The following is a 72,089-nucleotide window of genomic DNA, read 5'->3' on the forward strand; positions in this document are numbered from 1 at the left end:
AGCACGTTCGCCTCACACCTCCAGGTTTGGGGGTCCCCTCCGGGAACTCCGGTTTCCTCCCCCAGTCCAAAGACATGCATGGTAGGCGGATTGGCTTTCCAAAAGTGTCCGTAGTGTATGAATGGGTGTATGAGTGGGTGTATGAATGGTGCATGAGTTACTGCGTCCCTGGAAACTTCAGTCTTTGTCGAAATTGACGGACAAACTGCACTACAACGCTGTGATTGGTCAGAAGGTTTTCTATAACAGCTTATATGTGTTCTATAAGCTCTGACAGTAGTTCAAATCACAGGTGTATATTAATGTGTTTGTTGTGATATGTTATACCAACTTATGTAAGGGCTTGTATGGTGGAAAAACGTGTAATCGCCAGTATGGTGAGGTTTACTGTAAGCAGAAATTGATGGAATTGCAATCACACAAAACTGTTCTGCAGTAATGTTTGTTGGTAAATAAGACCTTTTAGTTGTACTCATGTTCAGGTGTAGCTGAACGCGTGCTGTGATGACGTCACGTGACGTGTCTCGACCCAAATCTGCAGGAAACCTGCGGTCATTTTGAAAAATTGGGAGCGCCTCGGAATATTGGGGTTGGGGTACTCTGAATATTCGCTTGAGTTTGTGTTCATTTCTGCGGTCGCAAATCTTGGAGGGACTGTGTAAGAACATGTTTACTGAATATTTATGGAAGGAGTCTCCAGTGTCAGCGCTTTGTAACAGTTTTAGTTTTCCAACAGCTTCATCAACGTTTATTGACTAACACTTTTCAGCGATCTACACAACCTGCATATACACAGAGCTAAAAGAAATGTGCAAGCAAGTAGCTTCTGTTTACCATCCCTCCCTCACTTCCCAGTGTGTGTGTGTGTGTGTGTGTGTGTGTGTGTGTGTGTGTGTGTTATGCCGATGAGTTAATTTTAGTACTAGTTGTCTACACATATCCCAGGTGTTGAGAGGAGGACTGTAATTCACAGCCAGCTCTGAGCAGGAGACGCTATATAAAAGCGTGTGTGTTTTTCCCCCTTGACCCATTTCCTGATCACATGATGCTTTGTGTTGTGTTTTTTTAAATCCCATTCAGACCTGATTTTCTTTCTAACTATTACAAAAAAAAAAAAAAAAAATCCTCTGACAAAGAAGTCTGGAAAGGCAATTTGTTTCATGTGGGTTTTGGGTTTCAGTGGTTGCAGCATGAATGTTTTCAATTTAATTCATACATTTTTAGTGTCCTTTTGTTTTGTTCTCATATCGTTTAGTATGCATTCCACAAAAAGCAATTAAAAACAAACAGAACAGTAAACAAAAGCTTTTTCATGGAACTTTTACAATATATTCACCTCATGCTCTATGATACAGAGCTCTTGTTATTATTACAGTCAATGCAAATTTGTTTTTTTTTTTTGCAGAGCTTGTTTTGATGAATAACGGATCTTCACCAGGTGTACTAGGGTTGCTTTGCATTTTTATTTTTATTATCTATTATCTAAGTGCTTTTTAAAAAAACATTTTATTTTCAGTTATTTTAAAATAGAGGTACATTTCCCTTTTTTTACACCAGAAAAAAAAAACATGGGGGGATGAAAACTTTTGCAAAACAGTATGAATAATAATAATAATAATAATAATAATAATAATAAGAAGAAGAAGAAGAAGAAGAAGAAGAAGAATAACAACAGCAGCAACAACAACAACAACAATAATAATAATAATAATAATAATAATAATAATAATGAAACTAATAATAATAATGCATTCAAAGTGAGAACATGAAAGGTACAGAGTGCAAAATAAGTGATGTGGATTTGGTGTGAATTTCTTGCACAGGCAATCGAGGTAATTACAAATCTTAACCTTATCACAATTTAACAGTTTTGGAAGGAGTCTCCAGTGTCAGCGACAGTTTTATGACACAGGAAATTCTTCAGGATGGAAGACATCAAGAGAAAGTGAAAGACATAACAGGAATTTATTTCACGGATGTTCTGTGACATTAAACGTAACTATAAATGGATAAAAAATAGGCTATGACATGTTGTACTAAATATAAACTGAAATCCTTAGGAGAATCGATTTGTTCTGGCGCGTATTATGCCCACAGCCTCAAACCTCTCTACGGCTTGCAGATTTCTTATTCCAGATTTATCATTTACGACTTGAAAATAAATCCAAATTCAATACATTTCCATGTTCGTTTTCTTGACCTCTCCTGTTCCGCTGAGTCTGAGTCATTTCATGAAATTGCGGAACTAGCAGAGGTAATATGCACGGAGAAATTTACCCATTTTTATTGCTGAACTCCTACGCTAGTGAGGGTACGGTCTTAAGTGACATCTTTCCTAGTAACGTTTCAAAATAATAGCATACACTGTCCGTCATTAGCATACGGTAGGTAGCACAATATTCCTAATATTCATTCTTGATCACGTTAACATGTTATAACGTGAATAAAACAAAACAAGAGGAGATTGTACGTTTCTATCACGATCCCATTTGTAAGTCAACTGATCCCCCTGTGGGGTCACGACCCCTATTTTCGGAATCTCTGTATCATCCCTTACACACGGTACAGATTTATTAGGCTCTGAATGTGTGAGGTTCTCCATTTTGACTCTCAAGAATCAACGATGGTACGGTTTCACACACACACCTGTGATTGAGACACATGTCATGTCAGATAGCGCCACACATGTGCTCGAGTGTTCTTTATCTCTACGCTTATCTGTGGTAATTACAGCCTACAGTAAGTATATGCTGTGCCACATTCGGGCTCGAAAAAAGGCCGTAGTTTTGGTTTTTGTCAAACACGTAAATCAAAGAGGAAGGATCAACACAGAAACGGAGCCTGATTACAGAGCGCTACAATTGGCTTCTTTTGTTTACGGCTCTGTGAGATTCGCACACACATCTGGGATACGCTTACGTATCCGTGTTACGACTTTGATCTGGCCTGCAGCTGGTAGATATGAAGCGCGGACGGAAAACTGTCCACTGATCTGACATTCGTCTCAGAGAAAATTGTGCATCTGGAGTTTTCGCAAAAGCACTTACGCTGCCCTGGCGTTCAAGAAACCATTTCTATTGTTTCGTGGACGTATCACAACATTACACGTAACTATAAATGATTAAAAAGTACATGTTATACAAAATTCTTAAAGTGATTTAAGAAAATTCTTAAAACACACCACCCCATCTTTGATAATTTTCCCATAACAACACTCCTCCAATGGTTTTATTCCTTACATAACAATAAACATTGTGTAAAGCAACAGCCTTTAGATACATCGTTTACATTTATCGTTTATGAGTTTATTCAAATAATTGACTTATAGTTGAATTTTTACGGATACGGACGTTACGATGCCTATAGACAGACCGAGAGATAAATCCAGACCTCGGAGACCTCGGAGCAGGTTTATTGCAAATCGTTACTTATCCACTGGATCCAGTGAGTCTTAGATAACGTGAACATGTGTAACTGTATAACAACAAACATTCATCAGGCTCCATGTGACACACATTACCAATTATTTAAAAAAAAAACTATTATTTGCTATTATTATTTGCTAAAAAAACTATTATTTGCACTGCTTTACTGGCACTTTACTTTTATGTTATGTTTATATTATTTTAATTATTGCATTAAGTATTATGTGTTTATGTGTGTGGGGGGGGGGCAGGTATGGTGGCTAGTGGTTAGCACGTTTGCCTTGCACTTCAGAGGTAGGGGTTTGAATCCTGTGTGTGCGGAGCTTGAATGTTCTCCCTGTGTCTTGGGGGTTTCCTCTGGGTACTCCGGTTTCCTCCTTCAGTCCAAAGACATGAATTGTAGGCCGATTGGAATCTCTAAATTGTCCAGAGTGTGTGAATGTGTGTGTGTATGTGTGAGATTGTGTCCTGCCATGGATTGGCATCCCGTCCAGTGTGTCCCCCACCTGGTGCCCCGAGCCCCCTGGGATAGACTCCAGGCTCCGCACAACCCTGTGTAGGATAAGTGTTATGGAAAATGGATGGATAGGTGTAATATGTATTATTTTTGCATTTTTTTGTATAGTGTATATATTTGTATATTTTATAATGGTATAATTTTTATTTTTTCTGCCTGCTACTATTCGATGCATTTTCATGACTTGCCTATTTTACTATAAAACTTTTTTCCCCTTCTCTGCTTTTCACATCACACTGTAAAGCACTTTGGGCTGCATTTTAAATGTATAAAATGTGATGTTATTTTATTATTATGATGATGTTTTTATGCGAATATTACCAACACATTTCATGTAAACTCTGTACCATTTGGTATTTTACAAATGTTGCTCAGGCTAACATGTTAGGTATGTACATACCGCCATCTGGTGGCAAAATGATGCACACACACACATATTCCACCTCCTGTTTTAAAAATAAAAACACAGAGCATGCTCAAGAACCATTGTAAATCGTGCCACGATGATCCAGCAGGCTGTTAAAATTTAAAGAATAAACACATTAGAATTTAATGTCTATAACCTTGCTCGGAGGTTTGCGTGTCTGGATTCTGAGACCCAAATGGAAAAAAGTGCTGATAAAGGCCAAATAAGCAACAGAGCTCCTCTGAGCCATAATGAAGCCTCTTCTGACCCCCTATGTTCATGCATGATTATGATTCCTCATCACATACCTGGCTAAGATGGTTCATCAGGTAAGTATCAGATGCCCTGACTGCAAGATTGTGAGTTCAAATCCACTAAACCGCACACTTATTATTCAGCTGCTCCAATAATAACAACATTATGATATTTTTCATGTCTTATATTAAATTACAGCACAGCTCTGTACGTTTTTCTATAACAGCGGCTCTGTCAGTAGTTCCAGTTGTAATTGAAATCTCATGTTTATGCTAATGTGCTTGTTCGAATACTTTATCGTTGCTATAGTAACAACTATAGCACATGGACTTGTATGGCAGATGCTTCTAGCATTTTTGGAAGGTGCCTCTAGTGTCAGTGCTGTAACTTTCTTGGTAACATGACAAGCTTTGGGCTTCTCAGCTTTAAAGTGCACCTATCATGGTTTTTCAAATATTACCTTTCATGTAGTGTGTTATAGAACTGTTTGTGAATGTAAAAACGTCTGCAAAGTTTCAAAAATCAAAGCGCACGTCAAACGGACTCCCTAAATAAGAAGGAATCGATTCTGAACAGCTGAAACGAGTCGTTAGTGATTCCAGACTTACTTCCTGTACTAACCTATGTAGGTTTGTAACAAAAAGCCCCGCCTCTGGTCTTCATCGGCCGCTGGCTGACAGCGCTATACCGATCACAACAGACTGGGACATCTGACCAATCAGAGCAGAGTATGCTGTCTGAAAGGAAGAGTTTAGAAGAAATCCTTTAGAATGGATCATTTAACGAGTCATTTTGTGACACCGGGGGGAAAAAGGTAACGCTGCAGTTTAAATTATGAGCACGCTAAAGTGTTTTTTGACCTTGGATGCATGTAAATCTATCGTATGAGAGCTTTAAAACAAAATTAGGCACCTTTCAAAACCATAACAGGTGCGTTTGTTATAAAAGAGAAGAAAGAAAGACAGGCTGGTGAGGGAACGAATCTTTATAGCTGCTATAACGTAAGTGATAACAGGACCGTTTCAAGGACGTTCCACAACATCGAATGCAACTCAAACAGAATAAAACGAACGACGTGTTGCTCTTTAACGAATAAAAAATGTTGCCATTGGCAAATTGCTGTGGTGTAAGAGGAATAAAACACTTCGAGTTGTGCCATTATGGGAAAACTATCAACATTTCAGACCGGTAACTGTAACTGCTTCATCACACCATTCTCTTGTGGATTATTTTCCTATGAATTCCTTACGCATTCAGCATTTATTTCTCCTCTAATATGTAAAACGACTAAACTAAACAAACAAAAGTACATTTCAGCATCCAGTTCATTGCTACAAATAATATAATAATATAAATAAAGCACCAGAAACATGCTTGTTCTTATAGACATTTTTAATTTCAGTACAGCCGGATCCGAACCTGAATCCGCTTCGAAACCGCTCTACAATTTACACGACTCTTCTCTCTTCAAAATAAATCGTATCGAGAGGAAATATTTGGCCGAAGACTTTACAGACATTGAATAAACTCTATAGAAGCTGAGCCACAACGACCCAAGAGACTCAGTCACATCATACATCTTACACAACAAATCACCGAAATCATACACTCACATTTTTTTTCTTTTTCTTTTTTAACACTCATTTTCTGCTCCATATCTGGAGAACACGACACACATCAAGCTGAAACACAAAGAGAAATCTCCGTAACACGCATGCAATATCCGGTTTAAAGACAACGTCATGATAATAATTATTATTAATATTATTATTATTATTATTTGTTTGAGTTCCATGTCGGTTTATTTTGCGTTTGTTCAGCGCTGGAGAGAAAGGAGGCAGGTGGATGGATTGTGTTGAGCTGCCACATGAATGGGTTTCAGGTTCCCCTTCTGCGGTGACCTACAGTTAAGACCCCGGAAGCAGAGAGTCATTTTAATACAGGTGAGTCGAACCAGGTGAGTCAGTAAGTAGCTGGGGGAAGAAAAAAAAACCCAAACAACACAAAAATGCGCAGAGATACTGAGCACTGGTATGAGTGTGCATTTCATTTTGGCCAAAATGTTAATCGAACAACTGTGTAGGATGTCAAGGTCATTCATTTTGCTTGGCAAAGGAATGGGAAGAATGGGAAATATGTTTTAAAAAAAACACGTTTACAGGAAGTTTCTTTTATCAATACACAAAACTAATGGAGCGAATAAAAGCAAACAATAAAGCCACTAAAAACAATATATTTATATCTAACATTCACTCATTATAATAATTAATAAATAAATAAATGAATAAATAAAACGACCTTGTTGCTCCCTGGGATAGGCTCCAGGTTTCCACGTGACCCTGAAGGAAGGATAAGCGGTATAAAAGATGGATGGATGGATGGATCGACCTTGTTCAACCCATGTATCGTATTGCAAATGTTGTATGGCACATGGATTCATAAAAAAAAAAAATAAAAAAAGTTCCCATGAAACATTATCGTCTGTTCCAAACACAAAAGCAGCCGGCGTAGAAGTGAAGAACCAGGTCAGGTGTGCGCAGGTTAATGTTTGTTTAACCCTCTGTTCCTATACAAGATGGCGCAAAGTGTGACGTTCAGACCTGCAGGTCGATTTACAAATATCGCGTACACAATCCAGTGCAGTAAAAAAAACAAAAAACAACAACGCATTGTCTAGGTACACCTAAAATTTTCCTGGACCTTTTTAGGAACCACATAACCAAGAATGTTTCTCTGAAACACAGAACTGCATCATCATCACGTCCTCATTAAAACTGCACTTCGTTTAGCACTTTGCTAAACTTAAAAACTATTAACTGGGACACGCTACACTGACGCTATCTTCCTGATCAGGTGACCTGTCACTTGCTTTAGAGCGTGCGTCTGTTACGTCTAGTCCGATTGCAGCCGAGTTCCTTCCAGATGGAAGAGCAGGTAGGAGATTTGCACACAGAGCCGGATGATACGTTGACATGCGGCAGGCATACAGAAGAGCACAGATGTTAGGGAAAGTTAGGGGAAAGAGGCACGGTATCGAGAAAAAAGGCCATTCCGTGATTAGAGGAGACTGAACGCACAGCAGCATGACCGAGAAACACTACAGAGTAGCAGCGTAGCGAGGGCCGTCACACATACACACGCTTGGACGTACAGTACATGCAGATTCGGATTAGAGGAGAAAACAAACAGAGCGACAGAAAGACAGACACACCACAAAATAAATAAAGTACAAGTACTACAAAGCAAAGCCCTTGCGAATAAGCCTAGATTAACGACACGGTTCACAAAGACAAAGAACAAAGACTAAAGCCTTATCGCTGCTTTAAAATGTCTTCTGCTTTAAAATAGAAAACAGGGAATTTCTTTTCTTTTCTGCTTTTTTTCCTAGCAGAGGTCAGCCTACGCTAATATGAGAAGCTGCTGTTATTTTCTATGGCCTCGGATCCACTCGGTGTAAAGGTTTTAACATCGTCCATCATAAAATAACAATAAAAAAAACAAGAAGATTTCAGCACGGTTAAACGACAAAAGCCCAGGCAAGATCACACGTCTCCGTTATAAAAATGCACGGACTAATATTTTCATCTTTTGACTTAGCTTCTGCTTTTGGCACTGTATGATTTATGATAGTTCAGCTAAGGCATTTGTTTTGCAGTCACTGCTCAAGATTGGGCTTTTAATCTTTTAAACAGGATTTTAACTTCAATAAATATCAATAAATATGACTTCAGATTAAAGCTGCAGTAAGTAACTTTTTGCTCAAAATGAAAGGTTCGGTTGAAGGTTATTGAGACAGAAGAGAACAAGAAACTCTAAAACTGTGCAATTTTGGGAGGTCCGAGCTGTTGTTTGTTTTTTTTGTTGGGTTTTTTTTAGATTTATACATCATCGCAGATAGACGCCAATATATTAGGCACGAAAGAAGGTTCAGCTGCTATCAGTGGCATTGTTGTGAAGCCAGAATTACAGTAGGCATCGTAACAGTGTTATCATCAAATGTTTTTCTCCGACATACCTGCAGTAAAATGTTTCCAGCAGAGGGGTCTCCAAATCCCCAAAATCTGCAAATGTTACATACTGCAGCTTTAAATAAATAAATATATTAACAATCTAACACTGAGCATACAACTCATTAAACAATCAGACGATGTTGTAGCCTGTTGCAGCTGCCCCAACCCGGAGTGTCCTTCTTGTTTCTGTGGCAACTCTCTGGTTGGAGGGGAGGGGTCAGAGGTCGGGGGTCACATGAGGACGTTGGAACGCGTGTCTGGGAGTCGTAGTCCCACGAGACCGCCGGCCACCAGCACGCCCGATGCCAGGAGGATGGGAATGACTTTAGTGATGCCCACCAACGAGCCGAAGATTAGGTTCCCCAACACGGCCGCTAGCTTACACATGGCATTACAGAACCCGAATCCTGTACCCCTGCAACACACAAACAAACACACAAACACACACAAACACACATACACAAATTATTACCTGTTGTTTGCATTTTACATTCTAAATATAAGGGTCTATTTATTAAACTTTATTTATAATACAATACATAGTTTCATTAGTGACATGCAGAAAAAACACTTCATACTGAAAAGCAAAATCTTCACTGCAATTGTCTTGCACTGTTTTATCTCTTTATTGAAAAAAAAAATAGCAGGGGATTGGTTTTCTAAGAATTAAGCACTAAGTGCTTGTCAGAAGTGGATGTTATTTCTATCGTACTGCCTTCTCATTCATCAGTATGTTGCAGCCGTGCCATACTGAAATGCATTCACTGTACAATCACACTCATAGTGTGTGTGCTTATGTGTGTGTGTGTGTACCTCCTGTCGGTGGGATACAGCTCGGCTGTGACTACATCCAGAGAGTTCCAGGCGGATATGCTGAGCCCGTTATAGAGGCAGAGCATGGCAATCATCATCGACTCGCTGGTGCCAAACCACAGGAAGAAACAACTAATACCAGACAGAACCATCGAGCCGCCTAGACAACAACAGACAACAAACGACAAGCTTAAAACCAAGGAAATCAATCGTCTCACTCCTTAAATGACCCAAAATACAGCCCTGAACATGTTTCAGTATGCATGCATGATCGATAGGATCAAACGGCTTACCCAGCATGCTCAACCGCCCGACTTTGTCCATCAGAAGGGCGGAGACTATGTTGCCCGGCAACACAGCCAGAGTCCCTAAGAAGTTGATAAAGTACACCCAGTACGCGCTGTAGTCATCATCGAATGTGACCTGGCAGCCTGTCTTATTGTGCGCAAACGTGCTGTTGATCACTGACGAGCCGATAAGTTTCGAGTCGTCGATATCTGTGTGCGAGAACTGGGGATTAGTCGTGCTGCGTCACATTTTATTTACAGCGTCAACGTTCTTGCTGTAGCGGACTCCCCACATCTCTATTCCTCATGTCCTCTCAGGGAGTTTTTCCTTGCTACTCTCGTCTCAATCTAAATAGAAACCTACATCTGGATTCATGTATATCTGCATTGTGACGATTTCTACTGTAAAAATCACTCTACAAATCAAACCGAATTGAATTCAACGGTCAATGTGCTAGTTATCAAACAATGAGACAAACTTGTACTTGTACTTGTTACGTGTTAATTGACATATCCTTTAGCTGAGAAATCCGCCCCCAGTATTTATTCAAACAATGTAGCCTAACACGGCTAAATGGCTATGTATCAAATCACATGCTATACGCTATATTCTCAGACAAGACACTATGTTCTTTTGTACATCTAATATCAAAGACTAACATTTTGCATCACATCATTGAGCCATGTCAAAACAGCCTCCATTGGACCAATGTGCAATTGTAAAATAAGAAATGTTCACCATTTACATTTCACTGGGTGGGTCTCAATCAGCTCCCACGCTCCCTAGGCAGTGAATTAGTATATAGTGTACACGAGTTGCTAAGGACCCTGGCTCACTACACGTTGGGACACTGATGACTCAAATTTCCGCCGACATGACCATGTACCCACGTTGCCTTTCCTCCTCTGAGAGATTTTTATTGATGATATTCTTTACTACTTACTATACACAACATCCGGAACTGTTGCTTTGTTTTGTTTCCATTGGCAGCAAATCCATCAAACTGACAATCTCTATTATTTCAGGAAATACACTGTTGAAGATATATTCCCAATGTTTCCCATGAGGCAATATACGAGGCGTGCCGTTTCAGGCGGGGGACAGCGTTCATTCTGCTGAATACTGTTTGTCCGGGACTTAGTTTTACACTTAAAAATCTTAGTCAGATTAACTCTATGATGGGTTTGTCTTACATCACACTCTTCCTGCATCACTGCTTTTCTCAGAACCCAACACACTTAGTGACCCTGATTAACAAATGACACGGACACTAACACACCTAGTTTTATATCTTGTAGCCTTTAATTACAGTAACTTTGCAACACACACACACACACACACACACACACACACACACACACACACACATACCTGTATTGTAGAAGAACGTGTCCAGGATGGTGCAATTTTTGAAGAATGTCCCGATTGAAGTGACGTCCTCGAAGAAGCAGTTCTGGAAGATGGAATCTTTAAAGGTGACCGATTTAAATTTCATACTGATGAACCTGAGGACAAATCGGTTTACTTTATTTATTTATTTATTTATTTTAAAAATAAAACTTACATTCTGCAGAATTAGACACTGAATATTGAACGTGATATCCAAAAGATCTCAAACACATGACGGTAAAATGGTAAACTTTTTTTGGATGGTTGATTTTATATAGAATGGTATTCTATGTAAATTCCTCAAACGTTGGCGTTTGACGTTGGTTTTTGACGTTGACGTTCGGATGCAAGTGCAAGCTAGTTTATGAGCAGGTAGCCATCCAGTTTGATATTAAAACTCCCCTCCAAAACTAGTGGAACAGCAAGACCAATTCATTTCTTTGTGCTATATGACAAAGACATCTGGGTTTGAGAGCAAAAGATGGCTATGAGACGAGAGTTTAGGATTTCAGCTTTTATTTCCTGGTATTTATATCATGAACCATGGTGTTATGGTGTTAAACAAGATAAAACATAGAACCAGATAAAATGTTCCTGAAGACTTCTGAATTCATTCTGCTGCTACCATCATGACTTACATCATCAATAAAGATTAGTGAGCCTGTTCCAGAAGCAGCCATGCAAGCCCAAGCCATGACACTACCTCCACCATGTTTCACAGATGAGCCCATATGTTTTGGATCATGAGCAGATCCTTTCTTTCTCCACACTTTGGTAGAGGTTAATCTTTGTTCCAGAATGTTTGTGGCTCATCTCTGTATTTCTTTGCGAATTCCAATCTGGCTTTCCGATTCTTACTGCTGATGAGTGGCTTTCATCCTGTGGTATGGCCTCTCGAAGTCTTCTTCGAACTGTGGATTATGATACCTTCACCCCTGCCCTGTGGAGGTTGTCGGTGATGTCACTGTCACTATCGGTGATGTCAACATTGTGACCTCACAATGTTCCTGTCACCAGATGTTGTTGTTTTCCTTGGCCGACCCATTCGGACACCAGTGGTTTCTTTCTTTTCTTTTTTTTTTAGGACATTCCATATGCCTTTATGTGTACTTTATAGTGAAACACCACCTACTAATCAGAATCGAGCATTCAACAGCTTCCCACCTCACTAGCCCCCCCACCCACCCACCCACCCACCCACCCCTTATATTATTTTTCCTTTCTGTATCTGATGTCTTTCCTCGGCTATATGATGCGATGTTGTGTTACTCTGTTTGATATCATTTCAAAATGAATGCACCAGTCTCATTGTACACATTACCACCAGGACTGAATAGGTAAAAAGAGGGATACAGGATGAATTATCAGATGAATTATCAAACATTTTGGAAAAGATGCAGAAAAAGAGAGCGTCAGAAGGTCTTGTTGAGGGAGAACGTGAAAAACAGATAAAGGCTTTTTAATTTCCTGTTGTTGTGGCGTAATGTGATGTTATCCCGCCACTGTGTGTGTGTGTGTGTGTATGTGTTTTTTTTAGTGATAGGGATGAGATTCATAGATTCTTAAAACAATAATACAGCCCATACAGACACACACAGACACACAAAACCCCTAACCTTGTTCCAAAATTATGTGTAAGGGTGCCAATAATTTTGAAAATGTTTTGCTAAACAAACAAACAAATAAACAAATACATGAACTTTAAAGTAAAGAAAATTATACCATGTCCCCATATGTTTAGGTTCAAAATATTTCATACTGGTTCCATGTGTGATACATGTATATATATATATATATATATATATATATATATATATATATATATATATATATATATATACACACACATACTGCATTTTGTTTATTTCCACGAAAGGTGCTGGAAGGTACTGTAACATCCCTGACTTTTTCCTTCTCTGGCTCAATGTAGTGCTTAATATACATAAAATACCATGTTTACTACTACAGTATGGAACAGTTAGCCAAATGTTAGCTGGCTTGGAAAGCAAACGTGGAAAGCTACAGTATGTAACATCAATACCATTAATACCATTAACTGGTTAGCTGTTTAACATTTGTTAATATTTTTACATTTTATGCTAAGCAGTTCATAAAGTGAGAGTAGGAAGTAAAAAAAAAAAAATTATTGGTCACATGAGCAAGTTTGTGATTGTCTCCGCCCACATTAACACGTTAATACTTTTATTTGGATTTCGCTCACTTTTTTTTAATGGCAAAATTGTTGCGATTGTTGTAATTATCACCTTCCGGTTAGACAAGAATCGTTCCCGTCAACCTCCGAGTGGAAATTCCAAAGTTGGAATTACCACAAAAATCAGCATGCTATTTAAATAATTTTGAACACATCAAATACTAGCTATTTTAAATGAAAAGCAACGACGTCAAAAACTTTTACATATAACGTAATAACGGGACGTTTTTCATGCCCTCCCAAATTCTTGGGGTTGAGTGAAAGGTGTCTGGACGAGTCGTTCTCACCTGTCGTTGATGAAGGACCCGTTGGAGTGCACCTGGTTCTCCAGCGTAAAGTTGAAGGTGAAGTCTTCGATGCGCTCGTTGTTGTGGAGCTTCACCCTCGCCGCATACTCGTCCGCTTGAAGATGCTTTATGACGTCAGGAAACCACACCGAAAGACCGTAGTACCTACACACAGGATGTTACATCACAGGAAACTGCATCATGTTAAGAGAAGACGAGTGGACAGAGCATTTGTATTGTGTGTGTTTGTTCCTTAAAGGCTCTTAACGATTCTCAAACGTTTTTTGAAAGGGGAGCTAGCTACGTAGTTAGCGGTTTGAGTAGTTGGAGTAACATCGTTAAACATTTCAAAAAATGAAGAAAAAAAATCCCCACATTATTTTATGCTTAGCAGTGCATACAGCAAGCCTAGAAAGGAAAAGGAAAGTATAGCTGTGATGTCATATAGTCAAATTTGTGTCTGACTCCGCCTATTTTAACCCAGAGATGCAACGCAACCTATAAAATTATAGTGAATGTGGAAATAATTATTATTGTACACAATTACTGCACATCAATTTTTTATTCAGATGTGGAAAGATTTAATTATCACCTTCCAACTGGGAATAAAACAATCACGTCCGCCTCGGAGTGGGAATTCTGAGTCAGATTTCCCATTTCAAGTATTTTAATAGATATTCATAGAATTTGCGGATGTTCGTGACCGCCATTTTGGGTTTAATTTAAAAAGCTACAAAACACAGAACCCTTAGAAGGAATAGAAAGAGGAGAACTGAATGAGCAGCAATGATGGAGCGAGAAAAAAGAGAAAGGGAGTGATTTGTGGGGAGAAGAGAAAAGAAAAAGAGTGATGATGCCCCTCTACAGTCCACCTACTCGAGCTCTCCCTGACAGGTTTAGTGCATGTTTTACATGTTGAGAGAGATGCGTTGGTCTCTCCCTGTTTCACACACACACACACACACACACACACACACACACACACACACAAGGGAAGATTAAGGATAACAAAACAACAGGATTACAGCCCTTGTAGATCAAAAACCTGTAAAACAACAGAACAAACTCATGCACGTCTATCATAACTATAATATTTCAGCAAACAGAAGATATGCTAATGCTTTGATGACAATGTTACTATTAGCATTCATATTTTATGTGATAAAATACATATAAAAATACTGTTATTACTTAGTTATTAAATTATATACAGTTGGTGAACTGTTAACTACAAGTTTCGTAACATTTTGGTTAAGCTAGTTCAGCTAGCTAACAAACAGTAACTGAAAAACAAACGTGTCGTTAGCTAAAGTTAGTTAAATTAGCTAGCTTAAAGTTTCGATGAAGTAGCTAACATTGTTAAAGTTTGCTAGTTAGTGGCTGCTGTTACATAATTATATTTCAAATCACATAAAGTTGGCTCATTTAAAATCAGTCCTTTTGTTAGCTAGCTAGCATTACGAACTATGGTAATTACAGATGGATCTGTCCCCCTGGTGCAGCTCCGCCTCTGGGCCCATCCACACAATGACTATGATGACAACAGTAATTACACCAACATTGGGCCGTCTTGCGCAGCTCCGCCTCTGGGCCCGTCCACATTAACGACAGCTACTGTTAGCGCAGCAATTATGAAAGGACAGCACCTCATTACACTGCCAAAGACACACCATCACTGTGTGTGTTTGGGAGAAAAAGTGTGAGTGTGTCTGAGAAAGTGAGAGAGGTCATGTCTAAGCAGTGCTCTCATTTTCTGTTTGGTCAGAGATCACTGATAAAAAAAAAAAAAAAAGGAAAGAATAGAACATAATATGATATGAGCTTTAAAAAGGATCAAGGTTACATGGATGGAAATGTCTAATCTGAGAAAGGAGAGATGTGTTTAAGTCCCAAAAAAGTTTTATTACTACAGTCAAAAAGTAAAGGTTTTCTCAAATTTCCTGTCAGATTAGTTAATTTTTGTTAGCTAGTGTTAGAACTGAAGATATGGCCACCTGTTATGCTGGCTAGTTAGATAGTACTAGCAGTGAACTTTTATGACATAAAATCTTCCCAGAAATCCTGTCAGGTTAGCTCACACTAGCTAGCATTACCAGTAGAAAAGACTGTATGTACATTTATGACTTAAAGTCCTTTCAGAAATCTTGATGAACATGTATAACTTGAAATTCTCCCATAAATCCTGTCAGGTTACCTCATGTTAGCTACGACAAAAAAAATTATGACAAAAAACCTTCCCAGAACCCCTTTCAGTTTAGCTCATGGTAGCTACCTGACGACGAATTTATCACCATACAAGAATATGACTCAGAAATCCTGTCAGGTTAGCTTATGTTAGCTAGCTGGTTAGGGCTAGCAATGAGGATTATGAACATTAATCTGATTTAAAATCTTCTCAGATTACCTCATGGTATCTAGCAAGACAGCACTGGCTGTGAAAATTACAAATGTTTATAAATATGAGGTAAAAATCCCAGTTAATTTTAGATAGCTAGATAACAAAAAATGTCAAAAGCATATTTCATGCTGGTCATGCGTGTATACAGTCTGAACAGCGATTACTTTCTTCCTACTTCCTACTTGAAGATGTTCAAAAGCCAAAGATGTGAGTGTGTGAAGGTGTGTGTGAGAGCAGGAAGAGGCGGAAGTGTTTCTTACCCGAAAGACAGAGAGAACCACACTATAGCCAGCTTCACCGTGTTGTCTTTCACAGGGTAATCCCAGCACCTTAGGAACGTTAGCCAAATCTATGAAACGCACACACAGACACATACACACACAAATACATGAATTACATATGTACTAAAGCTACATTATTTCATAGCACATAAAAATGGCACACAACAGTACTGGAACTTGATATTCCGGCACTAAAGTTGCCCTGTGGTGGACCAGTGTCCCGTCCAGGGTGTATTCCCACCGTCACCCTTCCAGCGTTCCCAAGATAGGCTCCGGATCTACTGCAACCCTGACCAGGATAAACTGCTTAATAAAGATGAATGAATGAATGGAGATAAAACTGACAGCTGAACTGGTGTAAATGCAGATGTGGAAGGTATGTGTGTGTGTGTTTGTGTGTGTGTATGAGCAGATGCGGACTCACTCCACGGAGTTCACTCCGGATTCGGAAGAGGACTTTAGCGGCAGGGTTCGCCGACTCTGACTGCATCTCAACGAACTCGTCCAACTGCTTAGGGATCTTTATACGGTTAACCTGCAGGGGGAGACATAGAGTTATACACTCACACCCACACCACAGTGCTGTGATAAAAGTGAGGGAGTCGGAATCCGCGAAAACTTTCACACTATCACGCTGTGTTGCTTTGTACTACAAAACTTTACAAACATGCATCTAGATGCACATCGTGTCATCTTGGAATTTTATCATTCGAGCAGCAGCAGAAGCGGGAACAGGTAATAACAAGGCATAATTACTACCATAATTTCTGGACTATAAGCCGCTACTTTTTTCACACGCCTTGAACACTGCGGCTTAAACAATGATGTGGCTAATTTATGGATTTTTACGGGCTAACGAGCTTCATGCCGCCAAAACATTTAGCCTCGTCACATCAGACCAATGAAATTACCGAACAGGTCACAGTAGACCAATGAAACTGTTCGAATTAAATCAAACGCACTCACACTAAATTCTTCAGATCAGTCATTTTGCGCTTCATGCACACACCCTCATCATGGAAAACACACAAAGAAATGCATATGATGCAGCTTTCAAGTTAAAGGCGATCGATCTGGCTGTGGAAGAAGGAAATAGAGCTGCTGCACGTAAGCTTGGCATCAGTGAATCGATGGTGAGACGTTGGAGACGGCAGCGTGAAGAACTGACTCAATGCAAAAAGACGAAAGAAGCTTTCAGAGGTAAGAAAAGCATATGGCCCGAACTTGAAAACGTTCTTGAAGACTGTCTGAACACACAGAGAGCAGACGGCCGAGGTGTTTCCACTGTGCAGATCCGACTGAAAGCCAAAACAATCGCCAATGAAAAGAAGATTGAAGATTTTAGAGGTGGACCATCGTGGTGTCTCAGATTTATGAGACGAAAAAGGCCTGTCCATCAGGTCACGGACGACTCTGTGTCAGCAACTCCCTCCCGACTACGAGGGAAAAGGTACAAACTTACGCAAATTCACTCAAACAAGGATAGCCGAGAATTCCATCGGACCAGACGACATCATAAATATGGATGAAATAGCTTTGACGTTTGACCTGCCTCTTACTAGGGCTGTTAACAAAAAAGGTGTACCGGTACCGACAAAGTACCGGTAATTCTGAGGCTGTTCAATTCCGACACTGAAGAAGATGACTTTAGTGGTTTTAGTGTGCAGGGGGAAGATGAAGATAGCGATCAATGACTTTTCCTGGTAGGCAACTGTATTGTTTATTTTTTTTATTTGTTACAGGCACTGTTCGGAAAAAAGCATTTATGGTACGTATTTAATAAAAAGTTAAAAAAATCTTTCTGTGCAACATTTTCTGTGTAAATATCTCATGTTACAACTTAGACACCTGGGGCTTATAGACAAGTGCGGCCTATATTTTCTATATTTTTCAATTTTTTTTTTTTTTTAAAGTTAGTGGGTGCGGCTTATATTCAGTTGCGCTCAATAGTCCGAAAATTACGGTATATATATCTTTCATTTATTTGACTTTTTATTGCGACCAACACTTTGTTCAAAAGAAAAACCTCTACTTTCTCCTCACTACATTTTCAAACATTATTCTATAATCATATATTTGTAAATTCATAATCAGTCCCGGCCGGATTTCGATATTTTTCGATCGCAGGAATGAATATAAAATCAAGCAAATGTTCGGAGGAGCTTGCGATTTTTCAAAATTACTGCAGATTTTCTGCAGGTTTGGGATGAGACGTGTCACTTGTCGTCACGACGCACGTTCAGTCAAAGCCCTCTTCAATTCACGTGCGTCGAACATGAGTACAGCAAAAAGGTCTCATTTACCAACAAACAACCCTGTGAAAGACCGTGCGAAACAATTTCGTGCGAATGCGATTTCGCCGATTCGAGTAGGTTTCCACAAAAAAAAACCAAGGACACCAAACTCTGCAAATTGTTTTCCTATTGGGAGAGCTATCTATTATAATTCAGCTAGTTTCTGTGGTCAGAGTTATTATCATGCTCGATTAGGAATAAATCTTAAAGATTAGGAATGATGCTGTTGTTAGTAAGTCTCATCTAAAGTTTTCCCATACTCCTTGATTCCTTGGTGATGGCAGCCCTAATTTATAATCAGGATGGGAAATCTTCTTTCTTATACTTTAATTTCATACTTTAAGTAAATGTAAAAGTCCATATTTTTCTACTTTAACTTGAGTGAAGAATTTGATGCTGGACTTCAACTCTTAACCGAGAATAAATTTATTTACATGAGTCATTGTGCTCTTACTTGAATAAGTAATTTGGGTACACATCTGTGATCAAAGAGAACAAAGTTTAAGGAGATATTTTGAGAAGGGTAGAGGGTAAAGAATAAACCAAAATAAGAAAAAAGGTGTGTAACCATATGTGTTTGTGTGTACATGTATTCTTCAACCCTTTGTGAGGACCAAAAAGTCCTCACAATTATAAGAAAGCGTCAAACGTCCGCTTGGTTATCTGGTCCTCCCAAAAAATATAGTTTCATTGGATAATATTTTCCTTTAAATAAAAGTATGTTTTAAAAAGCCAAAATATCTTCATTTGGTTACTGAGTTTAAGGTTAGGGTTGTAACGGTAACGGCGCAGAATTAATTTGCTACAGTAATTATATATAGTAATGGAAGGTCCTCATAAAGATAAAAAAACTGTGTGTGTGTGTGTGTGTATATATATATATATATATATATATATATATATATATATATATATATATATATATATATATATGTATATACTACTACATATTATACTATTATACCATATATACTATATACTACTATATAATACTCACAGTAAAAACTTTCTCTGGCTCTCCTCGAGCACGCATGTTGGTGTCATGGATCTGTTTCAGCACCATCCACGCCTCATCGTGTTTCCCCGTCTACAAATATGGAAAACATTAAGACACAGTCAGATACACTTACAATATCAATAAAACACACACATACTGCTGTGTTATAAAAGGAATGAAACACTTCAAGGATGCACTGTTATACGAAAATAATCAAACCATCGTGGATTATTTTCCTATACCGGTAAGCCTGAGTGTTTTAAGTGTACTTTATGCTCACACGCTCACATTCACAGCTTACCTCTAGGAAGTAGCGTGGGCTTTCTGGCATGAAGGTAAGAGAGACGACTGCGCAGACACATGGTAGTGCGCAGACGACCACGAACACTCTCCAACTGTGGAACTGATACGCGGAACCCATGCTGAAACTCCAGCCTGCAAAATTATAAGCAAGGATGCTAGTATGCAAGTACGCTAGTGTACAGTTAGAAAAGTATGAAAATGTACAAGTAAGTTAGTATGACGTATGCTAGTATTCAAGTGTGCAACTAGGAGCGATATCATGTCAGTATTCTAGTATGCAGGAGGGCTCGTATGTACACATGGACACATGAAAGTATGCTAGTTTGCAAATATGCTAGTGTTATATGTATACCTGGATACACATAGATAAACAGAATGAGAATACACACACACACACACACACACACACACACACACACACACACACACACAAACAGTACTCTTTGGGGTCTGAGTGGCAGAACAATGTGTAATGCAATTATACTTAATTCCCGAGTCTAGAGGTGCTGTGAGAGGCACTCGGAGAGCGTTCCATATTTTCTCTGCCTGTCTCTCTCCGTCTCTCTTCGTCAGACTAAAATAAAAATGTGTGACTGTGTTGATCCTGAGATAATGCTCTTAAAGAATAATGCAACCCCTGCTGAAAAATACAACAGAAACCATCACAGTAATTCTAATGGTTTCCACTACAAATACCATTACAAGCCATCAGCTGTTAACCATTAAAACCATTACCAAATGGTTTCCATTATGTAGTAGGACGTAGGTCTTTAATGGTATCCACTAGACATAACATGCCACCAAGGAATTAGCAGTAGACCGTTACAGTTCCCATTAAAACCAATACAATTCCCATTATAATATATGCTATATAATGCTAGTTTAGTGCATTATGTGCTAGTCTGTTTACTATAACACTAATTTGTGGGCTAGTTTGTTTACTATAATGCTAGTCCATAAATTACTCTATTTACTATAATGTCAGTTTGCATGCTAGCAAAACCATTGCAACCAGTGCATTAAAACCATTAGCTTACAAATTCTATGATTGTTTCTATTGCTCTTTTCAACAGGGACTCCAGTGAGTAAACTAGCATTATAGAGTTAGCCAATGACATAACATTATACCAAATAAACTAACCCACGAGCTAGCATTATATTATACAGAGTTAGCCAATGAAATAACATTATAGTGCACAATACTGTAAATGTAAATGTGAATAAACTAGCATGCAAACTAACATTATAGTAAGCAGAGTAACATATGGACTAGCATTATAGTAAACAAACTAACCCACTGACTAACGTTATATTATATAGAGTAGTCTATGAAATGACATTATAGTAAATAACCTAACCTACCAAATAGTATTATATCAAACAGATTAGCACATAGAATCATAGTAAACAAACTAGCATTATAGTAAAAGGAGACGCATATAAACTAGCATTATAGTAAAGATGCTAACCCACAAAACTAGCATTATAGCAAACACACTAGCAAAGGAACTAACGCTGTAGCAATCAAACCTACCCCACAAACTAGCATTATAATAACACACAACTCATTAAAACTGTAATACCCATTTAAAGTAAACTTACTTACCTAACTTTAAAGGGTAATGTGATTGATGTAATATGAAATCACTTTATTAATAATCCTTGATATATGGAGTGAATATAGCGAATGTGATGATATTAAGTTGGCATAAAAATTGGTGCTTAAACCATTAAGCTGCTGCTGGGAGAAGATTAAATATTGCTACGTTGACTGATATTTTAAAAATGATGACAAACTTGTGTCCTGTTGATCATAATGGCAGCTGACTGGTGCAGCAAAGATCTTTTTCCACATCACTGTGAGACACACCTGTCTTTTAAAGTCTACACAAGATAAGAAGTGACAAACTCTAGTACACACACACACACACACACACACACACACACACACACACACACACACACACACACACTAACAGATCTAGGAACACTATCTAGCAGCCCTGCCTTCTTACTTCCCACTGAACCTGAAAGTCTGGATCGTTATCTGGCAGCTCAGCCTCTCTACACGTACACAGACTGAAGAGATGGATACTTGTGCTGCAATGATAATGTCTCCATCCTCCAGGCTGGATCATTATCTGGCAAAGCACTGTAACAGTAATGAAAATCCTTACAGAGTGCTTAGATCACTATCTGCCAGCACTGCTCTCTCTGAGGGTCAGCTTAAATAAGACAGGGGCATTATGGTGAGTAGTGATGTGTTCATTGCACCCTGAAGACTGGGTCATTTTTTGGCAAGCATTTTTTTGTAAGTGCTCAGGAGAGATATAACAAAACGTTGTGCATGTCTGAGCCATAGAAACTATAACTATTATACAAATTATTGGCAAAGAAAAACCTAAATAAAAATAAAACACAGACAGTGAAACAATTACATTAACATGACCGGAAACTAATTTTATAGCGGAAAATGGAAGACAGTGTAATGCTGGGACTCTTTTCCACATTATGTATTGCCTTGTATGTAAGTTTTACTTCTTATTTTTGTTTTATCTTATTCTCAGCCACAAAAAAATATTTTGTGTATCCATCACTGTTGTTGTAGTTTTATAGTTAAAAAAAATATTATCAGCTTTCATTTGAAATTCAGTTGAGTCTTAGGACTGGTTAAAAGAATTATTTATTTACATATTTATATATATACGTCAAACCACTAAAATTCTCTGTATACATGAGTTTTTAAAAAATATGTTTGTTTATTATTTGCTGTTTTCAATATAAATTCTTGTTTTTGTTTTGCCCTAGTTTTAAAGCGGTTTTGTTCACTTCTCTCTCTCTATTATATATATATACACAGTATCTCACAAAAGTGAGTACACCCCTCACATTTTTGTAAATATTTGATTTTTTCATGTGACAACACTGAAGAAATGACACTTTGCTACAATGTAAAGTAGTGAGTGTACAGCTTGTGTAACAGTGTAAATTTGCTGTCCCCTCAAAATAACTCAACACACAGCCATTAATGTCTAAACCGCTGGCAACAAAAGTGAGTACACCCCTAAGTGAAAATGTCCAAATTGGGCCCAATTAGCCATTTTCCCTCCCCGGTGTCATGTGACTAGTGTTACAAGGTCTCAGGTGTGAATGGGGAGCAGGTGTGTTAAATTTGGTGTCATCGCTCTCACACTCCCTCATACTGGTCACTGGAAGTTCAACATGGCACTTCATGGCAAAGAACTCTCTGAGGATCTGAAAAAAGAATTGTTGCTCTACATAAAGATGGCCTAGGCTATAAGAAGATTGTCAAGACCCTGACACTGAGCTGCAGCACGGTGGCCAAGACCATACAGCGGTTTAACAGGACAGGTTCCACTCAGTACAGGCCTCGCCATGGTCGACCAAAGATGTTGAGTGCACATGCTCAGCGTCATATCCAGAGGCTGTGTTTGGGAAATAGACGTATGAGTGCTGCCAGCATTGCTGCAGAGGTTGAAGGGGTGGGGGGTCAGCCTGTCAGTGCTCAGACCATACGCCACACACTGCATCAAATTAGTCTGCATGGTTGTCGTCCCAGAAGGAAGCCTCTTCTAAAGATGATGCGCAAGAAAGCCCGCAAATAATTTGCTGAAGACAAGCAGACTAAGGACATGGATTACTGGAACCATGTCCTGTGGTCTGATGAGACCAAGATAAACTTATTTGGTTCAGATGGTGTCAAGCGTGTGTGGTGGCAACCAGGTGAGGAGTACAAAGACAAGTGTGTCTTTCCTACAATCAAGCATGGTGGTGGGAGTGTCATGCTCTGGGGCTGCATGAGTGCTGCCGGCACTGGGGAGCTACAGTTCATTGAGGGAACCATGAATGCCTACATGTACTTCGGAATACCTTTGGAGACTGGGCTGCAGGGCAGTATTCCAGCATGATAACGACCCCAAACACACCTCCAAGACAAACACTGCCTTGCTAAAGAAGCTTAGGGTGAAGGTGATGGACTGGCCAAGCATGTCTCCAGATCTAAACCCTATTGAGCATCTGTGGGGCATCCTCAAACGGAAGGTGGAGGAGCACAAGGTCTCTAACATCCACCAGCTCCGTGATGTCGTCATGGAGGAGTGGAAGAGGACTCCAGTGGCAACCTGTGAAGCTCTGGTGAACTCCATGCCCAAGAGGGTTAAGGCAGTGCTGGAAAATAATGGTGGCCACACAAAATATTGACACTTTGGGCCCAATTTGGACATTTTCACTTAGGGGTGTACTCACTTTTGTTTTATTCAAATAAAAATGAAAATAATTCAATTTATTGATTATAGTAGTCAACTTATTGGTGTGTGTGTGTGTGTGTGTGTGTTAGGAGCTGCAGCTGTAGAGAATCTCATTGTATGGATTAGGCGTATAATAGACTGGAGTGTAGGGCTCGCTGCCTCGGCTGCTGCTCATATTGATGTCGTGTCCACGACACACACACACACACACACACATTAATCCACATACACATTTACAGTACAATATATTACACATCACTGAAGCAGCAGAGGCTTATAAACTGAAAACAATGCAGCGTAGCACAATGCAATATAACGGAGAAGCTGAGACGTGAGTCCACTCCAAAATGCACTAATATATCTGCATTACAATCAAAACAGTAAGTAAAAAGCACACACACAAACATACGCGCACACACACACACACGCACCAGCACTCCTCCCTCCCCAACCCCACAGATGTGGAAGCATTGCGGCAGAACCACATTTACACACTCACACACACGAGACAGGCCAATCAATTGACCTCAATTACGAGTATAGTTGTTTGCCAGACTCAACGAAAGGGGAAGGGAGGAGAGAGGGATGAGAGAATAATCAGGGAGGGTTTTGTCAAGATATCTGTTATGAAATGCGGTCAGGGTAAAATGTAGGCACTGAGAGAAGACAAACAGCATATGAACTGTTGTAAAGCTAAATCTAGCTGAAATGACTTAACTCTTTTTGACGAAAGATTTAAACACAATGCAGTGGGGTTTTTTTATCAAGTCTGGTTCAACGGACTTGAATCAAGGTTCGATTTAAAGGTTAAATCTGCACAATGATGGCTAAAATGATCATCACCAATATTTCCATGTGCTTATCATTACTCAGTGTGTCCTATTACGTTCTTAAGGATGGATTATGCTTGCTATGAATTGTGCGTCCTCCTACACAGGATGGCTGGCTGTGCATATCTCGCGGTCATCTGGACCGTCGCTTGGGCACATCCTCAGAAATTAACGCTACACGTCCGCAAGGTACAACACCATCATAAACAGCGGAGGCGGTATAGCACCATGTGACAGTGAGTCCACTACAGACTAAACAAACTAGCGTTGAATTTTAAACCTCATCGAGTTTACTGTAGGCTAACGGAAACCTACCTAAAGTTCTTTTGTGTGTACCAATGTTGGATTTTCTAGATTAGTAAATACTTTTGGATGTAAGGTCAGATATGAGACGCAGCTCATGACAACGATCACGACGGTGGTGGAAATTTTAACAGCTTGTTAGTCTGTTTAACGTCACTGTGTTCCCAAGGAAATCCCCAATTTTACAATTCAGCTTGGAAACCTGACGGACGGGGATGTTTTGGCTCTGATTTACCATCTACTGGACATCGCTTTTAACCCCCCAGATGTACATAAACTACGCAGGCAAGTGTGTGAACAATGCCGTTTGTATTGCTGCTGCTTCTGTTTATGCAAGAATAAACCAGAATAAATTTGGACTTCTGGTATTTCCTTTTCTAGTTGTATTTGCCTTAATGTTATTACATCAGCTCGGACGTTCATAGCAAGCACTTTATGCTGGTCAGGGTGGTGGAGAACCCAGAGCCTCTCCCGGGAATACTCTGTGTGAGGTGGGAATACATCCTTAATGGGTTTGCACCACTCTCACACTCATTCACACCTCCTACATTGTTTTCGGGAGGTGTGAGGAAGCCAGAGAACCGGTAAAAACCCCATGTGGACATGGGAAGAACATGCGACGCGTTGCAAAGACGGTAACCCTTTGCATCAGTGCTCTTTATCTTCTGCTCCGTTCCTTTCTCCTTCTCCTCCTCTATCCCCGCATTGTATTTGCTTTCTTGTTTCCCTGCTATCTCCCTCTTTTTTATTTTTATCCACTTCTAATGTTCCTCTCACTTTCTCGCTCACTCGCTCCCCCTCTCCTCCCCCCCGCACACCTCTCTGCATTCCCTTTCATTCGCTACTGTGTGCCTTCATCCTTTAAATATCCTTAACGCAGCCCACATTAATCATTTTCACCCACCCTCTCCCTCCAGTTCTTCTCTCCGCACTCCCTCGCTTCCATTCCTACCCTCAAACGACCTCCTCTCCTCTCCTCTCCTCTCCTCTGTTCCAGATATCACCCTAATATATCCGCTATATCCCTCGTTCTTTACCCGTCTCTTGGCTTCTACGGCCCATAATCCTCCATTTTACACGCATTAAGGAGTAAGAGTACATGGACCTCATTAACATTCATACATTATAAGGGGCAATTACATTTTCTGGTGAAGTACACTTTTAATTATGCCATGGTGTAATTATGTAATGTAATAGCATGCATGTCTCCACTCCAGGAATAATGATTTTCGTGAGTAAAAGATGCCACGCCCCGTGAATGCTTTCTGTTCAGCAAGAAACATCAACATCTACATTATTACTTCTCTGCATGTCACATTAACGTACCAACGATTTTTACATGTTTAAACAACTTCAGAGTCCCATATTGTTCAAATTCAAGGTTAGTTTTTGTCCTGTTAGTGTTGTCATACTGTAATTTGCCACTGACTTAAAGTTATCTTTATCTTAGTCCTTGTGCCAGGAAGTTACTAGGAAGTCACTACTGTATAAAGCAATGGTTAAAATGAAAAACTTATAATTTACCTTATACATAAGGAACGGTTGTTTAAACAATTACTGTCTACTATAATGCTAACTGATATAGTATAGCTACACAAAGTGTAGTGTTTTACTGTAACTGCTGAAGTAGTACAATTTATACAATATATGTTTCATCAAGTCCATTTTAGACCATTTTAGATTTGTATCATATTACTCAAATAAAGTTTTTCACTTCATTATTACACTCGGCTGCACCATTTCACCATTTCACCATTTCACAATTTCTGCAAGTCTTTCATAATAAAGTGTCAACAAACACCAAGATTGTGTTTAATAACAACACTGCTCCCTGATTGGCTGTAGTTGCTCACCGTAGTGTGGGATGATGGCCCAGGCCATGGCTGAAGCGTAGATGCCGCCTATCATCCAGAACATGCAGAGCCAGCTCAGGTGCTCACCGCGCTTCTCCCTCGCCAGGAACTCGGCGAAGTACGAGAACACGATGGGCACGGCACCGCCGATCCTGTAGAGGAGCATGGGCAAGCAAGAAATAGTACATCCAAAGTGGACCATGAAATGCTGCACCAGTTAATGATGTTAAAAACTGTATAATAATCAGAATTAATTTAATAATGAGAAGTGAACAAAAACACATTTTTGGTATTTGACAATAAAAAAAAAATCTAATTCCTCAAAATCCTCATAATTTCCATACAACAAGATATTCTTGCATCTTCTCTCTCTTGTTTATTAAAATGAAAAAAGTTTTTGCTCCTATTTTGTGAGTTCCAGTAATGTTTCTTTCTTTCTCAGACCATTAAACCAGACCATTGCACTATTCATTTTGATATTTTTCCACAATCATTTGCACCCTGTTTATTAATGATGATTCTAAAAATAACTTCTTGTATTCGTTGTCCAATAAATGGACATTGTTCCAACACCGGTTCTTGGTTCCTGACATTCTAGCATGATTTTGGGGCTGGAAAGGAACATTTCAAAGGAACAATTACTCTCCAAAGCTGGATGGTTCTGTAAAAGTCTCTGTAGATATGTAGATCGACAATTTATTCAGAACAGGCTTTGGTTTTGCATTATGTGGTCCACGGCAAAAACGAAACGATCTTCATCCCAAGAAAAAGAATGCAAGCTTTCACTTATTACTCCATGCTTCCTAGTCCCCCACAAGTATTTCCCACTTGTTTGATGAATAGCTCAGACTGTTATACAGTACCAGTTCTGATGTTTTGAAATATCAACATTTCAGGCTTTACGAGAAGCACTTCTCATGAAGCGTAAATCAAGGATTCTGCAATTGTCGGTGGAAAAGGGTCGAGAGGCAGGTCTTGTGTGTTGCCAATGCCAAAATCTTGAGTTTATGAGAGCTAAAGCCTTTCTGTCATCATTTAAAATATAATACAGCACCTCGATTCGATCAGCGTTCGGCAAAATGTATCTTGGGACGACCTCTGACCTGCCCAGTGTGTTTATGACCTCGTAGACACTAAGGAATAGTGAAGATGGAGGATGGAGAATGGAGAGTGATGGTGGGGGAAGGAGCACTGCTGAGAATCAGCACACCACAAGGACAAAGCACGGGCTGTTCATTCAATTAGCAATAAAACACATGCTGTACTTATCCTACTGCAATCCCCCCATCTCTCTCTCTCTCTCAGTCTCTCTCTCTCTGTCTCTGCTGCAAAGTCAGAGCTGAACACTGCTCACCGGGCTGGCTGAACCTCCTGGCACTGACCCATAACTTAAATGAGGAGTGATGTTAAAGAAAAGAGAAAGAGGAGGGGAAAGAAGGAAAAGGAACTGAAAAAAAAAACCCCCAGAGAGGGCTGAAGTGTGTGGTCTAGGGAAAAGTCTGTGTCACTCACAGAGGAGTCATTATCTCAGTATGGAGCCAGACCGAATGTTCTAAAAAGACCTGGCAAGTCTCTGAGTGCATGTGTGTGTGTGTGTGTGTGTGTGTGTGTGTATGTACTCCAAAGTACACAGACCCCATAGGGAGACAAAAGAAACTCACTACCAGCCGAGGTCAAATCGAGGTCAGACCCCCACCGAAGCCCAATCAAACAAAAACTGCTCCATGGGCCGCTGTAAAGAGCACTCCAGAAATAAAAACAGCTCGGGATGAAAACAATTAAAGAGCACTCGACCCAGCAGAAATCATCGACTGATTTCATCCTGCTGCCAAAACAAACCTTAGATATAGAAAAGCAAGACGTTTATGAATGCATTCTTGCATCCAAAGATGGGAGTAAACATTCTCATCAGCAGCCTTTTAGAATAACTCTCCGAATGAAATTACACTGTAGCTCCTATAATGAATGATTTTTTTTTTACTAAAATATTCTTTAGTGCTTTCCACAACATTAAACTGTAACTGTAAGCAGATAAAAAAAAAGTATGACGTGTTGTTCTATAATGAACGAATTGTATAACTGTCACTTCCATGTTCTCACCAGTAACGAACTGAACTGGGGGTCTCTCAGATGAGGACCGAGACCCCTGTTTATTTTTTTTTAGATCAAGGTTCCAAGTATAGGTGGAGGGTTCTCGAATGCCAAAATGGACCAAAGTAAAGACCACCTATAATTGCCTAATTTGTGCAATAGCTAGTTTTCGCTAAAAGCTGAACCGAGAAACACTCACCCAAATCCCGAGAGCATCCTGCAGAAGAGGAACGTGCTGTAGCCCTGCACGAACGAGGACAGGAAGGCGAAGAAGCCGTTCACGGACATGCACACCAGCAAACACTGCCTCCGGCCCACTTTATCTGACAAACCGCCCCAGAAAAATGCTCCCACCATCATCCCCAGGTACACAATACTACCTGTGGAGCACAGAGAGAAGGAGAGAGAGAGAGTGAGTGAGAGAGAGAGAGAGAGAGAGAGAGAGAGAGAACAGAAAGACAAAAATTGTTCAGCAACTGAAAAGAAATCAATTATAAGATGATATATAATATAAGATAATATAATTATAATATATAATATAAGATAATATAATTATAAGATAATTATTATATATCTCTTCTGTGGTTCTTTAATTACATTCAAATACATGACACAGAGGCCACACCTCCTTCATTAGGACTAACACAAAGACCAAGCCTCCTTCCATAGGAGTCGCAGACACAGACCACACCCCCTTCATTACGGAAGACAGACAATGTGGCCATGCTTCCTGTAGTCGGAGTGGCAGACACTGTGGCCATACCTCCATCGTTAAGACTGACAGACAAACCACTCCTCCTTCGTTACAACAGATGAGAGTCAGACCACGCCTCCTTCACTGGGGCTGACAAACAGTATGGTCACGCCTCCTGTAGTTGGACTGACAAGCATGTTGGCCACACCTCCTGCAGTTGGACTGAAAGACATGTTGGCCACGCCTCCTTCACTGAGGCTGCCAGACACTGTGGCCACACCTCCTTCATTAGAGCTGACAGACAGCGTAGCCATGCTTCTATAACTGAGACTGATGCACACTGTGGCCACGCCTCCTGCACTGGGGCTGACTGAGATGCTCAGATGAGCTCCAGATGTACAACAAGACTCGTCGTTTATTAATTTTGCTACATACTCTACCCGCTGATACTGCCAAAAGTCCCATCTGGAACAGAACACACACAGACACACACACACACACACACTCCAGAGTGCAAAATGCTGACTGTAAAGACTAATATTTGTTAAAACAGCATACAGAGCAAAGTGTGTGTTTCTTCCTCGATGTTAGATTCACGTGTCAGCATGTAGTCATCTACACCATCCTGCTTTACTGGTGTTTAATTTACTATAAACTCGCCTTTAATTTACTCGGGACCCATGTGTTTTTCTTCTCAGCACAAAATTGTGTGCATTCCTTTCCCCAAGTCATACAGTCCATTGGTAAAATATTAAATCTGATTCATAACATAATTTGCTCAAAAACCTGAAAAAAATTAGTGTTTGAATTTAAACGTTTTTTATACAAACACTTAAACGTGCAATGTAGTAATCTTCCAGATCTTCTAGATTAGTATGCGATTTGAGACATTCAGTGCTAAGACTTCTTTGCAATAACCACTGACAGGGTGGAGATTATTTACCTGGTTGAGCAACCGTTTACCAAGTGAGCAACAGGTAAAAACATTAGTAAGGAACCATAGCAACACACCATAGCAATAAAGTGGATATGTATATCTTTGGTTGGTGGAATCTAGTGGTGTAATGTCATGACATTATCTGTATTTGTTGAGCGCGTCAAATATTTGGATCGATATAATTGTATAGATCATATGTATAAAATTAAATATGTAAATGAAAAACACTGGGAAAAAACCCAGAGGTAGAAATGCGAGCGCTGTCATTATGGTTCATAATTAGCCTCAACTTTTTTTTTTGTACCTGCCCACAATATTTACTAAAAAAATATTTCCTACAATATAAACAAAATAGTAGTGTCATTTAAATCACTTCGAATGAATAAATGGACCTTGAACATGAGAATTCCATGAGCTTCATATCTGACCGCTCGCCCGCATAAAAGTAAAAATGTCCTGCTCAAGCAACGTGTTCTTGAATCCTCTAAGATAGTTCTGCCAAGCTCTAAAAAAATATTATTAAATAGTGCTCCTGTTCATTCTGGATAATGTATTCGTATTTGGTTACATCCTTAGCGGAATCACGATGCACGGATGAACCAGATGTCGTTTTTCACGCCTTTTAATTGTCTTAGTGCTCAGTGGGAATACACGAACTGACACAGCATCTCATCCAGTCCAGCAGATACATTACAAAGATCTGACACGGGCTCATGGTGAACCCGCCTCCAATACGACCTCTTCATCATATTTGTTCTGACTGTGACTCATATGATGTATAACGTCCACGCTTCGATATTGGGTCTCACTGAAGCAGATCTTCTGGATGATGCTGTGAGTGCCAGTTTTCAGAAAGGATACCTTATAGTCGAGTGGAAGACAGGGTCTTTGAGAGATTTTTGGAGTCTCGTGGGGCTAAAGATGCCCTTGTATGAGATGATCACCTCATTCACACGGATTCCATGCATCCAAAAAGCGTTCTTCATAACATAAAAAGTATTCATTTATTAATATTATGAGCCCCGCCCCCAAACTAGCCGAGGATCGTTTCTGAGTGCGGACTTCTATCGGCTGATATCAGCATTAACCTTATATTTTCACCGAATACCATTCAAACCCCAAACACACCTTGTATTATTGCCTAAATGTGAGGAAAGTACCAGTTTTAGTTTCGGCCTAACAGTGGACGTGTCATGGACGTCTCTGGTCAGGGTCAGTTGATGCTCACTGTGTTGTGTTTATTCTTCACCTGCTTTTCTCTCATCCACTTGAGTTAGTAATAAGGGACAGGGATGATCAGTTATTCAGTATACACACACACACACACACACACACACACGATAAACCCACTGAACGCTCCCCAGCCAAGACGCTAATAAAAATGCTAATTTGTGCTAAGAAAAGGAGGACCGATCGTTTGTCGTCCATTTCCTCCACCGCAAAGAAACGCACACTCAGATCTCTCTCGCTCTCATTGTGCTCCCGTAATGTTCTGATGCTTTCCGAAGCCTCTCTGATGGAAGCTGATATGCAGAAAGCAGTCCGTGTTATCTTCTCTTGCAGGCATGATGGGGAAAGGCAGGTGATTCATTACAGGCCGACAAAGAGAGAGTGCGGTGCTACTACACACACACACACACACACACGCGCGCGCATGCACACTCCAACACCACTGCTAGAGCTAAACGATCCATCAGAGAGATATGCTCCAACCCTCTAATGCCCGAAATAATCTACTGTAACCGAGAAACCACATACTCGTCGTATTAATTCAGTGAAGTTAGCTAGAGGCTAACACACTTAAAGGGACGAGTGCATTTCTCTTCCTCTGGATGGAAACTCAATAGCGCTTGTCGCTAGCAGACCCATGTCCCCTGCATGATTTCAAACATATATGCTTCAGCATTTTCCATCTCGATTCAATCAACCATGTATGCATTTTATCATAACGTAAATGATAAAAAGTGCGTTATTATGAACAACATCAAGGTTTATTAAATGCTAAATGCTAAAAGTGTGTATAAAAGTGTAAAAGTGTAGCATATATTATGCTACGGAACGGACAAAATGCATAATTCGGCTTCTGCTTTATTTATTTTTAAATTTAAAGTGACTTCTTTCTCACTCGGTCAACCTTTCTGCATCTAGCTAGCATTATTAGCGTTTTTGTCAATGCGGTGTTTAGCACAGCAATTTATTTGCATGCGGTCATGGTGAGTAGTTCAACCGCGCATTCTTACTCAAAAGCTGCAAATTAGCAGAGCGGCTAGGGAAGTAAAAGGAATTCACAAAGCTCTTCGACAGTCATTATAGACATTTATGCGCAGCGCTATAAAAGCTAGGCTCCTGTTTTTCACCTGTAGCAGAGCTAGCTGTAGTTAGCGTAAACATGTGGACATTATAGTTCATTTTCAACTCAAAACATAAAACATAAAAACATAAATCTAGCACACCGGAACAGCAACTGTGGCTTCCTGTGAGAGCTGTGGTCCTGGAAATATCTACGAAATACACCACTGCAAAGGTTTGGACCCATTCGCGTTTTTCTGCAGCTAGATATAAAGCGTAGTGAAGAATATACAGTAGTTCTTGAGTCTACCCTAATTACCTGACATATCATTAGTGTCTCCTGTATAACAAAAAGTACGATCATGCTAACAGATAGCAAGCGTAATTGCGTTCCAGGCTAATGTTAGCATCCTAGCACGATCCAAAGACTGTAGAAAGGAGTTTCAGTTCAGATCCAGGCCAGAAGCTGAGAGTTCTGCCGACTGCCGTCGCTATTAGCGTCCTGCTGATGTGTATGGGATGTAGTTATACTGAGTCAATGAAGTGTACAAAGAGTAATGCATAAAAGAGAGAGGAGAGCTATCAGTGAGCACAGTCTCATCGAGATGATCACTCCTCAGAAGGTCATGCTCAGGTTAATGCTCTTGTTTGCAGACTTTCTGCATTTGGAGACTCAACAAGGACAGGTCCTGTTCTGGATCTTTAATACACACTGGATGAGTTTCAGAACTTGTCTTGTTTAAAATATTAGAAGAAATCAGTCAGTCAGGGCATATACAGTATGGTGTTTACTATCTGTATCTTTACACTGGCAATACGAGTAGCTAACATAGCTTAGCTACATGCAAACTCCATGTCTAAATCGTCACACAGTCACCTCACACCTTATGGCGTGAAGCTTTCCGTTATCAATAAAATGGACGATTGAAAACGGAAACGTCAATGATAAATGGAAAATGGAATTAAAACTGGTGCTGTGTCTCAATTCGCCCACTTATTCTATGCACTTAAAGTGTGCACTCTTTTTGTGAAGAAAAAGTGCATACTTTTCAGTGTGTAGCAAAAGAGTATGCAAGTACTGGGACGTACTAACAAACACGTCACGTAACAGAAGAGAACGTTGTTGCCTAGTCACCGTAAACAAACACCTCGTTGCATTTCAGCTGTTCTTTATTCATTATTCCTTACGTAATAATTTATACTATATCGTTTAGTTTATCATTCTCTTGATGTATTTTTTTCCACATTTCATTTACACCTCCCTAAAATGCATCCTTGAATTTGGCGAAGCAAACGGTCACAAAACTCCTCCAAGGAGTTGTGGGCAAATATTACCTGGAAAAGTGTCCACGGATCCTCACTTAGAAAATCTACCTGAAACATTAGATCATCCGGGTACCACTGGGACACTCGTTTCAACACACTACGATTTGGGACGCGCTCGTTCTAATCTCGGATTCTATTTAGGACGGATAGAAGATGAATTGAGATGCTGCACGAATCTTTTTTTTTTTTAACGGTAATTTTAACGTAAACTTTGTGAGAGGCATGGCCTGAAGTTTTAAAGCCAGATGTACTGTATGTTCGAAGTGATTCGTGTTTTCTATACCAGTAGCTCTGACACTAGTTCAGGCTACAATTCAAATCACAGGTTTACGTTAATGCGCTCGTTCTAATTCAATCTAATTCAATTCAGTTTGATTTGTATAGGGCTTTTAACAATGGACATTGTCTCAAAGCAGCTTTACAGAAACATGTAAACACAGGATACAGATTTTAAGTGTGTGAATTTATCCCTATTGAGTAAGCAGGTGGTTACGGTGGCGAGGAAAATCTCCCTAAGATGATGAGGAAGAAACCTTGAGAGGAACCAGACTCAGAAGGGAACTCATCCTCATCTAGGTAACAACGGATAGTGTGAAAGTAAAAGAAAGTTCATTATGGTGTTTATATGAAGTCTTTGTTGAACTAGTCCACTGTTCACTAAAGGAGACCTGATTTCAAAACTGTATGTGGTAATTGAAGTCCTACATCCATAGCAGCAACCATAGTCCCAGCAATCTCAGCGAGAAGGTCTAAAACCATTTCCATGGTACTTCAAGTGGTACCATCCTCAGCGATCTCCAGGCTGTATATATATATATATATATATATATATATATATATATATATATATATATATATATATATATATATATATATATAGTTTCCTAATTATAAACAGATCAAATAAACAAACGTCTGTGACGAGATGTATATTTAACATTTTTTGGAAGGAGTCTCCAGCGTCAGCGCTTTGTAACATTGTAACAGCAAGAGATAAAGTTCTTTCTTGAACTTTCCAGACATGGGAAAGTCTTTACAACAGAGGTGTTTAGTGATAACGAGGAATAACTTGTGTCATGGACGATCCAGAAGAACAAAATGTAACTAAAAATGGATATTAAAAAAAAAGTACGAAATATATGCTCTGATATAAGAATAAATAAAACATTTCATGTGTGCTGATTATTGGAAAATAATCTCCGCTTCATTCATTTTCCTAAAACAGCATGACCCCAAGTGTTTCATTTCATTCCTCCATTATTCAGCTGTTTTATGAAACGCTTGAAGTATGAATGATATTGCTGAGCCAAACACTGCTGTGTCACTCTCTTTCTGCCCCTTTTTATTGCAACAATAAAGAGAAACTGTTGTTTTTTTTTCCCTCGTTACAGCTCACTGGGTCTATGAGAGGCTCTATTTATTAATTAAACTCGGCTCAGCACGCATAATTAGTTCCTGCTGCAATAACATATTCCCCGACATCTATACAGTCTCCTCGGAATATGACTTGATGGCAGACGGAAACATTTCACCGACTCTTTGCGAATCCCTCGGATCATGCCGGTCCCACTAGAGTCTAAAGAGAGAGCGAGTACCATGTACCAGTCATTAAAAAGGTACATTTTGTTCCCTAATTTACAACCAATGTCAGAGTACTCCCAAAGTGCCTTACAATACAATTTTGTAGCTTAAATGAGCTTTAGAGGTACACTACATCCACTTTTTTTCCCCTAGAAAGAAATAGACTAAAGGTACAAAATCTACCCTCGAGGGGAACACTACGGTGACAAGAGTTTGTACCTGGTACTCATTTTCCGAGACTGTAGCTGCTGCAAGGTCGCCTGATCCGAGTCTGTCTTTCTTGAAAATTTTTAGGCAGTAGAAACAAAATGACAGCATCGTTATTATAACGTGAGCAAATGTGACTGCGTTTCTTTTATCATTTGCGACGCGGAAACAATCCGAGAACGATTTTGATCGGAAATAAAACTTTGCTATAAAACATCTTTAGCTCAGTCGGATATCCGTTAGCGCATGCACTGCATTATGAACCTGATCTAATCTAAGAAATTGGATTTGGATAGGGGATCGATAAATGTACTGAATAAACAACATACTGAGAAGTTGATTATTTTCCTATAACAACGTGTCCCAAAACGCTTCACACCACAGCAATATGACAATGAGTTTTATATTTGAAGAACAGCACGTCATACTTTTTATCCGTTTATAATTACGCCGTGGAACGAGTCAGTTTCTGTTCTCGCGGATGTAACAGATTTGGAAGCAGGAAACTGGTGGAAAAATCTGTCTGTTATTAAGTGTGACACTGGAGACTCCTTCCATAAATGTCAAATAAACTCTTCACTCTTCACCATATAGGAACGATTATACATTTTTCTAAGTTAAACAAACAGCGTGCTTTTAACTTGTTTATACCGCCCACTTTATTAGGAACACCTGTACCCCTGCATGTTCATGCAGTTACCTAATCAGCCAATCATGTGACAGCAGCACAATGTAATTAATAAATAAATAAAATCATGCAGGAACAGGTTAAGGTTAAGGTAATGTTGACATCAAACATCAGAATGAAGAAAAGTCCGATCTCTGTGACTTTAGCCGCGGCACGGATGTTGGTGCCGTACAGTATGGGCTGGTTTGAGTATTTCAGAAAGCGCTGCTCTCCTGGTATTTTCACACACGACAGTCTCTAGAGTTTACACAGACTGGTGTGAAAAACCAAAAAAAAAACATTGATACTCTGAAACACTGATGAAAAACAACAAGAAAAAGGTTTGATTGATGAGAGAGGGTCAGAGGAAATTGCCAGATTCGTTCGAGCTGCCAGGAAGGATAGAGTAACTTACTGTATATAATCACTCTTTACAACCGTGGTGAGCTGAAAAGCATCTCGTAATGCACAACAAGTCGAACCTTAAGGGGAAAGGGCTACAATGGCACGTTAGGTTCCACTCCTATCATCCGAGAACAAGAATCTGAGGCTCATCAAAACTGGACAGTGATTCACAGCTCGAACTGCTATAGAAAATGAATCAACCCATTCTGACCAATCAGATTTGAGAATTCAGCAGCGCTGTGGATAGAAAGAGTAAAAAGTGCTGGTTTTTGCTGTAAGTCAGCGTTGACGAAACGTCTTCGCAAAGCGAGCCAGCTGTTCTCCTCAGAGGAGCCCTAGAGCTCAGTTTTCTGATTTCATGCCCTGATGCTTTCTGCCGCTTTCCTCTCTCTCTCTCTCTCTCTCTCTCTTTCTCTCTCTCTCTCTAAAAGCACAGAATGCATACACAGTTACTCAGCAGCTTCAGCAAATCAGACGCTGACACGTGGAGTGTGAGTGCGTACTCCGTGTGTGTCCACGTGTCTTCCTGCAGTGAACACCAGAGACGAAAAGAAAAGTGCACGGATGAGTCAGGTTTAGACGGAACGAGTCCGTTTGTCTTCTTCTCTGATGGAGAGGGAGAGAAAATTCACAACACTGATGGTTTTTGCTGCAGAGACACAAATCGTCTGGTTTCTCTCAGACTGTACACAGTATATCTCCACCTGTCCCTCTAATATGTGTTGGAATACTGTGTGTTTGAGTTTGTGTGCATGTGTGTATGTGTGTGTGTTGAGGTTTTGTGGCTGCTTAGCTGCAGGCGTAGATTTTATGTTAAAAAAACATTGAATGAATTGATTTTCAATTCCCACACAATTCAGTTTATTAGGGAATAAAATAATGACCTACAGGTCTCCATTTGAGAAAAGCATGCAACAGAATGCTGTACCCAGGTGCACGGGTGTGAAAATAAGGATATTCATGTACACTTACACGCACACACACACACACACACACACACACAGACACACAATCACAAACAAACCCAATATAACACTACCCACTCATGTACTCATACTGTACCTGGTGCCATGACAACACACTTTCTAATCTATCCCAATGAGATTTCTGAGTGCACAGACACACACACACACACACACACACACACACACACACACACAGAGCTATGTCTCTTCTGTTATTGTATATATTAATCATATTAGAATCCAAAACAGGAACTTATTCAGGAACTCTGTAGTCTGTACTCTGTTACATGATTAAAAACATTTGTCTGCTGGTTTAACCTGCAAATTCTTCTAAATATGTTGGACTCTGTGTCTAAAACCGATTACTTTTCATCTTTATTGGAATGGGGAATTGAATTAAGTGAGAAGCAAAACACAAAAAACACTGACAATACACCTGTAACATGCAGATTTTCTGTGCTTTGAATGCATGCAGGTTTGCACAAGACTTAATGTGTGTGTGTGTGTGTGTTGTCGGGTGTTCATGACCTCACACTCACCCAGCCACCCTGCTCCTGAGTTGGGCACACACATGTCCGTCTCGGCGCTGGGCAACACGAACCCGACAACGAAAACCTCCACACCGTCAGACATGAGCGCCAACCCCAGCACGAAGAAGAGCTGCCACTGGAAGCGCCCGTGTCCGCACTCCTGGATGATAAGCTCATACTGCTGCGCTAGCTCCTCCTCCTCCGCCTCTCGCTCTTTCTCCAGCTCTTTCCTGTCCTTCGCCCCATCTGATACCGGCCGGCCCAGTGCCACCTGTCCGTCCCCGGCGCCAGGCACACCCTGGTACTCTCCCTCGTAGATCTCATCTTCGTCGTCATGGCCTTCGGTGGCGTCGCTGGATCCTTCGTCGTCGTCGTGTTGCTTCGCCTGTCCATCCTGGTAGCAGTAGAGGTCGTTGTCTCCGCCGTCGTCTTCGTCGTCGTTTTCAAAACGGTGATACGTGCGGCCCGAGTACTCATCCGTCGCACGGTCTATGGCTTTATTGACTTTCTTGACCGCATGCCGTTTGGCTTCTTTGGCGATATCACGAGCGCCACGGGTGAGAGAAGGTCTCTCTCTGTATGTGTTCTCCATTTTTACTGCGGTTTAAACGACTCAAATTTGAAGCAAAAGACAGTGCTACGTCAGTTTAGAACGTAAAGTTCGACGTCCTCTTTACTTGAACCCGAGGTGAGGGTCGGATCCATCCAAAAGAGCCAGAGATGCACGCTGGGAAGGAGACAAAAAGGAAAAGGGGTTATATTTACAGTACTGACCAGAACACTAATAAAATGCAAAAAACCCAAACGAGTTTGGATGAAACTGTCTTCATAGTCGTGATATAGCACAAAATGTGGAGCCAACCAGTATTTCACAGGACCAAACCAAATACTGATAAACATATGGGGGGTGGGGTAGCAGATTCTCTATCGTAGCCAATCAGAAGCATTTATATAACTTATTTAGCTCATCAAACCCGAGACTAGCTACAGGGCTACAGACATTACCTCAGAAAGGTCACAGATTTTCATTGACGGAATAATTAAAGACAAACGGACGGAGAAGTATGTGCTTATTCTCCACGTCAGATTCAAAGCGGTCGCATCTCATCTGTTCAGTACAGTACGGAAGCCCTAAGAATCCATACATTATTATTTTTCTCTCTTTCTTGTTTTCTGGGGATCGTGACTTCACGCAATCCCGCAGCATCATGGATGAACGGATTTGTTTTTACTTCGATCAGGGACTCGCTCGAGCCGAAATAGCTCTGTGTCCGTCGGTGATCGAACTTCCAGACCCGTTCATAAGGCGCGAGATTTTCGTTTGATAAAATCACGTCATGAGAAAACAACTTTTTGTTACGTCGAGATGACGAGAAAACGACTTTTGTTATGTGGCGATCACGAGAAAAAAAAGAAAGAAAACAAATAAATGACAAGGCCTCTTAAGGCTTCTGTAGTTCAGAGTACATGACACTAGACCAAAGTAATGACGTAAAAATGCACCAGTGCGAAACAAAAAATTGTTGTTTAAGTTATATTAAGGATTACGCTTTAAAAGGTAACTGCTGTCACCATTCAGTTATCTTAGATGATTATGCAACTCGACCTTTACAAATTTTGTTTGAATATCCCTGATCTAGAAAGTGGCCTGGGGTGATGTCCTGCCAGCCCAATCGCCACTCCACGTCCACAGCCCGTAAAATCACACAAATGTTATTAAGCACTAGCCAACAATGGCAAAATAATCCCGACGGTGTCAAATCTGATCAACGTTTCATTCTGGTATATCGATATTCAGTATCAGAACGCTACATTCCTGTTAGTTAAGTGCTTAAGATGGTGTCACTCGGCTAGTTGATGAGCTTACTCAGTTTCCGAGCTGAACAAATCATAACGGCGTAGCAGCAGATTTATACGATACGACGGACATTTTTTAAAAACTCCACCCCCTTTTTTCAGCCCGTGTAAACTCTACATCATTGTAACTCTACAGCAGTTTCTGTACAGTGAGAGCATGAGCGTGAGTCACACCCTGAGTCCGATGTGTGAGCTTTGACGCAGTAATCACACCTTTAGCGCCTCTAAGCCTCGCCAATCGACAGCTACTCATTAAAGCCTCCCCTGCCGTGTTTGATGAATAATTAATGATTTATTAAATTAGCTTCAGTTAAGTGTTATTTAATGAAGATTGAAAGGCTGTAATGTAAAATTAAATCAGGTTCACTGCTGCATTATTTAAAAAAAAAAATTTGAACGTGGGGGATTCCACATTTCAGCAGTTGCGGTGACATTTGTGTCTTGCAAAGATTTTTTTTGTTGTTGTTAAAAAGGCCCAATATTTTCATCACTCAGATGCACCAGACCACCCCGTTACCATGACAACCACCCGGCATGAATGAGGGGCAACTCCTGTTTCTAACATTGTCAACCAAGATAAAAGAGAGACAGAGCAGAAGCCAGAAGATGAAAAGAACGTCAGATGGAGATGCGGAGATGTACGAGGCGTTAAAACGAGCAGAAAATCACGCTGAAAAGATCCAGATTTAAAGCTCCAGCGTCACACAGAGGCCACAACAGGTGACACTAGCGGTACTCTTTAGCATCTTCTCATCACTGATGTTGTGTTTATTGGTTGAAAGTTTCTTCTTTGGCAGTAGTGGCAGCTGAGTTGTAGACAGTTTCTGATTTGGGATTTATTTTTTTGCATAAAGTCTAATTTACAGTTTTCCACTTGCCATAACATGCCATGACATCTTTAGCTTTTGCTCTTTTTGCTAACAAATAATAGAATTCCATCTCCATTGTTCTCTATTGTTATTCTGTCCTACTTTTAAATAAACCATTATGTTCAAAACGGTGCTATTGCTGAGGTATATGAGGAATAACACACTTATGGCATGATGTTTTAGGAACATTATGTTATAGGTGGTGTGATGAAGTACCATTGTCAATGTTACCATGCGAAAGTTGATTATTTTCCTTTAACAGCACGTTCTGAAGTGTTTGATTCTTCTTAAACCGTAGCAATTTGCCAACTTTTACAATTGTTTTTTATTCTCCCATGTACGTTCCATTCCGCCGGAGGAATTTAAATCGACTTATCGGACATTTTCAATCAGTATACACAGACGAGTTAAGTCTGATAATAGATGAATCAGCACACTGTTGGGTTTCTGTGTGTAGAGTATCGTGACTCTGTGTTTAGCTGCTGGTGAGCAGGGAGATGGGAAAGGGGAGGGGTGTGAGCCCCCTGCTGGGAAAACAATTCACACCTCTCCACAATAACCTTGGTAACCTTTTTTGAGAGTAAACCACTGCCACAATAAAATGATAACATTTCACACACCTAGTAAGCTAGGTCAAAATGATGAAACAATGCAAATTCTTAAAGCCCTGAGTGTCTACTTTCATATGAGCCTTTAACGATGTGTAAACTCCTCGGTCCTGAAGACTTTCCCGTGGAAAACTACAAAGTGTTTAGTTTCAAGAAGAAGAAGAAGAAGAAAAAGAAGACGAAGAAAAGACAAGACTATATCACTTTGAGTTTTTCAGTAAAATTCTGCCTTCCTGTTTCCTTTCAGTTTTCCAGTTTTCCTAAAATTCTGCCTTCCAGTTTCGGGAGGAATGGAATGATACGCTATTGCTCTGAGGAAAAAAGTGATTCCGCTTGATCTGTCTGCTTGCTGTCAGAATATCACCACAGCCACTTTTGACAGTCCCCATGACCCTAAAGTCACGTAAAATAAGACATTCAGCAGACAGTGTGTATGCTTTGTCTCTTATTTTATACACAGTCACTGTGTGTGTGTGTGTATGTGTGTGCACTACTGCGTATGATCCCAAATAATGCTCTAAATAAAGTTAGGCTGAAAGAGTAATGTGACATAACCCCGCTTGCTCACTCGCTCACTCGGAGGATGACGTCTGAACCGCCGGGGAACACAAACGTGTTTTCAAAGACGACAGCTCCAGTGAAGCTGCGCTGGTGCAATGCAGCACACATTTACACACAGCTACACACAGACACAACTATACACACACACAACAGAATATACAGACACAACTATACACACAAACACACAACAGAATATACAGACACAACAATATACTCAAACACAACAATGTACACAAACACAACAATACACACAAACAACAATATACACCAACACAACAATATACTCAAACACAACAATGTACACAAACACAACACACACAAACACAACAATATACTCAAACACAACAATGTACACACAAACAACAATATACAGACACAACAATATACACAAACACAACAATGTACTCAAACACAACAATATACTCAAACACAACTATGCACATAAACACAACTATACACACAGACACAACAATGTACACAAGCACAACAATATACACAAACACAACAATGCACATAAACACAACTATATACACAGACACAACAATGCACACAAACACACCAATATACTCAAACACAACAATGTACACAAACACAACACACACAAACACAACAATATACTCAAACACAACAATGTACACACAAACAACAATATACAGAAACAACAATGTACTCAAACACAACAATATACTCAAACACAACTATGCACATAAACACAACAATATACACAGACACAACAATGCACATAAACACAACTATATACACAGACACAACAATGCACACAAACACACCAATATACTCAAACACAACAATATACACAGACACAACAATGCACATAAACACAACTATATACACAGACACAACAATGTACACAGACACAACAATATACACAAACACACCAATATACTCAAACACAACAATATACACAGACACAACAATGCACATAAACACAACTATATACACAGACACAACAATATACACAGACACAACAATGCACATAAACACAACTATATACACAGACACAACAATGCACACAAACACACCAATATACTCAAACACAACAATATACACAGACACAACAATGCACATAAACACAACTATATACACAGACACAACAATGTACACAGACACAACAATATACACAAACACACCAATATACTCAAACACAACAATATACACAGACACAACAATGCACATAAACACAACTATATACACAGACACAACAATGTACACAGACACAACAATGTACACAAACACACCAATATACTCAAACACAACAATATACACAGACACAACAATGCACACAAGCACACCAATATACTCAAACACAACTATATACACAGACGCAACAATGCACATAAACACAACTATATACACAGACACAACAATGCACATAAACACAACTATATACACGGACACAACAATGTACACAAACACAACTATATACACAGACACAACAATGTACATAAACACAACTATATACACAGACACAACAATGGACACAAACAGAAGAATACGCACAAACACAACAGTATACACAAACAACAATGTACACACAAATATAATAATGCACACAAACACAACAATCTACCCTGACACAACAATACACACAAATGTAACAATACACACAAGCACAATTATATACACAAACACAGCAAAGCACATGCATACATTTATCCTGCTCCCTTACACACACACACACACACACACAACTAAACTTTTTGAAATTCAATTACAATGATGAAGTGTCCTGCTTTCATAATCCTCACCCATGAAAGAGAGAGACAGAGAGTGACAGAGAGAGAGAGAGACAGACAGACAGACAGACTCTGAGTGAAAGAGACTGAATGAGAGAGAGCAAGAGAGACTAAGAGAAAGACAGTGAAATCGAGAGAGAATGAGATAGAGAGAATGAGAGTGAGAAAAGGGGATGGAAAATTATCTTACAGAAAATAGAATATAATATAAATAGCAAATAATTAACTGTTAATTATAATAATCACCTTACGTGGAGAAAAATGTCAATTCTATGTTGGCTCATTATACAATTTACTTATTAATTAGTTGCATTTTAGTAAATCGATAGAAAACCTTTTTTTTGTTTTAGTGCCGTAGTTTTTCTTGAAACCTATTCTGTGACCACACCTTTCCTTTATTATTCCTTTCTTTCTGTCACTTATTCCTCCTTTTCTCTACTGCTCTGCTCTGAGTTATCGCCAACACCCAGACGGCCACAGACACTCTACACGTGTGTGTAGGTCATACGCTCAGCCTGCACATTACAACCGTACAACAACCTCTATAACTACTGGAACTGAGAATGCTAACAAACCGGTACAGTCACGCTAGTGTCTTTTAGCCTGGATAATACTGTACATGAACAATAAACAGCATTTAAAAGACTCCACTCTCTGTAGGAGGGTGTTAGCGGGTGGTGTGTGAATCTTTTCCTCACACAAACAGGACGAGTTTCTGATTTGGACCTGTTCTGAGGGAAAATAAAAAACGGTTTTCTAACAACGCCGCTGTCACGGGCCACTAGAGTCACCGCTGACCCTTCCATTAATCATGGAACGCAAAAAAAAACCCCACCCTGCTACAGGACACAGAGGACGCGGGATTACACACAAACACGATCCATCACAATGTCTGCTGCGAATATGGATAGAAAAGACTTGGTTGGTTAGCTAAAAATAGTCCAAATTAAATGTAAAATAAAGTAAATTATTAAAACAATGATCATTTGAACCAGCGTTACTTCTGTCGTAAACAACGTCCATAAGGTTTCTTAATCTTTGCATGATTTTTACACAAGAATTATACACACTTACACACACACACACACACACACACACACACACACACACATTCACACACTATGGACAATTTGGAAATGCCAATCAGTCTACATCAGCCTACACGTGTCTTCGGGAGGAAACCGGAGCACCAAGAGGAAACCCCTGAAGCACGTGGAGAACATGCTAACTCCACACACGCATGTTAAATAAACATCTCCTTACATCAAACTTCACCATATCAACAGTTATACCTTTTGTAATCCGTTTATGTGGCATGTCCGTGGAACAAGTCCCTGTGAGTGAGCTGTTACTATAGAAACGATAACGTATTTGAACGAGCGCATTATTATAAACCTGTGATTTGCAGCTGTGCTATTGTCTGAACTGCTGCTATAGAGAATTAATCAACACCTTCTAGCCAATCAGAATCCAGAATTCAGCAGCGCTGAAACTCGTGCACTCAGGCAGAACCATGTCCTACAGCAGTATGATGATGGATAGCTGTAGGGACCCCCAACAGCTGCAGCTGTGTGTGTGTGTGTTTGTGTGTGTGTGTGTGTGTGTGAGTTTCACAGCCACAGTAAGAAAAGCCATAAAGACAACATACAGACAGAAGGAAAGCAATAATAAATCATCGTCTTTTTTCCCTTTAGAGCAGCTGATAACCTGATGCCATTTAACCTTTGACCTCTGCTGATTAAACATCATCGTGTTTGTGACAAAGCTGATCATTTTCTCTGCGTTTGTACTGAACAAGTCAGAATGTGAAAAGTGTGAGTTTCCCCTCATAAACTAACACTGTACTGAGAAAATAACAGCTTTTATGAGGAGGCTGTGTTACCGTGATAGCTCCTGATACAGGGTTAAAGGTCACGACCACTGAAGCAGTGCTGAAGCAGTACTGGCTCAGTGAGTATTTAATTTGAATATATAAATTTTTATATGATTCATTTTACACACGGTTCATTTATATTCATGTGATTCATTTTACACACGATTCATTTACTTTCATGTGATTCATTGTACACATGATTAATTTATTTTCATATGATTCATTTTACACACGGCTCATTTATATTCATGTGATTCATTTTACACAAGATTCATTTACTTACATGTGATTCATTGTACACATGATTCATTTATTTTATATGATTCATTGTACACACGATTAATTTATTTTTATATGATTCATTTTACACACGGTTCATTTATATTCATGTGATTCATTGTACACACGATTCATTTATATTCATGTGATTCATTTTACACACGATTCATTTATTTTCATGTGATTCATTTTACACACGATTCAATTATTTTCATATGATTCATTTTACACATGATTCATTTACTTTCATGTGATTCATTTTACACATGATGTTTTTTTACACAACTCATGTATTTTCACATGATTTTTTCCACAAGATTCATTTATTTTCATGTGATTCATTTTACACACAAATCATTTATTCTCATCTGACACTTTTACACATGATTCATTTATTCTCACATGATCTTTTCACAAGATTCAATTATTTTCACGTGATCTTTCTCACACGATTCTATATTTTTTACGTAAATTTTTTTTTCAGGCATTAGGTGGGTCAGATCAGAAAATATGTATATTCAGTATAGATTAATATCAGTCCAGAGTTTAAGGTCTGATCCTCAGTATTTGTCTGATGCAAATAAATATTCCATCCAATTTTAGCATCTTTCCATTATGCTTATTTCACATGAGCAAATGAATGAATTGAAACATAAACGTAGCAAACGTAGCGATTATCCATCACGTCAGCATGTTGTGCTTACGAGTGGAATGAAATAACTTTATATCTTATAATGATCGTATTTGAGTGTGTGTGTTAGAGCAGGCACATTGCTGGAATTACAATGTCCTGCTGTAATAAAACCTTTTTGCTGAGCAGAGGAAATGAGGCTGTGTGATGGAGCTGGAAAGGCTGCAGTACATGGGTTTGCATTCGGTGCACCTCTCTCTCTCTCTTTCTCTTTCTCTCTCTCTCTCTCTCTCTCTCACTGGCAGAATGAGGGAAAACGCATCAATCACCATCCACCGATCTGACGCAAGCAGCGTCCCCTTAATGAAATTTCGGCTCTCCTCACTGCGCGTACACGGGAATCAATTTCTCCCCTCATCTCTCTCTCTCCCTCTCTCTCTTTTCTTTTGTACCTCTTATACTACAGTCCTGTGACAAAACATAAGCCTCATTCACAGAAAGAAAGGTACCACACTTCTACCTTTAGCATGTACATGTGAATATAGCCTACTGTAGTCTACCTTCAAAATGATTTGAAGGTACATAAGGACCATTAATGTACCTTTAAAGCTTTAATCTAAACATTTAAAGATCTATCACAGTATATTAAACTTATAAATTTATAAAACATGGCACCACTCCAGTGACACGGAACAGTGCCGTTTGGTGCATTCATTCCTAAAGTTAATTCAAAAGAAAGCCGAATGCAGAAACTGTAAGTGCCTTTCCTTTTCACTGGTTATGGCACCCTCAAAGGTGCACTTTTTATATCTTTCACTTTTAAAAACTATTTAAGTGGACCTTATGACCACTGATAAACATTTAAAGCTTTACTCGAAATCTAATTAGAGCTACACTACATGCACATTCCCAGGTAAGAGATATACTCTTATTGTTATTCATCCCAGCGACAAGGAAAAGTACAGCTTGTTAACTTTATTAATGAGAGTGTATCTATTTACAACAAGGCCGCAAAGTGGGACAGCGGGCCAAAAAGACGGTATTAAACTGTACTTTTCAGGGTAGTGACACTCTGTATTAGGGTGGTGTCCTTTTTAGTATCTATTTAGTACCTATCGTTCACCTGAAAGAGTAAATACAGGTACTAAACACAAGCATGTGATGGTATCCTCAAGCATACACCTTTTTTTCCCTTCAGTGTTTTAGCTGTAAGGGTAAGGGTCCATTTATGTACCTTAAATCATTATAAAAGGTACACTCTATACACATTTTGTACTTATGAAAGGTACAGCGGTACGAAAAGATACAGTTTAGTACAATTTTTTCTGCAAGTTAGTATATGGGACAAAACGGGTTGGCCAGGGGGGCAGGGTTATCCTCTCAGGGTAGTGATGCTCGGTACTAGGGTGGTACTCTTACAGGTATGTCTTTTGTATATTTTATGTATATCTACATTTCCAGTGAAAGATACAAATGAAAGGTACAGATCAGTAAATGGGAACAGAATCATTTGGTGGGGGGAGGGGGGGGGGTATCAGAGTCAACCTGTCAGCAACCCCAAAAAACCATACACTCTCAAGAACAAATGTATTACACTGTACTTTTCTGCATAGTGACGCTTGGTGCTATAGGGTGGTATCTCCATGGGTATGATTTTAGTACATAATGTTAGTGCGCACCTGGGAAAGTAAATCAGTGCACCTTTGTGCAACTTGTATATCAATGGAGAAACATTCAAGGTTCAGTACAGTACCCTTTGTTCTCACTGGCAACGCTGTGTGGAAAGCGGTTCAGCGAACTCGGCACGCGCAATACGCATGCCAGTTCCTATCAATCCGTTCAATAATGCTTAACAATCCTTTTTTTTTTTTTTTTTTTAAAGTTCCTCATAGAAAGCAATGCACAAAGTAATGCATGGGATAATACACAGGATAACGCATGGAACGGTGAAGAAACCCGCTCCTGATCCCGCGTGCCGTGCGCATCACTAAAAGTCGTGACAGCTTTTAATGTGGCTTCCGCGCTGTTCACTTCTCACAGCAAACACTCGATTTCTTTCCTTCTTTCTAACATTACATCTTCATATGCGTTGAAAAAAAAACCCCACACACATACACACACACACACGCACGCACACACGCATAAATGACACGAACTTACCGGTGAAAGGGGTGAAAAGAAAAAAGAAAAAAAGCAAAGCCGCGGGGGGGATCCAGCAGAGCGCGCGCGTCCTCTCACCCGGTATTCCCCACGATATCCCACCACGGAAGAAGAGCTTTCTCCCCCTTTTCTTTCGGGTCTATACTTCCTCCCCCGCGATGCAGTAAGCAGCTCCGCTGCAGCACTTGGAGAAAGAGGAGAGGAAATGACAGGGAGAGAGAGAGAGAGAGAGAGAGAGAGAGGTGGGGGGTGGAGGACGCAATCAGTAGTTGTATCCCTTTGTGTGTGTGTGTGTGTGTGTGTTTTTTTTATCAAGTCACGATTCTCTAGAGGCAACTTCGTGTGCACATAATAATAATAATAATAATAATAATAATAATAATTAGTATTATTATTATTAATTACCCAGGAGCATCACCGGTATATTTCACACACGCACACACACACACACACACGCACGGATCGGTGTTTCCCAGTCAAGCCCGTGGAGTAGCCTACAGGTTAAACCCCTTCACTGCACACTGTGATGTCTTTCACATCCATTTCATCCTCATGAAAGGCTTTTGAGGCTTTTGTGAATGAGCTGATTAGCAGGAAAAAAAACACTAAAGCATGCCAGTGATGAGTGTCAAGATGTTCTGAGCATCTGAGTTAGTCCTTTTAGCGAATGATTGGCCACATGATGGTTTCATAATAAAGACATTTTGACAACAAAATAATCCAACATACAAACAAGCAGCCAGATGAGTCACTAAAAGGTTAAAATCCGCCCTGAAGGACTTGTGTAAAATATCTTTTTTAGGTCATTTAGCACTTTATCCTGATCAGTGTTCCAGTTCCCCATTGGGCACCTCATAAGAACATGCACAGAAATTCACAAACTCAGGATCGAACCAGCGACCGTGATTTGGAAATGTTTACCCTCATTTATCAAGATGAATACGAATAGATTTATTCGTAAATCATTTGTCCGAGCATTTACACAAGAAATTCTTGTCTTTAATTTTCGTGAAAATCCTATAAATTCATGTGGGGTTGACGTTCGTAGCCTACTCATGCTCCAGAGAGTCTAGGTCTAGGCCGAACTAACGCAAATCTTGACTTGCTCGAATTGAAATCTGCATGTTTTTTTTTTTTTTAAATTTGCATGAATTGCTACACTTTTGGATCTGGAATATACTGTCGAGGTTTCATTGCTTTTTTAAAAAATTATTATTATTTATCAGTCTCCCTTATCCAGAGCGACTTCTAGAAGAGCTTCGGAGTCTCTATCAAAAACACATCTTCATGCTATAGTTCACTAGGGCACTAGGTCAGGGACTAAGAACACCATCAAGAACATTTTGTAAAAAAAAAACAAAAAAATAAACAAAAAAAACCCAGCCACTTTATATTATTGGTATTAAGTATATAAAAAAATAAGAAAAGCCAGCCAACGCAAAGCCATGAATTAAGACAAATGAAACTAATCGTTCCATTACGATAAAAGAAATTGCATCTTATCAACGGAGGACTGGCGTGTCTGTCTGCGCAGAGAAGTAAAACGCAAACAAACGCCTCAGCTGACTGAAGATTTGACTCTCGTGTATGATTAATTTTATTATTAATATAATATATTATAAATATTTTCATTGGCTAAGAAGTGAGTCAAAATAACTTCCACTTACATGCTGGAATTTGATGGTGACCACCAAAATAATCGATCTGACAGCGTGTGCACGAAGTGGCCTTGATCCGCTTCCAAGTTAAACTCTGGTGTTTTGATTGTGGTGACAAAGCGGTTTGTTCCTGCAGCACGCGAACTGAACATGCTGTATGATTTGGGTTGTGGGAGAGATTGTTTTGTAGATGCATGCTCCTAAAATGAGCTGTGAGGCATAAACTTGGCCAAAGGACAGAGCCGTAGTGCTGCAGAAATGCTTTATGCTTGGCAAAGCTTTGTATAAAATTTGCTGTATTTCTGACCAATGAATGAAGGAGTTTTATGAATGAATGCGAGGTTTTTTTTAGCCACACCTCAGTCAACGTTTTAATGCTTTTTGGTTCACTTAATTACATAACAAAACATAACAAGCCGAATGGGCATTCGCTCTAATGGGCATGAAAAGATCCTGAGAATAGCTGGATGCAACTGTGAATGGATTTGGGGCTATCCATGGAGCCGAAATGGTGCCGAAATGGTGCCGAAATGGTGCAATTTTCTGTAGTTCAAGCAAATGATGCTCTACTATACTATACTGTATGTCAAATACACCTTCCTGAGGGGGAAAAAGAGCGGAAGTCTTGTTTAAAGCCTTGTAATACTTCATAATAACGTTCTACAACCTGCCTATGGATCTTATGCCTGTAAAAAAAAAGACACCTAGCCTGAATGTAAAAATTCTTTCAAGAGCAATCAAGTGTTTCTTATATTATAAATCTTATTATAAACTAGTCCTGGTCTACCTTGAACTCATCCTTATTAACTCGTCCACATCCAGATCAGACGTTTGACGTCTCATACATGACCACAACAGCAAATGACTTTCCTCCGACCAAAACATAGACGTCTGATGTGAGAGCTCTTGACTGGAATTCTGTACGAAGGAGAAATTTTCATGCTTTTTTTGCTTGAAATCTTGAACATTTAAAGGTTCTTCGGTTACCTCTCCGGGGAACGCTTTAGGATTCCTTCATCAGTATGAACTTTATCCAGGTTGGTGAATCCAGAGCCTATCCTGGGATCTTGGGCCCTGACGCAGGAATACACACTTACCGGAACGATAGTACGTCGCATGATGTCATACGCACTCATTTGCACCAAGCGGCAATTTAGCACAGCCAATCAAGCTACTAACGTGTTTTTGGGAGGTTGGAGGAAACCGGAGAACCTGGAGGAAAATCCATGCAGAGACTGGGAGAACATGTGAAACGCCACACAGACAATAAGCCGAGGTCACGATTGAACCCAGGGACCTTAGAGCTGTATGCTAAAAACGCTTAACTTTCCAAAGTACCCTTAAAGAACCCTTGAATAAGAGTATACTTATCACTTCATCAGCATGAACATTTATATTACATACTGTAGCACATGGTGTGTTTTGTTGTGTGCAGGTTGTGTGTTTGTGTGTGTATGTGTGTGTGTGTGTGTGTGTGGACATTACGGTGGTATGGAAAATGTGTCTCATCCTTAAAAGAAGTGCTCTTCAGGCCTGGAACACACCTCCAGAGAGCCGTAAGCCGAGAAGCTCACAGCGTTCATCCAGCTGGAATAAAGACGGCCATTTCCAAAACAAAGCGAACGATCCGCTCTCCCCTGTGCGCTAATAAAGCCATCTGGAGGAAGAGCCCAGATGAAGATAGAGGAAGGAGGAAGGATGGCGGGTTCCCCTTCTCAAATGTTCTCAAATAAAATATGCTAATGGTTTCCATGCTTTCGCATCCGACAGCAGCTGTCGCTTTCAGCAGTCAGGAACCCTCCATGGCTCTCAGGCATACACACAGAGAAATGATGGGGTGTAGCCATGGCCAGATACTTTTACTCCTCTTCCTCTTTCTTTCTCTATCACATACACACACACACATACACACACACACACACACACACACACACACACACACACACACACACACACACACACTTTTCGGTGTCATTGTGTCTTTCGAAAGTGTGGAGCAGCTGCTCAGAGTAACAGCTCTGCCTCTCATTAGCTGATGATGTTGGAGAACTTTGGCTTCCTGCTGGAGACGGGCCAGAGCAGTGGACCAGAGATCACAGCCAGGAGCAAAGCATGCTGGGAAAGAGCTAATCAGTTCTACTTCAATAGGGAAAGGAGACATTGGGCACTGTGATCTGTACAGTGAATTTGTGATTTAAAATTTTTTTAGCTGTAGTAGTAGTGTGTGTATGTGTGTGTGTATGTGTGTGTGTGTGTGTGTGTGTGGGTGTGTGTGTGTGTGCTGGGATGAGCTTATTAGACATAACTAGGTACGAACCATGCATCATGAAATTTCTCAGTAGCCATCAATCAATCCTTAGAGAAGAAAAAAATACTTTAACTACCTTTTATTATTTCAGTTACTTTAATATTAATCTAATTATTGTACTTTTATTATTTGAATTTACTTTTATTTTAAAAATCCATACAATAATTTACACATTTATTATACTTTATTTCAATAATGCTGTGTTATTTTCTTGTATTCTTTTTTTCAGTAATAAAAAGATGAAAAAGTATTATTATACTTACTATATTTTACACATTTTTTATTATACATCATATATTGTTGCATATTTGTATCTTATTACTATTTGTTGTCTTTCTAGTTATTTTCCATTAATTAAAATTTTTTTATAATTAGAGTACTTTTTAGTAATTTTCTTTACACATTTTTATTATATATTTTATACTGTATATTGTTAGTATTTAATTTCTTCCTTGTTTATTAATGAAAAAGGAAAAACAGAGTTAAAATACTTATTGTACCTACTATTTTATACATTTTTAATGAATTCTTTATTGTATATTATTAGTATTTAGTTCTTTCTGTCATTGCTATTATTTGTTACATTGCTGTTTCTGATCACAGTAGAGATGTTTTTGGTTGTTGGAATGTTTCTTAACAACATTATTACATTATTGTACCCACACACACACACACACACACACACACATATAAAGAAGATATGTTTCCAACATGGTCTCACACTTTACACTGTAACCAGTCACCTAAAAAGGTCTGATCACGATCAAGGTTCAGACTCGATGTTATCTTTTCTTACAACTTGTGTGAAATTGAATGAAACTGAGACAGAATTGAACATTTCACACTTAATTACTGAGACGCTCCTCCTAACACATGCGGTAGAAAATGAAAGCTAATAAAATAATGAATTGATTCGTAATTGCACACTTTAGCGGTTCTAATCTGATGCAAATATGAGGGGGAAAAAACAACAGGAGAGCTTTTACTCAGACAATTTCAGTCCAAAAAGCTCATAATTACTTTTTACATAATGTTCCGTGTTGTTTAGTGGGTGAAGGTGGACTTTTTTTAAAAATAAAAACCTCTCCAAACAAGCACCAACACGACTTCTCTTCTCTAATTTGTATTCACATACACATACACACACACGCACACACGCGCACACACACACACACACACACACACATGGTGGTGAGTTCTGGAACACCTGTGGGTGGACAACGAGGCTCTTAATTGCTCGCTGTTCGAAAAATGTTCTCCTGTGTCACAAAACCTGCTCATTTTACTTTCATGTGCTTTCACCCCTCGCCTGACCTCCGTCTCATTTCCACAACAACCTCTAAAACCATCCCGAAATACCTAAACAGCTGAATAAAATGTGCATTTTTTAAGGTTTGCTTCTATTAAAACGTTGCAACCGGAATGCTCGGTTCAAACATGGACAGATTTCACTGCACAAACTTTTCAGGATGAAAGAATAACACACTTGGGGGTGTGATTTTTTAGGGAAATAATTAACGTTGGCATGTCATACTTTTTATTGCGTGACGTCTGTGAAACGTTGTAGCGGCTATAAGCAGTTGTTCCCTCATCAGTCTCTGTGCGAATGTGTGTGCGATCGCACCCTGAGATGGGTCGGCACCCCGTCCAGGGGGTCCCCCGCCCTGTGCCCCGAGCTTCCTGGGATAGGCTCCAGGCTCCCAGCAACCCTGTGTTGGATAAGCGGTACAGAAAATGGATGGATCGCTGGATGGATGAGGTAACTAACTCACTAAAATCTATAAAAATATGAACACGAAGCAATGACAGACCTTGCTCTACATGAGTGTTTTGAACAGTTTCCTGGAGCCAGTTGTTTGGATTTTACGCTTTATAACAAATTTGCATAAATCGTGGGGAAAATCTGTTGCTTGTCAGCGGAATCGCAGCCGCCTGTCAGAGTGAGTGTACTGTCACGATGCTGAGTCTACCTTTCCACACAGAAAACACACACACACACACACACACACACACACACACACTCATACACTTATGAGTGGTCCTTCAGAAAGTCTGAGTGCAGAGCCCCCAGTGCACTCTGGGTAAGTATAAAAGGTGACAGAAAGGTTAATTACACCACCCAGACATAAGAGAGGAAAAGAGAAGTGCATTTACGCCATTTTCATCAGTGATTGTGCATCGGAAAAAGCAGCTTGGCTTTTTTTTGTAGAAAAGAAAGTGATTGAATGTATAATTAATATATAAGAGGAATTACGAGGCACTCGGCATCTGGGTTTAGTAGGATGTAAAATATTAAAACACCAGGTCACCAGGTAACCAGGTCACCAGGTCTGTGCTGCAAACTGTCATATTACGTAAGGAATAAAGCACTTGAGGTTGTGCTTTTCTAGACAAATAATGAATGACAGAGTGTTGTGAAACACAAAATAATAACAATTTACACCGATCATCCCGTTCACAAGTTTACATCTCCCTGGTTATTAATGTACCGTGCTGCCTTCTTGAGCATCAGTTAATGTTTGCACCTTTTGTAATAGTCGTGTATGAGTCCCGCATTCATCCTCAGTGTGAAAAGACGGATCTCAACATCATATAGCCGCTGTTAAAAGGGCTTAAATAAGCAAAGAGGCTGGAAAAGCAAAGAATATGGAGGACCTGTAGGATTGTTCTGAAGAACAGTGGGCAGTTTAACTGCTCAGGACAAAACACAGGACTCATGAACAACTATCACAAAACATAACGACACACAGTATTAAGAATCATGGGTATGTAAACTTTCGAACGGGGTAATTTTGATAAATTCAGCTATTATCTTGTCTTGTGAACTATATGAAAACATTTGCTATGTGAAATAGTTGATTCAGGACAGGACTAAATAAAAAACAACATGGGATTTTTATAATCCGTCTTATTTTGTTAACAGTATTAAGATTTAGAAGATTCTGCAAGGGGTGTGCAAACTTTTGGGCACAACTGTACATATATAAATTACCATGCAAAAGTTTTACGCACATGCATAGAAATGCTGTAAAGCAAAGATGCCTTCACAAATAATGAAATCTAACCTTTCTACATAATAAATAAATAAATAAATACTGTAGAGGCCAGTAAACAGTAATAAACTAAACACAGTTTGTATTTGCTTTTAAAAACAAATAGTAGTCTCAGGTACCTTTTGTGCAGTTTTATGAGGATATTAGCTGGTAGGTTTTCCTGGAGAACCAGCCAGAGTTCTTCTGGAGACTTTTTTTTTTGCATGTAAAACCCAGCAGTGTTCATTATGTTTTTCTGTTTGATAATGTAATATGTTGCTTTCTTAACTGACATACAGTACAAAGATTTTTCTCTAACATTCATTTTTGTTGTCATTGCTGTAAAAATAATGTTTGGAAATCAAAAATGACTTAATAATGCTGACGTCATACAATAAACATTTATAATATCTATAATTTGTGTCTAAGACTTTTCACAGTCTTGTATTCTGTATACAGTTATAATCATTGCTAGTGGCTAATAAATAAATACTTGCATGTGTATGTATTCATTTAATTTATTTATTCATTATATGCTTTATCCTTATCCTTATGGAGCATTTTTGCTGGTTGATTGAACAGAACAAAAATCATTGATATTACCTCAATCTCCATCTATGGGAACACGAGGGGGAAATATTTGAACGAAAGGTTGCTTTTAAAATGGAAACTATGAGAGATTGCAGGAAAATATGCCGCATGAAATGTCCCCGTGATATTTGAAAATATTAAGTCGGAAGTGTGAGTCATAAGGCCCTCTGATCTCTCATCCTGCTGTGAGAGGGGGGAGAGAGAGAGAGAGAGAGAGAGAGAGAGAGAGAGAGAGAGTTCTCTTCTCTCAATGAAAATGCTCTGCAAATACCAAAATGTCAGCTTCTTTTCTTCAAATAATATCTGAGCTAAGGAACGTTCATGCAAAGCACGACCTCTCATTAATATTCTCTCACACACAGCGACTGTGTTAAACTGGTGGTGTGAAGAGTTTAAAGGGAAATCCGATGTGTTTTCCTGGCTGTGAGTTTATCCTGAGGGGCTTTTCATAGGAACATTAGTTTTTAATGCAACAGCTTTTTCATCATCTGAGTCATCGTTATCTGAGTCACTGTGTGTGTGTGTGTGTGTGTGTGTGTGTGTGTGTGTGTGTGTGTGAATCCAGACAGTGAGTCAGAAGAAGAAACACTGTCATATCTTGAAGAAATATAGGAATAAATACACATGTAACATGAAGTAATGATCGACAGCGGGGCGGTGTGATGAAGCGATCCTAGTATTTTGTTCCTTTTATACCACATCCATTTGCCATTTTGTCATTTTTATTCATTAAAGAACGTCATGTTGTACATTTAATTTTTTTTTCTTATCAGTTATACTTATAGTTACGTTTAATGTTGTGGAACATCCACGAAACGAGTTACTTCCTGTTCTCATTCATGTTATAGAAGCTATAAACAGTCGTCTTGTTTTCTTGCTAAAGGTTAATAAATATAGTTTGTGAGAAACTGGAACGCATTACAGCTTTAACTTTGAGCGTTTCAAAGCTCTGATACTCAAGACTCCTTCCATCAATAAATGTTCAATAAAGTAAACTGCAGGATAATAAAAAAAACAAACATTCAAACAATTCTCATGCAAAATGAAAAATCTCACTTGGTGCAAGAGAGAGAGAAAGAGAGCAACAGAAAGAGAGAGTAAGAGTGAGTTAGAGAGAGTCCTGCTGTAGTATTCAATCCCACACTCCTTTACCTGTCATCCCAAGTTAACTCAGCTGATAATAGATGACTTCTGACGCTGATGTTAATTGCCTTTTCTTTCTCTACCAGGCCAGTGAGTGTGTGTGTGTATGTGTGTGTGTGTGTTTGTGTGTGTGCTCACAGATGATCTAAGATGGATGCAAAGTACCTTCCTTTCATCCTTGGTCTGCACTTTCATCCTCTCCCTGTAGTCTCTCGATATGTCTTCATGGTCTTCATCCATCGCTCTTCTCTGATCTATCTTTATTTCTTTTACACTCTCTCTCTCTCTCTCTCTCTCTCTCGCTCCCTCATGTTTCCCTTTTTATCCATTTGCCTGAATGAATAATAACGATGATGATGATGTGCACCCAGCGTGCTAATCGAATTGTCCTATTATAAGCCTTAGATATGGTTAAGTTTTTGCCGAAATAGATAAAATCCCCTTTCAGAGATCTCTTTCACATGCTGATTGATTGTGTGTGAGTGTGTGTGTGTGTGTGTGTGTGAGAGAGAGAGAGAGAGAGAGAGAGGTTTTGGCTGTTGAAATGGAAATAACTCCTCTTTTATATGTTGATTGGGAAGAGTTCTCCGCATTATTGAAATTCTCGAGGTGCGAGTGTGTCCTGTGTGTGAATGATGAATGTAATAAACACAGTAATGGAGCGATCTGAAGCAGCCTGGAATTCACTCCCAACACCACAAAAGGCAATTTTCTCCCACTTACCACATGCCGTAATGCAGAGTAGGGAAATGTTATATTCCTTAACATCTCATTCAGTCCATCCATCCACCCATCTGTCCTTCTATCATCTCACTCTCTATAAATATGTGCAACTGGTCAATAATCCACCCATCCATCCATCCATCTGTCCGTCCATCCATCCACCCACCCATCCATCCATCTGTCCAGCCATCTGTCCATCCATCCATCCATCCATCCATCTGTCCATCCATCAGTCCATTCCTCCATCCATCCATCCGTCTATCTATCCATCCATCCACCCATCCATCCATCCATCTGTCTGTCCATCCATCCATCCATCTATCGATCTATCCATCCATCCCATCTACTTTCTATAAAATGTGATTAATCCATCCATCCATCAATCCACACAACCAGTCATTAAAATACAACCAAGCAGTCATTAATCCATCCATCCTTCCATCTATGCATCTATCTATCCATCCATCCATCCATCCATCCACCCATCTGTCCTTATATCATCTCACTCTCTATAAATACATCCAACTGGTCAATAAATCATACATGCACACATCTGTCCATCCATCCTTCCATCCATCCATCCATCCCTATAAATATGAACAACCAGTCATTAATCCATCCAACCATCTATGTCCATCTTCCCAAACCACTATCTATCTATCTATCTATCTATCTATCTATAATTTAGTCAACCATTTATTCTTGTCCATCAGTCTATTAACCAATCACCCACCATCCATTCATCCACCCACCTGTTTATAAAGATGCAATTGATTTTATGTTAAGCCTGTTGTTGCATGTTCCTGTTTGTGTGTGTGTGTGTGTGTGTGTGTGTGTGTGTGTGTGTGTGTGTGTGTGTGTCTGTGTAAGAGGCAGAAGGCAGTCTCAATCCCCCTGTGTTCTCTGTAGCTTGGTGTTAGTTAATTATTGCAGTCTTTGAGCTGTAATAGTCTCCTTCTGTGTATGAACTGTAATGACTCCTGCTGGTGCGGTGAATCTGACCATGACAAAGAGCACACACACACACACACACAGAGGTTTCTAAGAGTGAGGCTTTTAAGAGTGATGGATCCTATGATTGCCACCTCATCTCTCTCGTTCAACTGATGAGTATGTGTTGTAGTGGTTTTGGTTTGTGAGTATGTGTGTGTGTGTGTGTGTGTGTGTGTGAGTGTGTGTCAGTCTGGCTTTGAGCTGTGTGGATGTAAATGGTGTACATCACACACTATTATCTATGTTGTTATCTTGGGAAAGAAATAAACAACTCAAATGGTGAGGTTCAGGAAGCCTTAGAAATATCTGGAAACCTCTTGGAAAAATGATTCAATGTGTATTTATTTAAGGTCGAAGGTTGCATTTATTTTTATCCTCTTCTTATAGAATCTTCTCATGTCCACATCAGCTATTAGTTTCAATTCACTGGTCCTTATGTTATCGCTGTATTCAGTCTCAATCCTGCAATCATGGCCCGGATACCGTGTATGTACGTTATGCATGGATGTACATCACGTATAAGTGAGTGTGAGTGATTGTCTGTGTGAGTTCTCCACCACTGAGATAATGGTCCAGAATCCAAGAAGAGGTCCAATTAACAAACAACAGCCCATTGTTAATTAGATAAGGTCGTCTATTATGGCCGTTGTGCCATGTTAGCGAGAATCACAGGGAGGAGTTGAAACAAATGCAATAAAATGGAAAGAAAAGTGAGGTTGAAAACAAGAAGTTGCACACAACACAGAAAATTTAAGATCTGTGTAACATCTCAAAATAAAGCATACAACCAAAACTCAAGATTACAACTTGAGTTATTTTTTGTGATTTCTATGAGCACTTTTAAAATGTAGAGTAGTGAAATGTTTTATTCCTTAACATCTCATGCAGTCCATCCATCCATCCATCCATCCACTCATCTGTCCATCCATCCATCCATACATTCATCCAACCAGCCATCTTCTCACTATAAATACAACCATAATTTAAGATCTTGAATGCCAACAATCAAGTACACAACCAAAAAAGACCCAACAACAACCGGTTCAAGAACACCTGAGAGAGATGGTCTTCCTAGAGAGCATGATTTCTATGAAAGAGTGATTTGACTCTGCTGAAGGACAGAGCTGTAGCAGTGCACAAATGTTCTGGAGATTTGGATCAACAAACAAAAAAAATAGACAAACATCCATCCATCTATCCATCTGTCCAGCCATCCATCTGTCCATCCATCCATCCATCCATCCATCCATCCATCCAGCTGTCCTTCTATCCTTCCACTCTTTATAAATACATCCAACTGGTCAATAATCCATCCATCCATCCATCCATACATACATAGATTCATCCATCAATCCAGCTGTCTTTCTATCCATCCACTCTCTGTAAATAAGTCCAACTGATCAATAATCCATCCATCCATCCATCCATCCACCCTTCCATCCGTCCATCCACCCTTCCATCCACCCATCCATCCACCCTTCCATCCATCTGTCCATCCATCCATCCATCCAGCCTTCCATCCATCTGTCCATCCATCCATCCATCCATCCATCTGTCCATCCATCTATCCTTCCTAGAGAACTTGATGAATCACCATCGATTGCAGCATTTTCTCATAGGTGTGAGCCAAAGGACAGAGCACAAATGTTCTAGAGATTTGGATCAACAAACAAAAAAGCTGAATGCGGTGCACAAAACGTTTTAAACTAGTTATTTCTATAATTCTCTAGTTATTTAGCTCCGTGTTCTTCACACTTGAGTGATTTTTGTGATTTCTGTGCACACTTTGCAAATAGTTCATCGGTTTTCCATTTCTGATCAATCACTGAATGCTTTTTTCCAGGGCCCTACACTTCTAGTCTTCAGCCCTACACGCTCCTCAACCAACGCTTTGTTATTTATTTTATTTGCTTTTTAGTTTGTTTGATTATGCGCAGTATGAAATTAAACCAAACCAGATAGCAAACGAACCAAACGATCCAATTTTAGGTCAAATCTGGACTCGCGAGATGGATTTATTCGTGTACCAGTAATGGTTAAATACCCATTTACAAGGATTTCGTAAACCTACTCAAATACTGAAGATGAGCATCCAGTGTGAGTACTGTTTTCAACCCTGAATTCTGAATTATACCATCCATTATTTATTGTGACAGTACAGCAATGGTAAACCAGCAGACTCATAAAGTTTTTATTTTCTTTGTTTTTAATAAAACGGTGCTGTAAAATTTGATTCCAAATAAATATTTAAAAAATAATATTTTCACAAACTGCTTATTCTGACTTTTGTCAAGACTAGTTTGTTACAGTACCTTGTTGGAGACAAGCGCAGACGAACAGGTTTAGAGTGTGTGGATCAGGCGGAAGACGAAACACGGAAATGAACAAAGGTCAGGTGTTCGGGCGAACAATCCTAACTGGGCAAAGCAGGGAATCGTTATCCAAAACAGACAGTAAATCCGAAAACCAGGAAAATCCAGAACACTAAAAATGGCTTGGTGAAACGACAGAGTTACAACTGCTGAGCGTTTACTTTGCGAGGCGCTGAAGTAAATGAGGCCTTTTATAACCTATGATGAAGCACAGGTGTTCGCACTCAGTAGTCTGGCGAACTTGAGCGCGTGCATGGCTGGGAAGTGCAGTTCTCTTCGGCCATGTTTGTAGCCGGCACTGCATTCTTGGAACTGCAGTTGCGAGTTTGCCGTGATATGACAGAGACCACCCCCCCCCCCCCCCCCCCCCCCAGAGGGCTCACTCCAGAAGCCGAATCCTTCTGAGGCCTCCCTCTCCTCCGGGGTCTCGGACTATCTGGGTGAGCAGCATGGAAAGTTTGAGTCCAGAATGTCCTGGGATGGGATCCAGCACTGCTCCTCTGGGCCATACCTCTCCCAGTCCACCAGATACTCGAATTTACCTCTCCTTCATCTGGAGTTAAGGATGTTGCGGACGCGGTAGGCTGGGCGGCCTTTAATCTTTAGCGGTTCCGGTGGGGAGTCATCCAGCACCGCCATGGCCAAGGGACCCGGTATCACTGGCTTGAGGAGAGAGACATGGAATGACGGGGAAATGCAGCTGTGCTTGGGCAGGTGCAGACGGAAAGTGACCTCGTTAATCTGTTTCAGGATTTGAAAGGGGCCGATATACTTGGGGTTAAGTTTCCTGCCCGGTAGTGGCATCTTTAAGTCTCTCATGGAAAGCCACACCCTGTCCCCGGGTTGATAGTTGGGGTGATCCCTCCGGCGCCGGTCTGCCTTTTGTTTGGCGGTGCGGGAGGCCTGCACCAACTGTTGATGGGCACGTTCCCAGACCTGCTCACTCCGGCAGAACCACTCATCCACTGCTGGCGAGTCAGTAGGGGTGGTGTTCCAGGGAAATAACAGTGGCTAGTAGTCCAAGACACACTGAAAGGGAGTGAGCTGGGTGGCGGAGTGTCGTAGGGAGTTTTGTGCATACACAGGAGGAATTGGCCCCACTCCTCCGGATGGGTGGCACAGAAGGTTCAGTGGAATTGAATGACTTTTTGCTCGGCCCGTTCTGCCTGTCCGTTGGCCTGGGGGTGGTACCAGGAAGTGAGATTAACGGTGACACCCAATTTCTCCATGAAGTTGGTCCAGACTCGAGACGTGAATTGCGGGCCCCTGTCACTCACGATCTCTTCCGGGATGCCTAAGTATCTGAACACATGTTGGAATAATAGCTCGGCTGTGGCAAAGGCATACAGGATGGCCAGAAGTGGAATAAGACGCAGGGATTTTGAAAAACAGTCGACGATCACCAGTATCACGGTGTTACCTTGTGACTCCGGCAAGTCCGTGATGAAGTCTAGTGCCAGGTGGGACCATGGGCATACAGGGATAGGTAGAGGTACCAGTTTCCCAACTGGTGGGGTACGCGGTACCTTTGATTGAACGCAGGTGGAGCATGAGGATACGACACATTGTACTTCCCTAGGCATATGGGGCCACCAATATTTCTCGGCCAGTAGTTGGTAAGTGCCATGAACTCCCGGATGGCCCGTTGCTAGTGTTGTGTGGGCCCAAGTGATGAGCTCCAGACGGTACCGTTTCGGGACGAATTGCTTACCGAGAGGACATGCTGCCGGGATTCATGACCTGGGGAAGTGTGCTAAGGCTTGATCCAGGGTCCCTCTATGGTGCTAACAATACAGGAGGGGGGCAAGATATAATCTTCGTGGTCCGCCCGACTCTCAGGGGAGTGGATTCGAGACAGAGCATCGGCCTTAGTGTTCTTTGCTCCTGGCCTATATGACAGAGTAAACTGGAACCTGGAGAAGAACAGGGACCAGCGAGCCTGGCAGGGCATGAGACGTTTGGCCGTTCTCAGGTACTCTAGATTTTTATGGTCTGTATAGATGATGGGTGAACGGCACCCTCCAACCAGTGTCTCCACTCCTCCAGGGCCAGTTTAACTGCCAGGAGTTCTTGGTACCCCACGTCATAATTGTGTTCAGTGGGTGACAACTTTCGGGAGAAGAATGCTACGGAGTGCAACTTGGGTTTGTCTCTGAACCTCTGAGATAGAATGGCCCCCACCCCTGCCTCAGAGGCATCAACCTCCATGACGAACGGTCTGGAGGGATCCGGGTGTCTAAGGATGGGGGCTGTGGTGAAGGCCCGCTTAAGCTTATCCAAAGCCTCCTGGGTGGTTGGGGTCCAAAAGAGTCATCAAGGCTGGCCATGCAGTAGAGACGTCAGGGGTTGTGCTATTTTGCTGAAGTCTTGAATGAACCGCCGATAAAAGTTCGCGAAACCAAGGAACCGTTGCAACTCCCTGATGGTGCGGGGAGTGGGCCATTCCACCACCGCTTGAATTTTGCATTGGTCCATGGCGACTCCCTTCTGACTAATAATATACTCTAGGAATGAAACCGTGTGTTGGTGGAATTCACACTTCTCGGCCTTTACATAAAGCTGTTGTTGCAGCAGGCGGTGCAACACCTGCCGGACATGATTGATGTGCTCTTCCAGGGATGTCGAATATACTAGGATATCGTCAATGTAGGCAATGAGCGCTGAAAGCACAAAAGACTGGCCTGAATGCTCTATTACAACAGGTAAGGCAAATATATGAGAAGTGTGTAATCGGATTGAACTCACCCTTGGCGATGAGGTTGGCTGTGCGCGCCCCCCTCGGCCGATCATGGCATCTTGTGGGGGCACTGGCGGATGATGTGGGTGCCCTCGCCGCAATAGAAGCAACGTGACTCACGACATCGCCTCTCCCTCTCTTCTTCTCGAACTAACTCAGGGTTTAGCCCCTGATGGAAGGCAGTCTTGAGTGCTGGCTCATTCCACCCGCTCCGTGCAGTGATGGTGCGGAACTCCAGGGCATATCCTACCGTGTCACGTGAGCCTTGCGTGATCTTCAGGAGCTCCTGAACGGTCTCCCAGCCGTCCGGGGAATGATCAAAGGCACGTTGGAAGCGTTAGAGGAGATCTGCTAACGAGGGCCTGGTATCGCCTCCTCGCTCCCACTCCACCGTAGCCCATGCCAGGGCACGTCCGGTGAGTAACTCCATGAAATGGGTAAGCTTTTGGGCCTCCGGCATGTCCGGGTGACTCTCAAAGAACAACGAGCACTGTAGCAGGAAGCCCTTGCATCGTTCCGGCTCTCCAGTGTATCTCTCTGGTGTAGGCAGTGGCAGATGGTGCGCCACCGGCATAGCTGGAGTGTGCGCAGCCGGTGTGGTCGGAATGTATGCAGTTGGCGCTGGTTGGGCATACGCTTGGGTAAGTGGCGGAGGAGGCCTGTAAGTAGCAGGAGGAGTCACGGTCGGTAGCGCGGAGGAGCTTAGGCGCAACACTTACTCATTCAAATGCGATATCTCGTCCTGCTGTACAGCTATCGCTTGGTTTTGCTCCAGGATATGGTGTTGCCACTCTGGGGCATCCACTGCCTCCATAGTAGGCGAAGTAATCTGTTACAGTAACTCGGTGGAAACAAGCGCAGACGAACAGGTTTAGAGTGCTTGGATCAGGCGGAATATGAAACACGGAAATGTACAAAGGTCAGGCGATCAGGCGAACAATCCTAACTGGACAAGGCAGGGAATCATTATCCAAAACAGACAGTAAATCCGAAAACCAGGAAAATCCAGAACACTGACAACGGCTTGGTGAAACGACAGAGTTACGACTGCTGAGCGTTTACTTCACGAGGCGCTGAAGTTAACGAGGCCTTTTATAAACTATGATGAGGTGTTCGCACTCAGTACTCCGGCAAACTTGAGCGCGTGCATGGCCGGGAAGTGTCGCCCATGTTTGTAGTCGGCACTGCATTCTGGGAACTGCAGTTGCAAGTTTGCCACGACGTGACAAGTGACAAAGGTTTTAGTAAACTTAAATAGCTAGCTATAACCTCCTGCTGTAACCGTGAGTTAAAGCTTGCTAGTACTAAAGGAAAGTAGTGCACATGTAAAAAAAAAAAAAAAAAAAAGGTTTTCAGAAGCGCTCACCAGAACCTTCTTCACAACTATGCAAATCCATCCGTTAATTTATTAGCATAAAAACAAAAAGATGCTGACAGACGATACCACATGAGGTATTGCGTTTCTTTATTATTATTGAACCTTTGGTCCCCTGCACTCTATTTCCTGGTTTCTCAAGTTTTGGAATTGTTTCTAGATTTATGTGATGGATTGATAATGACAACCTGATCAGTTGATGTCTGACTAATTATCTTTTTAGTCCTCTCCCCCCACACTTCATTTGCATATTCCCATCAATTGTGCAAGCAGTTGGGGATGATTTATATAGAAACAAACGTGTACAGGATGTCACATGCAAGGAACATTAAAACGACGTTTTATTCTGTGTTCAAATGGTGTAAACTGGCTTCTACACGTTTAATACTTGCCCTTCTGACGTATTTGTTTGCTAACGCAATTTCAGGCTGGGGTAAATCCCACTCAGGAGCTAAATGAATCTGTTTGCAGAGCATTTTATTGAGCGATGTGTGTAGCTGCAGGTCACCAGAGAAACAGAGCCTGACGTGTGTAATGTATGACGTTAAAATGTTTGCTTCAAGTCCCAGATAATAGTTTTAGGTTTCTGAATGGTACAATTCTAGGAAACTTTTTGTTTCAAGAATGTTATATGGGTCAATCTGGGTGTTCTGAGATTAAAGCCTTTCCATAAAGTGATTTTTATTTTTGTTGGTCTAACTGGGAATGTTGTTTGAGCAATGTTCCAATAATATGGTGAAGCAAACCACTGTAGGAATCAATTCTGATAATGTTCTCTGTTATTTTGGATGCTGCAGTATGATGATGACAACTAGTATGAATCACAAACTATCTCTCTCTCTCTCTCTCTCTCTCTCTCTCTCTCTCTCTCTCTCACACACACAGAATCCGTGCTCCTGAGAACTTCTGTTGATGTCGTGAGTCACATGACCTGGAACTCCCACGGGAGTCGTGATTGAGGGAAAACCCTGAAGGGATTTATAAATCTGTGTGTGTGTGTGTGTGTTTATGTTAGAGAAAGAGATAGAGAGTGTGTGAGAGTGAAAAATGTCCCTCCTTTCTCTCATACTCTCATTATTCCTCCATTTCAAAGCAAAATGCAAAAATGTCCTTTGTGATCGCTTGGAGAGAAATAACTCACACTCCTTTTCACCACACACAAGCACACACGCTTTTATATCCTGGGGATAAAATGTGTCTCGATTGTCTCACCAGCTGTAATCTCTCCCACTCGCTCTCACGGAACGGCTTTCATGTCATCAGCGTAACCACGACACCATATGATATGATGTGAGTGACTGCGTGCATGCACAATACATCTAACGGCTTAGAAACGAGAGCTCATGACTCAGAGTAGAGCTCGAAATCGGAGGATGATATGGGAGAGAATGAAACTGAGATAAATACACCAGTGAATCATCTTTATTATTATTATAGCTTAACCCGACATTACAGTTATGCTTATTAACGCTCGTTAGTGCCAAGAGGTTGTTGGGGTTTGTTTTTCGGATATCGTAAGTCGTTATGTAAATACAGTTCCCAGACTTACTGAAGTGTTTTCATAGATGCGAATAAAAACATTGGGCTTCGCACATCAGCTGGACCCTGAGGATAATCCTAACTTCTTTTCCTTTTTTTTTTTTTGCCATAATAAAACGAGCTTTAACCTTTTATTCGAAATCTACTGATTAGGTGTGCGGTGTCCCAAGTTCGCCTTTTCAGCTATAAACTACTCTAACGCAGCCAGAATTCAAACATTTCCTAAACAATCTGGTACGATTTAGCAATAAATATAGCCAAGAACCTTCTATTTTCACAGAAACAGAGAGAGAGAGAGAAAGAGAGAGAGTGTTCGTTTGACATGCTTGTTGACCAATAACAGACCTTTTCCTGTAGCCCATTCACAAGTACGCAAGATTACTTACTCACTACTAACGTCCTCAAACCAAACCCAAACATCTTTTAAAGGCTGGATTCGGTGATTATTATTTAGTTCAGTGACTATATTTCAGTCTGAAAAGCTCATTGTGTCACTCCGTTCAAAACCTGCCACGTTCACATGGAAGTACAGAGAGCCAATCAGATTGCGATCTTCCAGATTCTGAAGCTCGTTCCCAGAAAAGCGTACAAAACATATCAGACGCTGAGTGGGCAAAGCCTCTGGTGTTGAAGCGATAAACCAAGCGATCGAACCAAACATTCCCATCAGATTTACAAGTTTCAGTAACAATGACATCAAAAACTTAAAAATAAGCACGTGCTTCGATTATCTTATATAGAAATACTACATTCAGCCAATATTCAGGCCACGCCTACTATACTGTATATATTTCAGTCAAGTTGTGATGAGCACCAAGAGTATATTGTTATTTTATTTAAAAATGAAATGTATTTGATGAAATGCTGATGAAGTGCCAATTGAACCGATTCGACATTGATTCTTAAATGTAGTAATTTAACTTGACATAAGGCTTTCGAATCATTGTTTGTTGATTCATTGATTGATTCACTGATTCAGAAAGGTCAACACTACCATACACTCAGCAGAAATGTTCAGTAGAAATGTTCAGTAGAAATGAAACTGGAGATTGTTTGTTTGAGCTGAAATAACAAAAAGAAAATAACACTACCATACATGCACCTATAGCTGCCAACAAATTGATTTACAGACGGCTGAATATCTTAATTATGCAATGAACAGTAGAGAACTCATACACGATGGAATATTTTGATATCAAAATCACTACAAAGTAATAATAAAGCTTTAATCAGAAACTTTCATTTTTCAGGATTGGTTTTATTGATCTATTCCCAGTTATTATTAACACAGCTAAGCCAAATCTAGATAGCCTTGATGAGTTTTATTTTATTGATGAGCCTTGATGAGTTCAATTTTATTACAGTTCATATAACTGGGATAACTGGGTTAGTCTGAGAGTCCTTAACCTATATTTCTTTTTCTGTGAATAAATATCCCAAATTAATATATAATATGATATATATTATTAATGTATATTATTAATCTGGGATATTTCCCAGCAAGTAGTAACAGTATTACAGCCCTGACGAATTCCTGATATGATGTGTCAGAGTGTGTGTTTGAATGCGTGATCATGTGTGATTGAGTGACTGTCCATCACTGCGCTCTCACACTGGCCTTTAATTACAGCGGGGTTAAATAAGAAGGCCGCAGGCGGGACTGAAGTGGGCGGCCGCTCTTGCTTTTGTTATTTAATTGTCTGAGTCTGCAACATTTATTTTTGTCTTGCTGAACATGCTGGCATTTGAAGATAATGAGAGAAGGTCGCAAAAGTTCACATGCAAGAACTGGAAGCGGCATTTATTGTCTGGAATAAAAACCGAGCTTTGTGCTGTGTGAAGTACTGACTCACAGGGCTGAATCACTTGGGGGCTTTAAAAAAAAAATGAAAACATGCTCACCTACACACACACACACACACACACACACACAAAGAAAAGTCAGAGAGTGGATGTGGTGTTGTTTGTTTCAGGTTTTGTTGTTGTTGTTGGGTTTTTTTTGCAGCACGATCTCTTTCGATTTTGTTTGTGTAATGTTTTTAGCAATTGTTACAGAAATCCGTTTCTTAGTGGTTAGCACGTTTGCCTGGCACCTTCTGGGTTGGGGGTTCGAATCCACGTGTGTGGAGTTTGCATGTTCTCCCCGTGCTTCGAGGGTTTCCTCTGGGTACTCTGGTTTCCTCCCCAGGTAAAAAGACACGTGCTGTAGAGGCTCCTATATGACCCTGTGTAGAACAAGCATTATGGAAGCTGGATGGATGGATGTATGGATGGATGGATAGATGGATGGGTGGACGGATGGATGGATGGACGGACGGATGGATGGACGGATGGACTATTGACCAGTTGGATGTATTTATAGAAAGTGGATGGATAGAAGGACAGATGGATGGATGGATGGATAGACGGACAGATGGATGGATGGATGGATGAATGGACAGATGGATGGTCAGATAGATGACTGGAAAGATGGACGGATGGATGTTTGTCTATTTTTTTTTGTTTGTTGATCCAAATCTCCAGAACATTTGTGGCTCAGGTGGTAGAGCGGGTTGTCCACTAATCGTAGGGTTGGCGGTTCGATTCCCAGCCCACATGACTCCACATGCCAAGACACTGAACAAAGTTGCTCCCGATGGCAAGCTGCTACCGTTGGCGTGTGAATGTGTGCATGAGAACCAGTGTAAAGCCGCTAAGGTTAAAAAAGTGCTATATAAGTGCAGACCATTTACAAACCAGAGGTGATAGTGGAGCAGAAAAACTTACACAAGACTCAAAATGTGTGTGTCCTGGGTTTTCCTGAGTTAAAGATTTATGACAAGAGACTGAGAAAGGAGGTAAACAAAAAAGAAGTAAAGAAACAACCCTGACATGTTTATGGTTTTTGGTCGATTGAGTGACAGGTCGCAGCTGAACTTTATCCACTGTTGTGATGTCACAGCTGACACAGAAGCCCTGCTCTCTGCCTAACTAAAAATAAATGCACTTACATAAAACTGCATCTGGAGCTACACATAATACAGATGAATAAATCTCTTTGACTGCTCTTGAATGGGATGCCTTCTGATAGCATAGTTAGATGACCTCAGTTTGTGCGTGTGTGTGTGTGTGTGTGTGTGTGTGTGTGTGTGCATGTCAGCTGAGAGAATTGTTGTTGACAGCATTTGCCCGAGGATGAAATTGACTTCCGAATGGTGTTTGTTGCGAGTGAATCATTCTTTCGTAGCACAGTAGGCCACTGAAGGTTAGATTCGAATCTGTTTCAAATCTGAATATCTGTTTTACAGAAGTATGATTGAGGACATTAATATAATCATGTGATTCAAAAAATGTTTGTACCGTGAAACGAACTTTGCATCATTAAGGCTTAGAATCACAAATCAGGGTCTAGAAGTACGAGGCTCCAGCTCCTGTCCTGACATCTACACACTACGGCTTCCATCCTGAGATTCACAAGCTCCTGCTTCCATGCTGATGTCTACTGTACTACTGCTAGGTCTACACCTTTCTGCTTTGATGCTGAAGTCAGCAAGATTATGAGCTTACACTAATCTTTGAGCGCTTTTCCCCTCTTCCTGCTTGGCGCAGTTTGAAGTCTTCAGCCTTCTACTCAAGACCTGAGATCAGCACATTCCTGCTCCTGTCCCAGGGTCTACAAGTTTCTGCTCAGATTCCGACATTTACAAGCTCCTGCTCCAACGCTGAGATCTACTAGTTCTAACTCCTGTCCTGAGTTCTACAAGTTTCAACTCTGCTTCTGAGATCTACTAGCTACTGCTTTCATCCTGGGCTCTGTACTAGTCCTTGTAGAGGCTGAGGGCTACAAGTTCCTGTTCTGCAGGAGGTCTGAGGTCTGCAAACACCTGCTCCTGTTCTGATGTCTACATGCTCCTGGTGCTGTTCTGAGGTCTTCAAACTGCTGCTCCAGTATTCAAGTTCCTGCTCCGATCCTGAGGTCTATATGCTACTACTTTTGTCCTGGGGGTGTACACTGTTCCTAGCGGCATCCTGAGTTCTGAGGTCAAGATCCTGACCCTGTCTTAAGATCTACAAATTCCTGCACTTGTTTCTGATAACTGATATTACACATAATAATTTTCCTGAGGTCTACACATTCTTGATCCATTCCGGAGAACTCAAATCTCCTGATACTGTCTTACATCTTGAGGTGTATAACTTCCCGTTTCTGTCCTGAAGTCTACAAG

The 72,089-nt window shown here is 40.4% G+C and overlaps 1 protein-coding gene across 2 annotated transcripts; it reads right to left on the reverse strand.

Annotated features, from left to right (window-relative positions):
- Positions 1 to 4,435: 4,435 nt before the first annotated feature.
- On the reverse strand, positions 4,436 to 58,377 carry LOC128622335 (synaptic vesicle glycoprotein 2C). Of its 2 annotated transcripts, none has more exons than XM_053648758.1 (13): positions 58,311 to 58,377; positions 38,831 to 39,548; positions 29,420 to 29,600; positions 27,130 to 27,281; positions 19,874 to 20,007; positions 19,573 to 19,662; positions 16,706 to 16,816; positions 16,261 to 16,349; positions 13,603 to 13,767; positions 11,086 to 11,219; positions 9,720 to 9,923; positions 9,427 to 9,586; positions 4,436 to 9,028 (listed from the first exon to the last, which is right to left on the reverse strand). In XM_053648758.1, the coding sequence occupies exons 2-13, from the start codon at positions 39,411 to 39,413 to the stop codon at positions 8,845 to 8,847; spliced, it is 2,187 nt and encodes a 728-aa protein (XP_053504733.1). In that variant the 5' UTR covers positions 39,414 to 39,548; positions 58,311 to 58,377; the 3' UTR covers positions 4,436 to 8,844. The 2 variants fall into 2 exon arrangements, with proteins under 2 accessions (XP_053504733.1, XP_053504732.1); XM_053648757.1 differs by lacking the exon at positions 58,311 to 58,377 and adding an exon at positions 49,414 to 49,680.
- Positions 58,378 to 72,089: the final 13,712 nt, after the last annotated feature.

Source organism: Ictalurus furcatus, chromosome 18, assembly GCF_023375685.1.
Source record: "Ictalurus furcatus strain D&B chromosome 18, Billie_1.0, whole genome shotgun sequence".
In the NCBI taxonomy this organism is placed as follows: Eukaryota; Metazoa; Chordata; class Actinopteri; order Siluriformes; family Ictaluridae; genus Ictalurus; species Ictalurus furcatus.

Bases quoted from the DNA above. Each gene is read 5' to 3' on its own strand.
- LOC128622335 (XM_053648758.1), bottom strand. From the start codon at position 39,413: ATGGAGAACACATACAGAGAGAGACCTTCTCTCACCCGTGGCGCTCGT. The intron at 29,601-38,830 runs GTGAGTGTGAGG...TGTGCTCCACAG, and splicing joins CTCAGGAGCAGGGTGGCTGG to GTAGTATTGTGTACCTGGGG. The intron at 9,924-11,085 runs GTATGTGTGTGT...TCTCGCACACAG, and splicing joins CACGTTCTTCTACAATACAG to ATATCGACGACTCGAAACTT.